The sequence below is a fragment of the Phyllobates terribilis genome, unplaced genomic scaffold (genome assembly GCF_046119375.1).
Source record: "Phyllobates terribilis strain yellow unplaced genomic scaffold, ASM4611937v1 Scaffold_232__1_contigs__length_3120203, whole genome shotgun sequence".
NCBI classification, from domain to species: Eukaryota; Metazoa; Chordata; class Amphibia; order Anura; family Dendrobatidae; genus Phyllobates; species Phyllobates terribilis.
The window spans coordinates 1,157,997-1,230,085 of NW_027362992.1; positions in this window are offsets into that span (position 1 = coordinate 1,157,997).

The window sequence follows — 72,089 nt, forward strand, 5'->3', positions numbered from 1 at the left end:
TCGATGTGTTTCCGTCCGAGAGAGATCGCACATCTAGCTGCAGTAGCGGAGCTGGTGCCGGCACTCGGCGGCTCAGAGTTCTCCCCGCCGGCCCGATCCAGTAGCGCTAGTGCTGCGGCCATGATGCCCCCCAGGAGGGCTCTGCTGCCCCCTCTGCACGCTGCCATAGGTTCCCAGCACTGGTGTAAAGCATTTCTTCTTTTACAGCTGACGACCCAAAATTGGGGATTTTCTGAAAAAAAAAATAAAATGGCCAGTATGCATTATATATGGTGGAAGTGAGAATGTATCATCTGGATAAGGGGGTGGTCTTCACAGAGGGGTCTATGGAGAGATGTCACTTTATAAGGAGCACATAGCATGGAATACCGGGGGGAAGCCTTCTGGCTCCTTATGTTGCTCCAGTCCGGAATGCTCCACTATGGTCCATCCTTCTATAGTTCTTCTCTTACACTTTCTGCTGGTCGGTATATGGACGTATTCGCTCTATGCTGACAGGCGCTCCCTTAGTATAGCCCATGTAATGCACGGCACCACAATGTTGTAGGTTCTGACTACTGTGTAAAAAAACACCCACCCAGAGACCTGCCATAATCTTATAGTCTGGGTGTGAATATGCTGTAGGTAGAGCTACACTTTTGTTGTGGAAATTTTGGTAATTTTATTTACCTTTTTGCATTTAGGCTATGTGCCCACAATGCAGAAATGAAGCAGAAAATTTCTGCAGCATTTCTGCATCTCCCTGGCAGAAAAAACGCATGCAGATTGACAAGCGCTTTCCAGGCGATTTTAGCATCACTTGGAAAGTGCTTCACAACTAGGTCACACTGTATAAATTCATGGAAACAGCATGGATTTATATAGTGTGAACCGTAAAAATGAAAACAAATAAAGCTATACTCACCCCTGATGCCCGACGTGGCTGCAGCGCTGCTTCCTGTCTGGTTCCTGGATGCCGGCATATCGCGAGACAGAGCGGTGAAGGGCCTGCGGTCACATGACTGTGACGTCACCGCAGGTCCTCAAGCGATGCCGGCATTCAGAGAGAAGCCGCCGGACAGGTGAATATAAACTTTATTTGTTTTTTTATTCTTTTTTTACAGGTACAATGGTACCCAGGTCTGGATGAGAGTCTCCTCTCCTCCAGAACTGGGTACCATCCGCACATAGAGACGCATAGAAGCCGCTTGTAAAAATGTACAGTCGCGGTTTCTATGCGTCTCAATGCAAGTCAATGGCGGGAGTTCCGCTGCGCTTCTGCAAAATTAAATGACATGCTGCGGATTTTTGTACGCAGCATAAACGCTGCGGAAAAATCCGAAACATGTGCATAGAACATGCGGAATCCCCTTGGGGACCATGGGGTGCGGATTACCTAGCGTTTCACAAGCGTTTATGCTGCGGAAATTCCGCAGCATAAACGCTTGAAAAACGCTACGTGGGCACCCAGCCTTACCCGAATGAGGCTTGTGAGAAATCCTGAAATATGCTGCAGATTTCTCCTGTATGATGCTGCCCAATCATAAGCAAGCAGCAACACTCAAAGAAAAGAAGAACACGCCCCCACCATAGCTCAAAGCGGGTTTCTTAGGGTATAAAGCTACGTTCTCACTATGAGTTTTTAGTGAGTTTTTACGCTGCATATTTTAGAAATAATGCAAGTAACCTATCTTAATGGGTGCAGAAATTCTGCAACATCAAAAACTCACCAAAAGCTCATCGTGGGAACCTAGCCTAAGATGTGTAATGATGGAGAGTCCTGATCTCCTGGTCTAACCTTCTGCATGATTAGAAAGCAGAGGTAACAGCTCTTAGACAAGTAAGGAGCCGCACAGCTGAGTTTCTCTGTGTCACATTACAAACCCTTTTATTGACTCTCCTGATTATGGAGTGTGCCAGTATCACACTTATGTCTTCTGTGCTCAAGCAACTTGTATTCTTTCTGCAGTGATATTAGGCTGTTATTACACCTCACACAGGAGCAGTGTGTTCTGGGTTACTTCTATGGTGAAATGCAATGACAGTCTGCTCTAATCTCACTGCAGAATGAGTACAAGTTGAGCACAACGGATCTAAGTGTGATACTGACACTGTGCTCTCATTTCTGGACAGGCAGTTTGGGATAGGTGCAGAACAGCAGAGGTGAGAGTGCCATAAGAGGAGGAAAGCTGTTAGAAAGGTTTGTAATGTTGCACAACTAAACTCTCTTGTGCTGCCCCTTCACCCACAGAGACCTTAACTGAAAGGTATTAGTCAGTTGTGTGCTCTAATCATGCAGGAGGTTAGCCCAGGAGACCAGGTCTGTATCCTTACATCTTAGACACTGAGAAATCTGCTCTAAGCTATGGTGGGGATGTGATCATCTTTCTTTTCAGTGTTGTCGTCTGCTTATAATTGGTCAGCATCATGCAGGGAGAAGAATTTCGCACCCCCAGTGAAAACTCTGATAACATCTACTTGGACTTAATTTTTTTTAACTCATTAGGCGCCAAATACTTTCATTGCTAATATCTCTGCAAATGAAAGATAAAATAGAAAGAGCATGGATGAGATACCAGGACACTGTGTGTGGCACTTTATTATTATTATTTATTATTCTAGCTCCATTTATTCCATGGTGCTTTACATGTGAAAAAGGGGGTATACATAGCAAACACAATTGCAAAAATCTTGAACAAAAACGCAATGGCAAACTGGTACTGGAGGAGAGAGAACCCTACCTGCGATGTCTCACAATCTTCAAGGGATGGGTGAGGATACAGTAGGTGAGGGTAGAGCTGGTCATGCAGCGGTGTGGTGGAGCAATGATTACTGCAGGTTGTAGGCTTTTCGGAAGAGGTGGGTTTTCAGGTTCCTTTAGAAGGTTTCCACGGTAGGCGAGAGTCTGATGTCTTGGGGTAGAGAGTTCTAGAGTAGGGGGGATGCACGGGAGAAATCTTGTATGCAATTGTGAGAAGAAACGATAAGAGGGGAGTAGAGAAGGAGATCTTGTGAGGATCGTAGGTTGCGTGTAGGTGTGTACCGGGAGACTAGGTCACAGATGTATGGAGGAGACAGGTAGTGGATGGCTTGGTATGCCACGGTTAGGGTTTTGAACTGGAGTCTCTGGGCAATGAGGAGTCAGTGAAGCATTTGACAGAGAGGAGAGGCCGGGGAGTAGGCGGAAGGCAGGTGGATTAGTCGGGCAGCAGAGTTTAGGATAGATTGGAGGGGTACGGGAGTGTTAGCGGGGAGGCCACAGAGCAGGAGGTTGTAGTAGTCGAGGCGGGAGATGATGAGGGCGTGCACTAGTGTTTTTGCAGATTCATGGTTGAGGAATATGCGGATCCATGTTTTTGAGTTGGAGTCGGCAGGAGGAGGAAAGGGCTTTGATATGTGGCTTGAAGGAGAGGTTAGAGTCCAGGGTTACTCTGATGCAGCGAGCTTGTGGGACTGGGGAAAGTGGACAGCCATTGATTTTGATGGATAGGTCAGATGGGGAGGCTGAGTGAAATAGGGGAAAGATGATGAATTCTGTTTTATCCATGTTAAGTTTTAGAAATCTAGCAGAGAAGAAGGATGAGATAGCGAACAGACATTTTGGGGTTCTGGTTAGTAAGGAGGTGATATCAGGTCCAGAGAGGTAAATCTGTGTGTCGTTAGCATAGAGATGATACTGAAAGCCGTGGGACTCTATGAGCTGTCCCAGGCCGAAGGTGTAGATGGAGAAGAGCAGGGGTCCTATGACTTAACCTTGGGGAACACTGACAGATAGGATGCGAGATGAGGAGGTGGTGTGTGAGTGAGAAACACTGAAGGTTCTGTCTGTTAAGTATGAGTAGATCCAAGATTATTATGATCTGCAACATAAACTAGGGAAAGAAGGGGAGAGCTGTCCCCACAGTAAGACTAAGCTGAGTCCCTACGTTGTAGCAGGCAACCTGTTCCTTGTGAACAGACCCGCCTTCGTCCTCGGCTAGTCTGAACGGAGACCTATAGAGAAAGGAAGGGGTCCCTAAAAGAACTAAGGACTGGGACAAAAATGGGACACCTCCTAACAGAAGTTGTTGCAGAGCAAAAGAAAAACTGACAAAAGTACTAGAGGTCCAGAGGACCAAGCAAACTAGAGATAGATAGGCACAAAAGCACCTGGCTAGAAAGACAGTCTAAACAACACTGAAGTCTAGCAAGGCCAGAAGGGTGGAGCTGGAATAAATAGGAAGATGGTCACGTGACCGCAAAACACAAGATAGAAACAAAAACAAACAGGAGGGTTCTAACAGTACCCCCTCTTTTATGAGGATCCTCCGGATCCTCCAGGCCCAGGCCTATCTGGAAATCTCCTGTGGAAAGCTCTGACAAGTCTAGGGGCAGAGACATCATCCGCCTTAACCCAGGAGTTATTCCTCGGGACCGAAACCTTTCCAAGCAACGAGATACTGCAATCTCCCTCTATGCTCTCTGGAATTCAGGATACGAGAAATTTCATATTCGCCGTCTTCCACTACCGGAGGAACTGTGACAGTGGCCTCCCTATCCGATACATCAGCCTTTTTCAACAAGGAAACATGAAACACAGGATTAATCTTCCAGGAGGAGGGAACCTCCAACCTAACAGCAGACTGGTTAACCACCTGAAGCACCTTAAAAGGCCCCACAAACTTCGGACCCAATTTTTTAGAGGAAATCCTCAATCGCAGATTCTTTGAGGACAACCAAACCATGTCACCCACAGTAAACAAAACCTCTTTACATTTCCTGTTAAAATACTTCTTGGACTTTTTGTTAGCCTCTTGAAGGTTACAACGTACATTAGTCCAAACTCTCTCCAAGTCACCGGAAAAATTCTACTCCTCCGGCACCGCCGACCGCAATTTGGAGAACGAACCAAAAGACGGATGTCTCCCAGTACAACAAAAAAAGAACACCCAGCAGAGGAGGATGTATGGTTGTTAAGAGCAAATTCTGCGAGTGGCAGAAACTCAGACCACCCCTCTTGATTGTCTGCCACAAATCAACGCAAAAACTGTTCCACATCCTGGTTCTTTCTTTCAGTCTGTCCATTAGACTCAGGATGACAACCAGACGAAAATGACAAATGGACTCCCAACCTGTCACAAAAAGCACGCCAAAAGCGAGCCACAAACTGAGGTCTCCTATCAGAAACAATGTTGGTGGGAACGCCATGGTGCCTGACAATTTCCTTAACAAACGCCTTAGCGAGTGTCTTAGCGCAGGGTAGCTTAATGAATGGAACCAAATGACACATCTTGCTAAAACGGTCCACGACCACCCAGATGTCAGTGAAACCCTCGGACACAGGAAGGTCAGTAATAAAATCCATTGCCAAATGCGTCCAAGGCGCACTAGGAACCTCCAGAGGTCAAAGCAACCCCGCAGCAGGGGTATGGGAAGCCTTTGACCTAGCACACACCGTACACTGACGCACCCACTTGATGACTTCCTTCTGCCACCCGGGCCACCAAAAACTGCGACTGATAAGTCTCTTAGTCCCAGAAATTCCTGGATGACCTGCCAACCAAGACTCATGATACCCCACAAACAAATCTCTCCTAGAGGTTCTAGGCACAAACAATCTCCCATGAGGAGTGTTAGATGGGGCATCCTCTTGGGCTTTCAGAATCCCTTCTTCCAAAACAGAGTCTAATGCTGCTACCACAACTCCTTCCTGTAAAATGCTCTCCTCCTCCTCGGTACCAACCATGGGGGAAAAGCTGCGAGATAAAGCATCGGCTTTAACATTCCTAGTACCAGGGATATAGGTAACAGAAAAATTAAACCGAGAAAAAAAAAGTGCCCACCTAGCTTGACGGGCATTCAAGCGTTTGGCAGCATCCAAGATAGATCAAATTCTTATGATCTGTGAACAGGAAATTTAGCACTTTCCAAGAAATGATGCCAATGTTCAAACGCAAGTTTAATAGCCAACAATTCCCGATTACCAACATCGTAATTAAGTTCGGTTTCTGAAAATTTTTTTGAAAAAAAATCACAGGGATGTACTCCATCCTTGTTCTCCTGAGACAAAACTGCACCGACCCCACCAAAGAAGCATCAACCTCGACCAAAAAAGGCTTGGTCTCATCAGGCTGCATAAGGATGGGTGCAGAACTGAACCTCTCCTTGAGATACACAAAAGCTTCAATGGCCTCAGTAGTCCACTGGACTGTATTCGCACCTTTCCTGGTGAGATCAGTCAGTGGCTTAACAATTATAGAAAAATTCTTAATGAATTTCCTGTAATAATTGGCGAAACCCAAAAATCTCTGTATCGATTTCAAACCAATAGGCCTAGGCCATTCCTGCACAGCCTGAACTTTCACCGGGTCCATCTCAAAGCCCTCGCTGGAGATAATGTAGCCCAAAAAACTAATTCTCTGCACAGCGAACTCACATTTCTCCAGCTTAGCAAAAAGCGAATTATCACTCAATAACTGCAACACCTCACGTACGCTCTGCCAATGGGAATCCAGATCTGGTGAATAAATCAGAATGTCATCCAAATACACAACCACATTCTTGCCAATCAAAGGTCTCAGGATGTCATTAATAAGGTTCTGAAAAAACGCGGGTGCATTGGTAAGACTGAAGGGCATCACCAGATTCACAAAATGACCTACCGGAGTGTTAAAAGCAGTTTTCCATTCATCACCCTCCTTCATTCGTAACAAATTGTATGCCCCCCGGAGATCAATTTTATAGAACCACTTGGTCCCCACTAACTGGTTAAACAAGTCTGGAATTAACGGCAATGGGTAGGAATTGCGTACGGTTATCTTATTAATTTCACAAAAGTCCAGACATGGACGTAAACCACCGTCTTTTTTTTTAACAAAGAAAAATCCAACGGCCACAGGCGACTTAGAAGGTCTAATGTGACCAGCAGCCAAGCTCGTCTGTATGTATTCCTCCAAGGCCTTTCTTTCAGGGATAGTCAGATTTAATAAGCGACTTTTGGGAAGAGTAGCTCCAGAAACAAACTCAATGGTGCAATCATAGTTCTTATGAGGAGGTAAAACTTGCGACTCCTCCTCTGAAAAAACCTTCCAAAAATCCTGAATAGGTACAGGTAATTTCCCTTTTTCCACAGCCGCAATGCGACCATTACAACATTTATCATAGCACTTAGGACTCCAAGACTTAATCTCATTAGTAGACCAGTCCAGTAAAGGATTGTGCAGTTTTAACCAAAGCAAACCTGCACATGCGGATTTCAATTGGGGAACATTGCTGCCCTTCTACCATGCGTTTTTCATGCGTTTCCGCGGCGTTTACGCAACTGCAAAAACGCCGCGGAAACGCATGAAAAACGCATCATGTGAACTCAGCCTCAGGCTATGTGCCCACGTTGCAGAAATGAAGCAGAAAATTTCTGCTTCATTTCTGCAAGTCCTCTCCCGGAAAAACGCATGCGGAATTCCGCACGCGTTTATCGCGCGTTTTTCATGCGTTTATCTCGCGTTTTCCACATGCGGAATTGCCTTGCGTTTTTAATGCATTGCACAAGGCAATTCCGCTTGCGGAAACGCAAAATTAATTGACATGCTGCGGATTTTTGAACGCAGCATAAAAGCTGCGGAAAAATCCGCAGCATGTGCATAGAACTTGCGGAATCCCCTTGGGGACCATGGGGTGCGGATTACCATGCGTTTTACAAGCATTTCCGCTGCGGAAATTCCGCATCAAAAACGCTTGTAATCCGCAACGTGGGCACGCAGCCTAAAAGCAAAAGTATAAATACTAATTATTTATCAAAGCTGGACAAAATCTAGAAACCATATAATAAAACTGGCATAAAATATAGTGCTGAACAAGAGTTTAGGGAGAGATGTACAACTGGCACTGGCCTTTAAAAGGGATTGTGTAATCGCACAAAACTAGCAAAAATGTAAAGTGCCTGTAAAACAAGGAACGTGCAATTTACCTCTTAGTAAAAATCCTATTCTTTCTCAAGAACGGGAGGAATTTTAATTTCATGATTTTTTTTTAATCAAATAATTTTTATTGAAAAACTCCAAATACAAATTTTCCATCTTTCAAATAACATACATGACATAGTAATTCCATAGTATAAAACATGAACAAAGTATCTGAACTTCAATTCCCTAACCCACCCTAAACCCAAATCCCAACACTCCAGAGAGAACCATTTTCAGAGCAGTTCTAGAATAATGGACTACAGCATTCGTAGAAGGGGGAAGAAGATAAAAAAGTGACTAACAAAGGGATAGCAGCGTTTTAATTTTATCATTTACTGCTTGATGCCTGAGCCGGGAAGTGCACGCTTGAAAACTGTTGCAGGCTGCTGTAATCACAGGACACAAGCAAACAGCATGGCATTTCCTATCAGCAGGGAGGAAGTAAAGGGAACAGTAATGAAAGTCTCCTCCTACTCCGCTCCATAATGAAATGAACAGTGTGCATCCTACAAATGCGATGCATACAGCAAACAATTCATTTTCCATACACAGGTTGTGAGTTGACCACTGGATATACACATGTGTATAACTAATTACCAGAACTGGAAATCGAAAAAAAAGACGAGCAAGTTTGGGTGAATCCTGCCTTCATTACTGCACAGCCGCTCATAGAGGGATCGGTACTAGGAACAGCAGGAGTGCCGGCGATGTTCACAGATTTACCTGCTGCGGGACTGAAGGAGTCTGATAGTGCTCGGCTCTAAGCTTTTTACCTTGTTTACGACAGGAATAATTGAAAGCTGTGCTTCAAAGGCGAGGAAGAAGTTGGTCACTGTCTGTGCTTGAATACACTTAAGGGGGGAAAAAAAATATATATACATATATACAAATACTGAAACATCTAAATGCATTAGAACATCAAACCTGGTGAAGCGGTAAATGACTTGTCCTCCAGGGATACAGGCTACTGTCATTCAGTAATTATTTAATAGGAATTTTACATTTTATGTGATCACCACGCTAGAATGTAAATGATGAAAACACAACACAACTCCTCACCATATGAAGATATTTTGTGTTTTAGGCTATGTGCCCACGATGCAGAAATGAAGCAGAAAATTTCTGCAGCATTTCTGCATCTCCCTGGCAGAAAAAAACGCATGCAGATTGTGCATGCGTTTTTCCTGCAGAATACATGCGGATCCACATGCGGATTCACATGCATTTCCGCATGCAGATTGACAAGCACTTTCCAGGCGATTAGCATCACTTGGAAAGTGCTTGACAACTAGGTCACACTGTATAAATCCATGGAAACAGCATGGATTTATACAGTGTGAACCGCAAAAATTAAAACAAATAAAGCTATACTTACCCCCGAGGCCCCGGCGTGGCTGCAGCTCTGCTTCCTGGCTGGTTCCCGGCTGCCGGCATATCGCGAGACAGAGCGGTGAAGGGCCTGCGGTCACATGACTGTGACGTCACCGAAGGTCCTTCAGCGCTGCTGGCATTCAGAGAGAAGACGCCGGACAGGTGAATATAAACTTTATTTGTTATTTTATTCTTTTTTTTACAGGTACAATGGTACCCAGGTCTGGATCAGAGTCTCCTCTCCTCCAGAACTGGGTACCATCCGCACATAGAGACGCATAGAAGCCGCTTGTAAAAATGTACAGTCGCGGTTTCTGTGCGTCTCAATGCAAGTCAATGGCGGGAATTCCGCTGCGCTTCCGCAAAATTAAATGACATGCTGCGGATTTTTGTACGCAGCATAAACGCTGCGCAAAAATCCACAGCATGTGCATAGAACATGCGGAATCCCCTTGGGGACCATGGGGTGCGGATTACCTAGCGTTTTACAAGCGTTTCCGCTGCGGAAATTCCGCAGCATAAACGCTTGAAAAACGCTACGTGGGCACACAGCCTTATAGAACAGCATTTCTGTGGAATAACACGACTGATTTACTGTGTATGCACCATAGCCTTCATTTGATGTCACTTACTGTCACCTGTCACCTTGCCCCAACTCTGCAATCCCCAATATCAGTCCATGACCTCAATGGGGTCACTATAAAATTCTAAAGAGGACTGGTCATGTCTCTATTAGAAAATAGATAAACTTAGGATAGAAACAATATGAGCATATACCCTGCTATAAGTAAGTAAAAAGCAATAGTGAATATATATAATATAGGGTACTTAGTAAACATGGTTTTTGATTTAAAAAAAGCCATCCCACCCACACCAAGGTGTACCCAGTCAGTTATGTGAAATATATAATAAAATACACTTTAGTACAATATTAGTGTTTTGTCCCTTTAAATCTGCTGCTACTTCTGTCACCATGGTAACTGCATTCATACTCGGCCAATAGGATTGCTCGGTTTGAATTTGGGAAAAAAAAAAGAGTCCTATATCGTCTGTTTGTTCCTTCTCATCTGAGTGTGAAGACAGACACCTGCGATCAGCGAGAGATTATAGGTATAAGACGTGATATAATATAACGGACGGAGCCACATCCCATCACACGCACTCAGCGACCACAACTCACAGGAATCAGCACATTTACCAGACAATAAGTTATTATTCCCCAACACATAATACGCTGAGACACCAGTGGGGGGCGCCGCACTCGTTACATCTCCCATCTGGATGGATCCAGCGACGAGATCCTGATATTTCCCCCCAGCTCCGCTCCTCCATAGGGAATGGCCCAGATGCACGCAGAACGGACCGAAGTGTAATACTGCTAGAACTCTGCATGATATCACATCCTCCATATATACCACATAATAAAGGGGTGCTCCCACTGGGACAGGTCATCACCTATCCAGAGATCAGTGATAACTTGTTCCAACTAGACATCCCCTTTAATGGAAGAGATCACATCTCTAACAGTCAATACGCTATTCATTCCCAATCTTCCCTGGCCCCAGTAATGCCCCTGAGTATATCGCCAATATGAGCCAATCATCAAACCCTCTGCTGACTGTTCCCGATGTTTTATAGAGTTTGGAGACGTTGCTACAAGAGAAGATATCAGCGGACACCATGGGGGTGGAGTATTCTGCCAGCGATGGAGCAGGTAGTATCCACCAGTCTGTGATATCTGACCTTCCTCCATATTCTGCTCTTACATGCGTTTCTTCAGCTTTACCCCTTCCCGACATAACCAATTTATGTTTATTTTCTGTTTTTTCCTCCGCTTTTTCCAACTTTTCTAACTTTTTGATATCTGTCCACATAGTGTGAGGTCTTGTTATTTTGTAGGATGAGCTGTCCTTATAAATGACACCATTCATTTACCACATAGTGCTAGAAAACGGGAAAAACATTTCAAGTGCAGTAAAAGTGCGAAAAAAAAAGCCTGACATTGTTTTTCTGGGAACGGTTTTAACGGCGTACATTGTGTGGTAAAAATGACCTGGTAATAGGATCCTACTCCTCAGTGTGATTACAGCAAGACCAAACTTCTCCAATAGTTTTGGCAAAAGAAAAGAACTTTTTTTTGATGCTGTCACCATTTTTTCTGAGACCCGAAACATTTTCAGTTTCCGGGTTGATGGAGCTGTGTGGGGACTTATTTTTTGAAGGGCAAGAGGACTTTATTGATAACATTTTGGGACACATATGTCATGGTCATCGCTTCTTACAGGATTTTCTGCAGTATTGAGGCGAACGAAAAAATGCAATTTTGTCTTTTTGAATTTTTTTCTGTGTTCACTGATCGTTTTTTTTTTTTATATTTTGATAGATTGTATTTCTCTGAAAGAGACCAAACCACAAAATGTGTATATTTTTATTATCTTTATTTTTAGTGGGAGGTGAGTTGAACGTGTGGGGTTTTAATAAATATATATATACTTTTTTTCACTGTATTCGTATACATCATCTGATTGCTTGTGCTATATACAGCGATACCACAGTAATGCTCCATATAGCAAAACCACGGTCTTCTTTACAGCCCAAATGAAGCTTTATGATGACAGGCACGGAGGCTTCAGCAGACCCCCGGATGTCATAGCAGTCCATCGGCGCCCTATGATCGCGTCACAGGAGCGCCGGTGGGCGTATGGAATGACGCGTCCCAATGCTGGCGCACTGTTAATGCTGCTGTTAGAGATTGACAGCAGCACTGAACAGGTTAACAGTGGTGGGCAGATCTTCGCTCCACTCGCAGCTGTTAGAGGCAGGTCCTGGTTGTTTGTCACAGCCATTATCTGCCATGTACGGGGCGAGCTGACCCTGCTCCATACACCCGCTACTGACTTATACCATACATGTACGGCAGATGTTGGTAAGGAGTTAAAGCGGTTGTCCAGCTTTGGGGCCATTTTTTTTACTTTAATGCAAGTATTTGGGGCTAAAATCGATTTCTGTAATTGAGTTTCATTAAAAATGTTGCCTTCTGTAGCATCTGTGCTGCACTGTCTATTGCTGGCTGCAAAATTAGCTAACTGAGAATCTATCAGTGAGCTCCTTAGTCTTAAGGGAGAGTTTGTAGATCTTTAATCTGTTTTTTTTTCCTGAGTGCCTATTAGCTGATCTATGCCCAAAGAAAACACAAAACTTGTGCAGGGAAACAATAAGTCTGTAATAGTCGGTGTAAAACACTTAATGAAACCTAAATGTAAAAAATTACTTTTAGTAGTAAATACATGACATGAGAAAATATACACTGCTCAAAAAAATAAAGGGAGCACTTAAACAACAGAATATAACTCCAAGTAAATCAAACTTCTGTGAAATCAAACTGTCCACTTAGGAAGCAACACTGATTGACAATCAATTTCACATGCTGTTGTGCAAATGGAAGACAATAGATGGAAATTATTGGCAATTATCAAGACACACTCAATAAAGGAGTGGTTCTGCAGGTGGAGACCACAGACCACATCTCAGTACCAATTCTTTCTGGCTGATGTTTTGGTCACTTTTGAATGTTGGTTGTGCTTTCACACTCGTGGTAGCATGAGACGGACTCTACAACCCACAGAAGTTGCTCAGGTAGTGCAGCTCATCCAGGATGGCACATCATTGCGAGCTGTGGCAAGAAGGTTTGCTGCGTCTGTCAGCGTAGTGTCCAGAGGCTGGAGGCGCTACCAGGAGACAGGCCAGTACACCAGGAGACGTGGAGGGGGCCATAGCAGGGCAACAACCCAGCAGCAGGACCCCTACCTCTGCCTTTGTGCAAGGAGGAACAGGAGGAGCACTTCCAGAGCCATGCAAAATGACCTCCAGCAGGCCACAAATGTGCATGTGTCTGCATAAACGGTTAGAAACCGACTCCATGAGAGTGGGATGAGGGCCAGACGTCCACAGATGGGGGTTGTGCCCAATGCCAGACCTCATGTGGCTGGAGTATGTCAGCAGTTCCTGCAAGATGAAGGCATTGAAGCTATGGACTAGCCCGCCCGTTCCCCAGACCTGAATCCCATTGAGCACATCTGGGACATCATGTCTCACTCCATCCACCAACGTCACGTAGCACCACAGACTGTCCAGGTGTTGGTGGATGCTTTAGTCCAGGTCTGGGAGGAGATCCCACAGGAGACCATCCGCAACCTCATCAGGAGCATGTCCAGGCGTTGTAGGGAGGTTATACAGGCACGTGGAGGCCACACACAATACTGAGCCTCATTTTGACTTGTTTTAAGGACATTACATCAAAGTTGGATCAGCCTGTAGTGTGTTTTTCCACTTTAATTTTGGGGGTGACTCCGAATCCAGGCCTCCATTGGTTAATAAATTTGATTTCCATTGATGATTTTTGTGTGATTTTGTTGTCAACACATTCAACTTTGTACAGAACAAAGTATTCAATGAGAATATTTCATTCATTCAGATCTAGGATGTGTTATTTGAGTGTTCCCTTTATTTTTTTGAGCAGTGTGTATATATAATATAAATAATTACTGCAGCTTTAATGCTATTTATTACGTCTCAGGAGGAGGACGGAAGAGGAAGAGGACGGAAGAGGCGGAGGACGGAAGAGATGGAGGACGGAAGAGGCGGAGGACGGAAGAGGAGGAGGACAGAAGAGGAGGAGGACGGAAAAGGAGGAGGACGGAAGAGGAGGAGGATGGAAGAGAAGGAGGACGGAAGAGGCGAAGGACGGAAGAGGCGAAGGATGGAAGAGGCAGAGGACAGAAGAGGCGGAGGACGGAAGAGGCGGAGGACGGAAGAGAAGGAGGACGGAAGAGGAGGAGGACGGAAGATGAGGAGGACCGAAGAGGAGGAGGACGTAAGAGGAAGAGGACGGAAGAGGAAGAGGACGAAAGAGGCGGAGGACAGAAAAGGCGGAGGACGGAAGAGGCGGAGGACAGAAGAGGCGGAGGACGGAAGAGGCGGAGGACAGAAGAGGAGGAGGACGGAAGAGAAGGAGGATGGAAGAGGAGGAGGACAGAAGAGGAGGAGGACAGAAGAGGAGGAGGATGGAAGAGGAAGAGGACGGAAGAGGAGGAGGACGAAAGTGGAGGAGGATGGAAGAGGAGGAGGACAGAATAGGAGGAGGAGGACAGAACTGCACCTTAAGATCCCTAGGGGGAAAGGGATGGTAGTAATATAGTGGTAGTATATCCGTATTAGTGTAATATGAGTAATAATACTAGTGATAATAGTAAGAAAGTAATAAAATAACAGTAGTAATAGTAGTAGGTAGAATAGCAGTGTGATCCAGGGTCCTAGGACTGATCGCCTTTTCTCGGGGTCAAGAAGGAATTTTTCCCCTGTGACACAAATTGGCTGAAGGTGTCCTGGGGTTTTTGCCTTCTTCTGGATCAACACTGTAGGTATAGGGCAGTATTAGTAGTGATAGGAAAGAAGAATAATACTGTAATAAGATAGCACAATGTAATAATAACCATATCAAATAGATTTATAAAAACAAATTAAAATAACTCCAGTAGTACAATAATTAGTGTAATATTATATAACTTGTAATAACATTAATAGGTTTGATCCAGGGTCCTAGGACTGATCGCCTTTTCCCGGGGTCAAGAAGGAATTTTTCCCCTGTGACACAAATTGGCTGAAGGTGTCCTGGGGTTTTTGCCTTCTTCTGGATCAACACTGTAGGTATAGGGCAGTATTAGTAGTGAAAGGAAAGAAGAATAATACTGTAATAAGATAGCACAATGTAATAATAACCATATCAAATAGATTTATAAAAACAAATTAAAATAACTCCAGTAGTACAATAATTAGTGTAATATTATATAACTTGTAATAACATTATTAGGTTTGATCCAGGGTCCTAGGACTGATCGCCTTTTCCCGGGGTCAAGAAGGAATTTTTCCCCTGTGACACAAATTGGCTGAAGGTGTCCTGGGGTTTTTGCCTTCTTCTGGATCAACAGCTTTAGGCATAGGGATTTTAGTAATACCATTATTAGAATCACAAGATTAATAAAAAAAAATTTGAATTACATTTTTTTAATTCGTTTTATAACAGTTACAATTAATTGCATTAATGCAATAATAATAAATAGTAAAAATGGTGGTAATAATAATAATACAAAAAACTAGTCCCAGTTAGTAAGTTAGTGTAATGTTAGTGTAGGGACCCATCTGAAGAGGTCGCCTTGACGTTGGCAGATGGGCTCGCACAATTTGCTCAAAATGTGCGCTAAGAACCTCATATTTCTATGTACAGGAGATCTAGCAGTAATACCATTCAGGAGATATCTGTGTACACACATTTTGTTATATACTTTTGTGCAGCACACAGGGCAGGTATACAGGTACAGGGCGAGAGTGTTACAGTGATATTATAACTCGGCCTTAAGGATAAAATGCTGATAACTACAGATCCTGGAAACACATTCGAAACTAGACCTTGTAAGTAACTGGTTCCCAGCTAGTGGTAAATATGTACAGGGCAGTCCGGTACCAAGACCTGCTCTATAGGACACATTATCATCAGGCAGGTCCTTACAAGATCTGCGGCAGAAGTGTGGCTGTGTAACACAGTCCTGCTCCTGCCTCAGCTGCCCACAGTGGAGCCAACCTTGATCCTGGCAGCTTAATCCATTGTATGACACAGTAGGGGGCTTCCACAGCATTTAGGCACTTTAGACAGGAGAGGGAGGCATGATCATGGTGCCAATGAGTTTCTATGGCAGCTGAGATCTAACAATGGACCCCATGACGGCCATTTTACTGCTCCTATTAGACCCCGGCTGAGGAAAGGTCTATGAGGACACCGGTCAGACTTATGTCGCCTGCTCTGCACATATTAGAAATACCTAGGGCTGATTAGTTTGCCATTTGTAAATCTGATCCAGCAGCGTTGGGCTACCACTGACGTGATCAGGGCTATTGAGCTCCTAGATTGGGCAGAGGAGCTCAGTATTCAGCAGGAGCTGGCCGAGGAGAGCAGAGCAACTTGCATGGGGCTGCTGCACAAGAAGCAACTCACAAGGTGGAGATTTACCCGGAGACGCTGTGCTCGGGCTGTGATCTGCTGTGCAGGCTGCATAGTAGATGCCTCGAAGGACCCGAACTTCACCCCTAACAGGCACAGCAGAGCTCGGACGGCTGCAAGTGAACAGAGAGCGGCTGATTAGTAACTGCTGCGTCTCCTGCAGCTCAGATAAGAGCCGCACAGAGCGGGGGTTCAGTAATGATGAATATGGGAAGTGTCCACCCCTCACATGCCCTAAATGCGGCCTCCAGAGGTAAAGTTTCCCCTGTAACCAGCGCCTCCTCCCACCTTCTCTGCTGGCATGCTCCATTACTTAAAGGGGATGTCTGTAGAAAACAAGTTATCACTTATCCACAGGCTCGGTGATCACTTACTGATCGTGGGGTCTGACCGCTGCGAGCCATCGTCTGATCGGGAAGGAGTGGAAAGTCAGGGATCAACTGCTGCTCCATTCATTCTCTATGGGGCTCCGGAAAAGCCGAGCTCAGCGCTTGAATGCCACATAGGGAATGAATGGAGCGGATCCTGGAGTAATAACATGCCCTCCTCTCCTCAGCTTTCTGTCTGTGTAAGTGGCTCAGCCCTTGTCTCCCCTTCTGCTCCGGCTTCTGTGCTGGTCCTTGTGAGGAAGAGGAAACCCTCTGCCCTTCTGCTCCGGCTTCTGTGCTGGTCCCTGTGAGGAAGAGGAAACCCTCTGCCCTTCTGCTCTCAGTCCTCTGCGACTTTTCACAATCGCTCAGTGCACCCATTATATGTAATAAGGATCATTATTCATCCCTTGTCCAGCTTTCATCCCCCCCAGTCTGACCAGCGGACAAGATAATAAACATGTGAGTGGAAGGTTCACAATTATTAGATGTGTTGTGAAAAGTCTCCACAGCATTATCCGGAGAAAACTGCAGGGTGACCGCTTGTGAAACCAGCACAAAATCCAGCGGACAGCGCTTCCCTGTCCCCCGCCGGTCTCCGTATCCTGGCATTCAGCTATTCCATTTGGTGCTTATTCTGGAAGGAAAACAAAAATGTGATGTTCTTACACAGACGCCTGAAGACGCATCTTTTCATCATCCATGTTGGGCTGTTGTATGACGTGTGGATTACTCTGCTTGCTGGATTCTTGCATTACCACAAACACTGCCTTTATTTTGTGATTTCTGTGCCGCTTCCCACTTCTATTGGCACTGTGATATATCAGCACGTGACGGCTGCCACAATCATGTGTCAATAGGTTATTGCTGGAGCCTGTGATATAGAGACCATCCTGGACCAGGGAAGACTTGGTACAGAAGCACCTAGAGAGGGGGGTACAGGGGCTTCATTTCAATTTTAAACTTAGCTGGATTGTGTTTAGCTACAAGAATGGAGAGTAAAATAATAAAATCTTAATTTTTTTTTTCTATTTGGCAAAATCGTCCATCAGAGGTTTGGCCACTACCAAAAAGTTTTTGATGAACTTACAGTAGTAGCTGGCGAAACCCAAAAAACTTTGTAATGCCTTTAAGTCTTGAATATAATACCAATCCAGTACCGTCCGGACTTTGGCCAGATCCATGCAAAAACGGTGAATGATAAGAACTAACCCTGAATGAAGAACATACATTTCTCTGGTTTGACAAATAATTCATTATCTTTGAGTATCTGTAAGACCTGCCTGATATGTACCTGATGTGACTGGAGGTAAGTAAATTAATATGTCATCAAGATTGGTTTGTTGTGATCTACCTGCCAGATGACTAAAAATGTCACTAACAGTGTTGAAAGAAAGCGGGAGCATTAGTCAACCCAAATGCCATCACAAGCTTTTCATAGTGCCCATCAGGAGTATTGAAGGCCATCTTCCACTCATCTCCTCAATGTGAATGAGATTATAAGCCCCCCTGAGGTCTAGTTTAATCAAATCGTAGGAGCCAAATTTTTTTCTAAAGAGGTCGGGGATGAGAGGGAGAGGATATGCATCCCAGACCGTGATCCGATTAAACTCGCGAAAATCAAGGCGGGGGCGCAACCCCCAGTCTTTTTTTTTGACAAATAAAAACCCCACTGCAACGGGAGATGAAGAACGTCTTATAGGGCCCAATGGTAGACTGACTGACCATTCTGTTCTGAACTGCCACCCTAAGATGGCTTCCCATTATATACCTACTGTATAAGTGCTCCCTCTAACGGCTTTCTCCACCCACACCCACTACTGGTTCCCCCTACCTTTGGGTTCCCCCCACTCCAGCCAGGGACAGGGCTCAGCAGCTGCACTCTGCATGTTGGATGCAGGTGATTTGGGGGGTTCTGTGCAGCACTCCCATCTTACCTGAGTGAAGGGAGACACCACACCTCTGGGTGAGGTGCAGTACCACTGTGGCGACTGAACACTCAGGGGCGCCACATTCCCCCCTTCCCGGTAAAACGCAGCACGTCCACGGGCTGGAACAGAGCAAAACCAGGCATAACTGACATGCAAAATTTTTAAGATGCATCAGCATATTTGACCATAAAACAACATTTCTTCCCTTTATGGGAGGCACATTTCTTTTAACGTTACTGGTTACATTATAAAACATCATAAGAGTATTGTCATATAAAACAATTTTCAAGACAGTTCCAGCACCAGGGTGCAACAGTAGCAGCATGAGGGACCCGTCCACAAACCCTCAACGTAGGCCCTGGGCATGGCTGCAGGGCATAGACGATCCAATCCTGGACCTCGTCTTCCGCCACGCCAAACGGGTTTTTGTTCTGAGGTATATTTGTAATTATAAAACCAATAGGATGCACTTTAAGAAGTGCTAAACTATGTACAATGTCAACGTCCGGCTTCTCACAGTCCTCAGCCTGTCAGTCTCTGTACCCTGACGGGTAACTGGGTAGCAAACATGAAGTCAACTGCACCCTTCCGGGCAACTTATGTACAGTCCAGTTAACTAAAACAGTTTAACAGTGGGGCCCCCTCCGGGGGAACCCCTGGTTTCTGCAGGCTGACCCAGCCTGGTCATCAGCCTCAGGCTGCAGGGGGACCAGGGATGGAGCAGCGCCAGCCGCATTTGGGACAGGGACATCACTCCGACCTGCTCCCGCGACTGCGTCAGCTCGGCCTGACACCTCCCGGTCTTTACACAGCTTCTCTCCACCGCCTCTCCTCTTTCGGGGGCGGTCCCATGGCACTTTGCTGTCGGTCACTCCCTGTGTCGGCCTCCCCGCTTTGACGGACACATCTATGCGGACAGTCACTGTTGCAAGGGGCAGGGCCTGCTTTTGGAGCCATTCTGGGACCCGGCCCACGACGGGAGGTTCCATTCTGTTGTTCTTTAGCACGCACATAATGGCGCCCGTTCTTCTGCGGCGGGCGCCACATTCAAGGCAGAAAACACTTCTTTAGGCGCACATTACCCGCAGATGGCAGGCTGGTCACGTATCCTGTTCGTGATGCCAAGTGGTGACTCGCTGCCCCCTGGGCCGCGGGGCACACGGCAGCCGGGCCGTATGGCTGCTTTGGGGAATATCACGGTGGCTGGCCCGGGGCGGTCAGTGCAAAAGGGATTATTTATAGGATTTGTCGTGAAGCCACCTGTGGTGTCTGGTGAGGATCACCAGCGCTGCAACAGTCCTCTGAGGCAGATGTTAGGGCAGCTAGAGATGGAACGGCTCCCCACAGGTGGAGCGGGCCTCAGGGCAGTGTAAATAGATGGAGGGTGCGCTGGGCGTTGTAGTGCAGGGAGGGAAATGGCACCAGTGAAGGAATAGACGGAGGCAACTCAGTGCAGTCGTCCAAGATTTTAATTCACAGTTCTTCAGGAAACACAAAAGTGCAAGTTACAGGTGAAGGCCTCCCACGTTGCGCCATGTTCACCCTGACAGGGGTTCAATCCTTCCTCAGGAAGTTTAGGAATGCTTGGCAGAACCCCACTTTCTCGTGTTCCTACTTTGACCGTCTTCACACTAGGTCCTTCTCCCTGCTGCCCTGCGCTGCCCACTCTCAATCCCGCTCGGGTATGCTGAAGTCCTTCCTGTACGTCGGATCCGGGACCAACCTGACCCCCTGGAGATTAGAATGGGGCAACCGATCCCTCTGTCTTCTGACAGATGCGGGGTGTATGGGTGCTGTCCTGCACGCGCCGTACCCCTGGGATCCCTTCTTAGAATGGAGCCTACTCCCTTCTCCCCTCCGGGGCCTCTATCCCGGGCCCTTCTTGTGGAGCAGAGCTCCTGCTGAGCCTCTGCTCCCAGACAGTCCTCACTGACCGTCTGTACTGTACTGACTGACCATTCTGTTCTGAACTGCCACCCTAAGATTGCTTCCCATTATATACCTACTGTGTGCTCCTTCTAACTGCTTCCTCCACCCACACCCACTACTGGTTCCCCCTACCTTTGGGTTTCCCCCACTCCAGCCAGGGACAGGGCTCAGCAGCTGCGCTCTGCATGTTGCCCTTCCAGCCGGTCTGAAGCAGTGTAATGTTGGATGCAGGTGTTTTGGGGGGTTCTCTGCAGCACTCCCATCTTACCTGAGTGAAGGGAGACACCACACCTCTGGGTGAGGTGCAGTACCTCTGTGGCGACTGAACCCTCAGGGGCGCCACATGCCCACGATGCAGAAATGCTCCGGATTTTTCCTGAGTGTTTCTGCATCTCCCTGGCAGAAAAAACGCATGCAGATTTTACATGCGTTTTTCCTGCCAGGGACAAACGTAAGTGAAGCATTTTTCACATGCATGTCCGCATGCGGGTTGTCAACCGCTTTCCAAGCGATTTTAGCATCACTTGGAAAGTGCTTGACAACTTGGTCACACTATATAAATCCTTGCAACCGGCATGTATTTATATAGTGTGAACAAGTTAATAGTTGAAAAAAAGAATAAAAATGGTAAAAAAAAAAAAAATAGAATTAGACTTACCGGTAATTCTGTTTCTAAGACCCTCCACGACAGCACACCTGGAGGTAGCCTCCCCATCCTAATTAGGGACAGGAAAACAAGATGTTAAATAGCCCCTCTCTGCTACAATCCCCAGTGTTTTCAAAGGACCACACAGTATGAATGCTCTAAATATTTATTAACACTAAGGATTTTTCCAATCAATAAAGAGATGGAGGGAACTACCCATGCTGTTGTGGAGGGTCTTAGAAACCGAATTACTGGTAAGTCTAATTCTATTTTCTCCAATCCCCTCCATGACAGCACACCTGGAGTAATACCAAAGAATGAATTTTAGGGAGCGACAACAGCCTGAAGGACTTTCCTTCCAAATGCTAAGTCTCTATTAGATATTACATCTAGTCTATAATGTTTAGCAAAGGTATGGACAGACGACCATGTAGCTGCCCTGCAAATCTGCTCAATGGATGCACTAGCTTTTTCCGCCCAGGAGACCCACATAGCTCTAGTAGAAAGAGCTTTCAAAGATTTCAGAGGAGGCAAATCTTGAACTATGTATGTTTCACAAATTGCTTTCTTAATCCAATTTGCTAGCATATTTTTGCAATTTTCTTTCCTTTCTTGGGGCTTCTGACGCACCCCTGGGCCTGTGTCGCACAGCGTTGCGCATGCAGGAGCTTACCCGAAGCCGGATCTGTTGAGGGTTGTAGTCTCGTGGCGGTGACCCGGTCCGTGCCCAGGGAGTCAGACTAAGTGGCGTTGTATTAGCGGTAGATGTTGGACGACTACGCCACCCGTTGAATGCAGCGAAGGAGCTGCCGCTGCAGGGCAGACCGCTGAGGCCGGTGGTAGGATTGTGCAGCGTGATAGTATCACCCCCAACGGGAGGGGTATGGCCTCAGGGCAGCCGACGTGGATGATGGGGGTAGCAGGAATCACTCAGAGACGATGCGGTGTAGTTCAGGGTCTTTACTGGTGATAAAGATAGACCCTCCCGGAGTACTGGCTAGTGATCGGGGCCTGGTCAGTCCTTGAGCAGATGGGATCTCCCCTGGCCAGGCGGAGTTGTAGGCCTCCCAAACTGACTGTACTCTTCTGGCTACCTTGCTAGAGGCGGGTATAAGTAGCCCACGTCCCTGAGTGTACCGTGTGGTGCTCACCCGTATGGCCGGTGACTCGGGGCCTTCTAGTGGCGTCCGCTCCACGACGGCGGTGCTGGTCCCACGCGTGTGACCGTGCCTTCGGGTTTCTTGGCCAGAGGACCTGAAATCCCCTGCCGGGCGGTTTCTGCTGCTGGGTAAAGATTAGTCCCCACAGCCTCGGACTCCGGGTCCGGTGATAGCTTCTCAGTCAGGGCGAGCTCTGCAGCTGCCAGCCCCTGACTCCTTATAGCACTGCTCTTCTCTGTCTCTACTTCTTCTCTACACACTAACCCTGCCTCAGCCCTAGGTTTATATAGGGGAAGTTCTTCCCCTCCCAGGACTGCGCAGGAGGTGTGGCATGCATAGGATCCCTGACCAAGAGACCTCCCACCTGCTCTCAGACATAACATTGCTGTTACTGTGGAAACCAGACCCCTGGGGTGCCACACTTCCATATTGGACAAATAGGTTCTGATCCTTCCTCCAGGTTTCAGTCTGCCTCAAATAGCGGATTATAGTCCTTCTTACATCCAACGCGTGGAATTCTTCTTCCTTGCTATTTGATGGATTTTGACAGAATGACGGAAGAATTATTGGCTGAGACATATGAAAATTAGACGACACTTTAGGTAGAAAAGAAGGATCCAACTGGAGGATGATCCTGTCCTCCAAAATACGACAATAAGTCTCTCTGATAGACAGGGCTTGGATTTCACTCACTCTTCTGGCTGTAGTCAGAGCTATAAGCAATGCCGCTTTCCAAGACAATTTGTCTATGTGTGCCTCGGCTATTGGCTCGAAAGAATGCATAGTTAGGCCTCTAAGAACTACGTTGAGATCCCAAGGTGGAACTATTTTAGCTCTTGTTGGATTAATCCAAGAAGCAGCTATCATGAACCTCTTAATCCATCTGTTTTGGGCCAAATCAGCATCAAAATAGGAACTTAAAGGCGAGACTTGGACCTTCAGCGTGCTTGGTCTTAATCCTTTAGACAGACCGTTCTGTAGGAAATCCAAGATTCTGGCCACGTCAGGCCGAAAGGGATCTAATGGACGAGGCTCATACCATAGCTTGAAAGCTTTCTAGATTTTTCCATAGATGGAAATTGTGACTGGTTTTCTGCTTTTCTGCAGTGTATGTGACTCGCCCCCAGGGGTGTCGCGGGGCACCCGGCAGCCGGGCCTAAGACTGCCTGCGGGGATTATCGCGGTGGCTGGCCCAGGGCGGTCAGTGCCAAAAGGAATTATTTGTAGGGAATTTGTTGTGACGCCACCTGTGGTGTCTGGTGAGGATCACCAGCGCTGCAACAGTCCTCTGAGGCAGATGTCAGGACAGCTTGAGATGGAACGGCTCCCCACAGGTGGAGCAGGCCTCAGGGCAGTATAAATGATGCAGGTTGAGCATTGTGGTGCAGGGAAAGCGATGGCACAGCAGGAGTAACGGACAGAGACAGGGGATTTGCTTCATTTCCTTTACTGGTACAGCTGTTAGGTACGGTCCAGGGTACTCCAGATGAAGGACGCACTTTTGGACTTCTCCCCAGGGAGCAGGTATAGGGCCTCCTGATCCGTGTCTGTCCCTATGTATGCTCCTGGCCAGCCTGCAACTGGGCCTAGCTTATGTGTCCTGCTTTTACTTCACCAGATGCTCAGAAATAGGACCTCTGGTTGGTAACCACTTTCCCTGGACGTCGGGGCCTTCGTGGTTCCTGATCCTGTGTGTGTCTAGCCTTCAGGTTTGTCAGGGACTTGTAGTCCTCCTGGGATTCCGGTTATCCCCACTGGGTGTAAAGGGTCCCTGTAGGCGCGGATCCGGTGTCCGGTAGATATAATGGGGTGAGCTTATTGTGCTCCTCTGCCCCCTTGGTTTCACTCCCCTTTTTCTCCTTGCCGTCGGCCACACTCGGGGCCCTCACTACTAGGCAGCTGACGTGCTGCGTCTTCACCGCTATCTGAGTGTCGGCACGCTCTCAGGCTCTCTCTCAGCCTGCCTGCTCTGCTCTGACTCTGAGCACTCACTAATCAACTGAGCTGCCTGGCTCCACCTTCCCTATATATATCCCTATCTGGGCTCCCTCTGCTGGTATGAGTTGGAAGGTAGATGTGTTTGTATCTAGTGAGGGCCTCTTGTGGAGAAATCCATCCATGCACCCTTCTGGGTTCTGTGGCACCAATGCACAGCAGGGCGCCACATTTGGATCACCTGTACTGAGAAGCCTCTGGCTTTTCAGAGGGTGGTCTCAGAAGCCAAGCTGCTAGAGCCAAATTCTGAGGGGCCGGATGGAAAATCTGGCCCTAATGCAGCAGATCGTGGATTCGAGGAAGCATCAATGGATCATCCATTCTTAGACTGCTCAATGTTCCGAACCATGCTCTTTTTGGCCACATTGGAGCTATTAGGATAGTCTTGAGCCCTTCCGACCTGATTTTTTGTAAAGTCCTTGGTATTAACAGAATCAGGGGAAAAGCATTAGCGAGCCCAACTTTCCAAGGGTGAGCGAATGCATCTATCCCTGTTGCTGAATCCTCGGGTTTCAAAGAGAAAAAGGCTCTTACTTTTGCATTTTCCTGGTTCGCAAACATGTCCACATCTGGGTATTCCCACTTTTGAACAATCATCTGAAATATCTTCGAGTTCATGCTCCACTCCCCTGGATGAATGTATTTTCTGCTCAGAAGATCTGCATGATAGTTGTCGGAGCCCCTCAGATGCAGAGCCGATAAGGATAGTAGATTATGCTCCGCCCAGGGGAAGATCCTTTCGGAGATCATCTGTAACCTCCTGTTTCTTGTACTTCCCTGATGTCTCAAGTGGGCTATAGTTGTCATATTGTCCGAGTAGACTCTGACATTCGACCCCTGAAGCACAGTAGTGGCTGCCCATAGGGTTTCTTCCACCACTTTCATTTCTCTTAAGTTTGAGTACTGCTCTGCTATTTCTTGCGACCAGACCCCTTGGAAGGCCACGTGGGAGACTACTGCTCCCCATCCTCTTTTGCTTGCGTCTGTTTTGATGGATAACAAAGGGAAGTTGAATCCATGCTGAACTTTTCTCCAGATTTCCTGGACAGAGCCACCAATTTAAAGATGCTTTCACCTTCTCTGGCAGATGAATTCTGTTGGAGAGGGAACTTGGAGATCTGTCCCAACAGGAAAGGATGTAGTTTTGAAGGACCCTTGAATGCGCTTGAGCCCAAGGTACCGCCTAAATAAATGAGGTCATGGACCCGAGGACGGACATGGCGAATCTTAATGACACTCCTCTCTGGTTCTTTAGTGCATAAACTTTCGACCTCAACTGAATCTGCTTCTCTTTTGGCAGAAAAGAGGCTTGTTGCTGAGAATCCAGGAGAATTCCCAAGGAGGTCTTCCTGGTGGAGGGAATCAGATCTGACTTTTGGTAGTTTATCAACCATCCCAAGGATTCCAGGATCTGGAGGGTCATCTGGAGGTCTCTTTCCAAACTTGAAACCGAGGGAACCATCACCAAAAAATTGTCTAAATATGGGACGATGCAGATATTCAGTTTCCTTAGATAAACCTACTACCTCTGCCATGATCTTTGTAAACAGGCGGGGTGCTGACGAAATGCCGAAGGGGAGTACATTGAATTGAAAATGAAGTACCTCTCGGTTCTGAGTTACAGCAAATCTGAGAAATTTTCTGTAATCCGGATGAATTGGCACGTGGTAGTAAGCCTCTGGCTGGTCTACTGTTGCCACGACAAATCCTTTTCCAATCAATAAGCTGCCATTGAGGAAGGAAGCTCGCAATTCTGCCTCCTACCTTCTTGGCGTCATTGTCTGTCCTGCCTAGAACCTTGAAAGATATTCCTACCTCTTCCCCCTTTTGTGTAACTCCAGCGACCAGTTTTACCCTTGCCTCTGTACTGAAATGCTTGCTGCTGTTGTTGTTGAGGGAGAAGAAATGGTCTCTTTCTGAAACTTTTTGGATTCTTTGGCTCTGGCAGAGACTTCTTCTTGTCGGATGCTTTCTCCAACAACTCGTCTAGCACCGCCCCAAACATATACTCTCCTTTAAATGGAATGGAACAAAGCTTAGATTTTGATGCGTTGTCCCCACCCCACATCTTCAACCACAGAGCTCTTCTCATAGAATTTGATAATGCTGCCGATCTTGCCGCAATCTTGACCGACTCCGCCAAGGCATCCGCTAGGAATCCAGTGGCCTTCTGCAGAAAAGGAAGAGATGCTAGGAGGTCCTCTTGAGTGGTACCTTTCCAGAGATGTTCCTCTAGTTGTTGGAGCCAGAGGAACATGGAACGAGCTACACAAGTTGAAGCGATATTAGTCTTCAGTGAAGCCGCCGATGTTTCCCATGCCTTCCTTAGAAGGCTGTCCATCTTCCTATCCATAGGATTTTTGAGCTGTGACGAGTCTTCAAAGGGAAGGGTTGTTTTCTTCGCAACCCTTGCCACCTGTACATCAACCTTCGGGACTTCCATCCATAGCTTAGCCGCCTTTTCATCTAGAGGGAATCTATCCTTCATTTCTCCTGCCATACTAAGCCTTTTCTCAGGTGACTCCCATTCATCCAAAATAAGACTCCAAATGTTGTCATGCACAGGGAACACTACCTTCTTCTTGGATTTCAGACCGCCAAACATTTCATCCTGAACTGTACGGGTTTCCTTCTCCTCTTCCACCTGCATCGTGTCTCTCACCTGCGACAACAATTCCTCCATATTCTCAGACGAAAAGTAATATTTCCTATCTTCCTCATGATCTTCACTTAGGACCCCTTCTTCCGGTTCCTCCATAGACCCTAATTCTGAATCAGAGGTCTCCCTAACCGTATATTTTCTCCTTTTGGGGGGAGATGGACCTTCAGCTCTGGCTTGTGAGAAGGAGGCTAGGGAAGATTGTATTTCCTGCCGAACCATTCCCCTGACTTCTTCCATAAGGGAAGGCTGTTCTTCCTTCACAATGTTGTCAGTGCATTTCCAGCATAGGGGTTTCTTATGCCCTGAAGCCAGCTTTTTTATACAGATGGCACATTTGCAAACTGTAGTGCTTTCTCCCACTGTCGGTGCCGGATCCTTGTCTCCCTAAATTAAAAATAAAAAAGGGGAGATTTAAAATATATTTAGGATCCTGCTCAAAAGAGAGTGGGGAATAACCTAGGACCTAGTACTTACTGGGGCCGGGTTAGCGCTGGGCTCTGCAGACGCAGGCTTTGGAACAGCACCCTCCATAGTAGCAGAATATTCTGTCCTACCTTAATGGAGTCTTCTCATCTGGGTCTTTTATAGGGGAGACCGAGATCCAGTGCCAAATTTTCACCTATCTGGTGAAGGATCCTCATTTTCAGGGCAAACCGCGGCTTCTCCTTTTGAATTTCCCGCCGCGGCCCCATGCGTTCCACGGTGGAACGCACCAGAAGTGACGTCCCGCTGGCCAAAAGCCTGACTTCCGGCACGCCGCCATGGAGGACAGAGGAGACTCCGGCCGGGGAGCCCTACTCGGCTTTACACGCAGGCGAGTGTGTGTGTGGGGGGTCCCGCTCTCAAGGAGACACGGGAGCTGCAAAGGAAGGAAGGTTGGAGGCGATCGCTCCCTGCAGCCCGGCAGGTAAATTTAATAGGGCCCTGCTTGCCGGCTGCAGGCACCCCAGGTAACCTCTTCATCCCATAGGGACAGGAAAACACTGGGGATTGTAGCGGGAAGGGGCTATTTAACCTCTTGTTTTCCTGTCCCTAATTAGGATGGGGAGGCTACCTCCAGGTGTGCTGTCATGGAGGGGATTGGAGAAAATAACATTATACTTACCTTCTGATGGCCCCCGGTCTTTTCTCCACTGCGTCCGGTCTCTTGTACGGCTCGCGTTGGTGTGAAAGGACCTTCCATGACATCATTTAGTTATGTGACAGGTCACGCGACCGCCGTGACCAGTTGAACATCCGCAACAAGACCACAGAGAAACAAATCAAGAAGAAACGTCACACTCACCGGAGTGTTGATCAGGTTCAGGAGATACTTCTTTCCCTCGTAAGTGTAAAACAGAGACGCAGTCAGGGCCTTCACCGTAATCCCGCACTCCCTCTCCACCTGCAGCTTGTCCAGAACTTGCTTATTGGAGGAGGCTTTTGGCATACAACCTGAGGGAAGGAGCGAGACACCAGAATCCACACTGTTAGATCGTAGTGGCAGTGTCTCCCTCCATACTAGTCTGTCAATGGTAGCTTGTTTCTGTGTTTTATATATGTATTTTAGGTGTGTAAACCCTCTTCATGTGTACAGCAGCCTGGAATGAACGCTGCTTAAAAAATAAATAATAGAGTAAGGCCTCATTCAGACTTTCATCAGCTTTGTTTTGCATCCGAGAAGCTCTAAACTTTGATTTGGATCAAAGTCCGACAGGTCAACGTGTTTCGGTGAAAAATACGCGGTCCACAGAAATATGTGAACAGCCCTAGACTATAAAAGATATGAGCTCTGTGAAAAACATGGATCGAGCTCGTACGAAATCCAACATTTCATTCTATAAATCTACATAAATTAAGTAACGTGCCAAATTGCTTTTTTAATGGTTTATGTTTTGTTTATGTACGGAGGGAAAGTTCCCAGTGCTAGTGTCTAGCTCACTGATTTTCCTTGCTTGGTGCCTGACGTCCCAAAAAACTGACAGTGAGCTATCAATCAAGATAAAGAGGCTGGTGCTGGGCAGGGAAGCAACCTTGGAAGGCTGAGGCTTGGTTAGTGCTCCGTTACACCCAGAGCACTCAGAAATGCAGCAACAGATAAAAGATATAGAGGTGTCTATGGATTTAGCTTTCCAAATCCTGCATGGTCATGAATGGGAATTGGAGGGAGGGGTATATCTGATGGATACCCTTAAATTGTTAATTGGCAATTGCAGTTCACATAGTTGCATATTACTTAATCATTAGAGCTACAAAAATTTGCACTTCAAGCACCAGTAAAACAGAGGCCAAAAAAGATTCCTTAGAGGCATCTGGTCACTATTAGTGATGATCGAGCGTGTTCTATCAACCCCTTCGGCGAGCACGCTCAGGTGCTCGCCGAGTATTTTGGCATGCTCGGCATTTCTTTTAAGGTCGCCGTGCCTGCAAGTGTCACGGCTGTTAGCGTGCTCGCTGAATGGGTTCATAGAACACGCTCAATCATCACTAGTCACTATACATTAGTATACAATAAAAAAACACATATCACATAGTGAATAACACAGACACTATTCAATACAGCAGGGTTGAGGTGTACTTTGTGGGACAAAATTACAGCATTTTTGAAAGACGCCATTCACTTTACTGTGCAACATATAGAAAAAAAAGGGCAATGAATTCCAAATAAAGTGAAATGGTGCAGAAGAAAACGAAAACATTTTACTGCTTTTAAAAAATTCTAAACTTTGCAAACAAATTGTTTGGCTTGTGTTTCAATTTTCTAAGACCGTTTTTAATACCATTTTGGGGTACAACTTTTTGATTGCTCCATCAAATGTATAGTCGTAAGTTACTTACCGGTAACGGGATTTTTCAGAGACAGCACCACGAGAGAGGGGATCCGCCCACCAAGGAGAGGAAACCTACAGGCTTAAAAGGGCGCCACCTCTCTCCCGCCTCAGTTGGGATTACAGAGCATTGAGAGGACTGCCAGGTTAATAAACACAGCAAACAATCACAAAATTGCCATACCAGACGACACCTATTGAGTGTGATATTATAATTAATAAAAGGGGAGTGTTCCCACAAACGTGAAAGGAGGAAATATAAGGGTGCTGTCATGGTCTCCGAAAAATTCCTTTACCGGTATGTAATTTAAGATTTTATCGGTCGACCATGACAGCACCACGAGAGAATTACAGAGATGAAGTAATCTATTGAAGGACCACAGCCTGGAACACTCTTCTCCCAAAGGTGAGGTCAGCCGATACACCCATATCTAACCTATCGTGTCTATGGAATGTAGAGGGACAGGACCAGGTAGCAGCCTTACATATGTCTTCTATCGAGACACCTGTCTTCTCAGCCCAGGAGGGGTGGGGTGGAATGAGCCTTCAGCCCTTCTGGCACTTCCTCGCCGCTAGATGTACAGACCAAAAGTTTGGACACATCTTCTCATTTAAAGATTCTTCTGTATTTTCATGACTATGAAAATTGTACATTCACACTGAAGACATCAAAACTATGAATTAACACATGTGGAATTATATACTTAACAAAAAAGTGTGAAACAGCTGAAAATATGTCTTATATTCTAGGTTCTTCAAAGTAGCCACCTTTTGCTTTGATGACTGCTTTGCACACTCTTAGCATTCTCTTGATGAGCTTCAAGAGGTAGTCACCGGAAATTGTTTTCACTTCACAGGTATGCCTTGTCAGGTTTAATAAGTAGGATTTCTTGCCTTATAAATGGGGTTGGGACCATCAGTTGTGTTGTGCAGAAGTCTGCTGGATACACAGCTGATAGTCCTACTGAACAGACTGTTAGAATTTGTATTATGGCAAGAAAAAAGCAGCTAAGTAAAGAAAAACGAGTGGCCATCATTACTTTAAGAAATGAAGGTCAGTCAGTCCGAAAAATTGGGAAAACTTTGAAAGTGTCCCCAAGTGCAGTTGCAAAAACCATCAAGCGCTACAAAGAAACTGGCTCACATGAGGACCGCCCCAGGAAAGGAAGACCAAGAGTCACCTCTGCTTCTGAGGATAAGTTTATCCGAGTCACCAGCTTCAGAAATCGCAGTTTAACAGCAGCTCAGATTAGAGACCAGTTCAATGCCACACAGAGTTCTAGCAGCAGACACATCTCTTCAACAACTGTTAAGAGGAGACTTTGTGCAGCAGGCCTTCATGGTAAAATAGCTGCTAGGAAACCACTGCTAAGGACGGGCAACAAGCAGAAGAGACTTGTTTGGGCTAAAGAACACAAGGAATGGACATTAGACCAGTGGAAATCTGTGCTTTGGTCTGATGAGTCCAAATTTGAGATCTTTTCCAACCACCGTGTCTTTGTGCGACGCAGAAAAGGTGAACGGATGGATTCTACATGCCTGGTTCCCACCGTGAAGCATGGAGGAGGAGGTGTGATGGTGTGGGGGTGCTTTGCTGGTGACACGGTTGGGGATTTATTCAAAATTGAAGGCATACTGAACCAGCATGGCTACCACAGCATCTTGCAGCGGCATGCTATTCCATCTGGTTTGCGTTTAGTTGGACCATCATTTATTTTTCAACAGGACAATGACCCCAAACACACCTCCAGGCTGTGTAAGGGCTATTTGACCAAGAAGGAGAGTGATGGGGTGCTACGCCAGATAACCTGGCCTTCACAGTCACCAGACCTGAACCCAGTTGTTTCACACTTTTTTGTTAAATATATAATTCCACATGTGTTAATTCATAGTTTTGATGCCTTCAGTGTGAATGTACAATTTCCATATTCAAGAAAATACAGAAAAATCTTTAAATGCGAAGGTGTGTCCAAACTTTTGGTCTATACTGTATATGATAGAGAAATGGCCTCCTAATTCCATCTAGCTATGGTGGACTTCGTGACCTTAGACCATTCCTAGCCCCTTGGTAGGATATAAACAACGAGTTATCTTTCCTAAAGCTTTTGGTAACTGAATGGTACCTAACCACACATCTCCTCACTTCTAACGTATGTAACTCCACCTCTTTCTGGTTACTAGGATGTGGACAAAAGGAGGGTAGGAGGACTTCCTGAAGTCTGTGGAAACGAGTAGCTACCTTAGGGAGAGAGAGTGATTTTTAGACCAGATCCTGCCTATCATCCAGAATTTGAGTAAACGGCGAGGCCATAGACAGGGTCTGGATGTCACTAATGCTCCTGGCCGAGGTTAAAGATATTAAAGCGGTCTTAAGAGAGAGGGATTTAAGGGTTGCTGACTATTAGCACAAACGGCGAGCTAGTCAAGGCCTTTAGAACCAAATTTAAATCCCAGGGAACCAAGCTGCTTTTAATAATGAGTCCTATTGGCACCCCTTCCCCATCAACCCCAGAACCAGAGAAAGACAAAAACTTTCTCCAACTTGTGGCATAAATCTTGGTTGTAACAGGTTTTCTGCTGTGCAGGATGGTTACTAGACCTTTGGAAAAACCTTTCTGATTTGGCAGTGTCCTTTCAAGTTCCACACCGTCAAGTGGAGGCCAGTTGCTTGAGGATGGAATATCGGACCCCGGAGAAGGAGATATGGAATCTCTGGAAGAACCCAAGGATCAGAGATGGACATGTTCCTCAGGCATGAGAACCAGGGCCTCCTGGGCCAAAAGGGTGCGATCAGCAGAACCCTGGCCTTCTCCTCCCTGATCTTTCTTATTACCATGAGAAGAACAGCCAACCAGGGAGGGAGGAGTCATACGCCAGGCTGAAATACCAACGTATCAGGAAAGCGTCCACAGCTAGAGGATTTAGGGAACACAAGATCTTTGTCTTCCGATTTAGTTTTGTGGCAAACGGATCTACCTGACCGGAGGCCCCCCCATCTTCGGCTATTTGGGTAAAAATTCCTTGATTTAGTTCCCATTCCCCTTGCATCAGAGGATAGCAGCTTAGGAAATCTGCTCTCATGTTTTCTTTTTCCATTATATGGAGGGCCATCAGGGAAAGGAGGTGACTTTCTGTAATCTGGAAGAGATGATCTGTCACTCTCATCGGTGATCTTGACCATGTATCCCCCTGGTGGTTCACATATGCTACCGCAACTAGATTATCCAAGAGGATCTTTACATTCTGGCCCTGAAGGAAAGGTAAGAAATTATTCACCGCCTTGTCTACCGCCAGAAGTTCTTTTGAATTGGAGGAGAGACCATTTTAAATATCTGACCAGGTCCCCTGGGCTACCATATCTCCCAGATGGGCTCCCCACCCTCTCGGACTCGCATCTGTGGTAATTGTTCTAGTGACCCTAAGTACCCAGGGAACCCCTTGAGATAGGTTAGGCTCATCCTGCCACCACTATAAAGATTTTACTGACCGGGGTGATAAGGACATCTTCCAAGTGCCCCTTAAGAGAAACTTCATTATGTAGCACATCCCACTGTAGAACTGTGGCGCCCCTGAAGGTTCGACCGCCACAGGGATGCTGCACTTCTGTAATGGAGTGTAGTGTTCCTCCTCCGAGGTAAGAACAGCGTGATGGTCGGGACCCAACCTTTGCATCCAACACCACATTTCTCCACCAGGGGGGCTAGTATGCACCAGGTGCTGCCCTCCTGGTTACATGGAGACTGGGGAACCAAGAGTGAGGGGAACCAGTTAGTGGGTGAGGGTTGAGGACTTACAATTTAGTGACACTTTAAATTTCATATTTAATAAAAAGCCATCTTTGGTTTTGGTCTTTGTGCTGTTAATTACTGTGAGGTATTGTGATCTCCCACCCTGAACGTGGATCCTGTGTGGACCTGCAGTGGATGGAGACACAGCCCTCATACCCCAGCCTTGGGACGGGGGGCAGGTTGCAGACGAGGAATGTCTCAACCCGGTCAAGGACCACGACCAAGAAGGCCCGGAGCTTAAGAGTGTAGCTCCACAGCTAATGGATCCCGGGGAGGATGCAGATGGAGCAGTGTACGCCACCTGTCCTCACCATCTGATATATTCAGAGGGAGTCCGGCTGCAAGAGGGGTACCGGCCCCGACACCCTACCTTGCTTCTCCATGTCCTGGTTGGTAATGCCTGGTAGGCCCAGAGGATCCCATCGGGTATCGGAAGGAGCGGAGCTGCCACCCGTGCCCTTGTTCTGAGAGGAGTTCAGAGGGAGACCCGGCCTATCTACACACACAGACAGGAGAGGATACGGTCTGTAGTTCAGGAACACTCTGCTGCGGGGTCCCAATTGAATGCTGGACTTGCTCGGAGGTTGTCGGACCCCCATCCCTGGTGACTGCAGGACTCCGTGGGGATCAGGGAGTCGCCTTCCTTCTGCCATCTCTAATGTGAGTAAAGCCTTGGAAGTTCACCCCTATGGCCTCCGGACTGTTTATTCTGCGCTACACCGCGCGACGTGGCATCCGTTCTTCCTCCACTACTACCCCCTCCATCCTTCCTGTCCCTCTGCCCTGAGGCCTTGCTCCGCCTGTGGGGAGTAGTAATAACTCTGGCCGCCGTAACACTATGCCTCAGCGGACTGCAGCGGCGCTGGTGGCCTTCACCAGGTGCCACAGGTGGCGTAGTCGTAAATCAGCCACTCAACCCGGATAAGCCCACACCATCTCTTTTAATGTGACGGCCCTGAGTCCCCCATCTCCCAGGGTAAAGAAAAGGGCTTTTTCGAATAAGAGACGTCACGCTATCACTTGTGGGGGGTTTCTGCTGTTTTCGCATGTCAGGGGCTCTCCAAATGTGATATGGCATCCACTTTTTTCATATGGCATTTTGTTTTCATAATGGCATTACGGCATTCATTTTAATATGGTGATATGGCATTCAGTCTTTTTTGCGTTCAAAAAGTCGAAACGGTGCTCCTTCCCTTCCGAGCCCTGTCATGTGCCCAAACAATAGTTTTCCCCCACATATGGGGTATCAACATGCTCAGTAGAAATTACACAACAAATTTTGTGGTTCATTTTATCTTGTTACCCTTGTGAAAATAAAAAAATTGGGGCTATAGTAAAATTTTTGTGAAAAAAAGTAAAATGTTCATTTTTCTTTCCACATTGCTTTAGTTCCTTTTGGGTATTTTCTGTCATAAAGGCCCCTCAAAGTCACTTCAAATGTGATGTGGTCCCTAAAAAAATGGTTTTGTAAATTTTGTTGGAAAAATTAGAAATCGCTGGTCAACTTTTAAACCTTCTAACTTCCTAACAAAAAAAATGTTTTAAAAATTGTGCTGATGTAAAGTAAACATATGAGAAATGTTATTTATTAACTATTTTGTGTGACATAACTCTCTGGAATTAAAAGTTTGAAAATTGCAAAATTATCAAAATTTTCACCAAATTGTCGTATCAAAATTGGTTACCACTATCATGAAGTACAATATGTCACTAAACACAATCTCAGAATCAGTGGGATCCATTGTAAAATAAGAAGAAAATAATAAAATCCTTATACTCACATGTCCTATGTGTCCCTAGCTGTAATTCTCTGACCGCTGACGCTGAGGAGCCGAGGAGAATGAGCCGCTCCGACGAGCGGGCCCCGAAGCTGAGCTCAGGAGCGGTGTCCTGTCACTCAGTGAGCGCAGCTCCGGGGCCACTATCCGGGGAACACTTAGGACCATAGGCAGATTATAATGAGGGAAATCTGGGCTACCGCCCGGGGCCCCGGGGCTCCGGGGAGCCCCGGGGAGTCCATGGCCAAGCTTAAAGGATCCCTCACTTTACACACTTAACATCTTTTATCCATTGTTAAAAAGCGTCATAGATTTCAAGCTTTTTTCATAGTGTTTTTCACCCTTGAATTTGTTCCAGAAAATGAAGTATTGCTCCTGGAAAATTAATGTAATTACACATGTGTTGGTATAGATATGTTTATTTCATTTGTATGTAATGGAACAACACAAAAAAACAAACAAAAAAGGCAAATTGGACATAATTTCACACAAAACTCCCAAAATGGGCCAAACCAAAATGTTGGCACTTTTCCAAAGTTGTAGGTAAACAACTTTGTTTCAAGCATATGATGCTCATTCAAACTCACCTGTGGCAAGTAACAGGTTTGAGCAATATGAAATCATACCTGAAACCAGATAAAAAGGTGAGAAATTTACATATTCTTTGCATTGTATGACTGTGTGTGCCAAACTAAGCATGGAGAACACAAAGAGGAGAAGAGAACTGTCTGAGGAGTTGAGAACCAAAATTGTTGAAAAATATTAACAATCTCAAGGTTACAAATTAATCTCCAGAGATCTTGATGTTCCTTTGTCCATGGTGCGCAACATTATCAAGAAGTTTACAACCCATGGCACTGTAGCTAATCTCTCTGGATGTGGACAGCCGAGAAAAATTGATGAAAGGTTGCAAAGCAGGATAGTCCAAATGGTGGATAAGCAACCCCAATCAAGTTCCAAAGATATTCAAGCTGTCCTGCATGCTCAGGGTGCATCAATGTCAGCGTGAACTATATGTAGTCTTTTGAATGAAATGAATGACCATGGCAGGAGACCCAGGAGGACCCCACTGCTGACATAGATACATAAAAAAGCTAGACTACAATTTACCAATATGTGCGTGAGTAAGCCTAAATCCTTTTGGGAAATCATCTTGTGGACAGATGAAACCAAGATAGAGCTTTTTGGTGAAGCACATCATTCTACTGTTTACCAAAAATGGAATGAGGACTGCAAAGAAAAGAACACAGTACCTACAGTCATATATGGTGGAGGTTCAAAGATGTTTTGGGGTTGTTTTGTTGCCTCTGGCACTCATTGCTTTGACTGCGTGCAAAGCATCATGAAATCTGAAGATTACCAAAGGATTTTGGGTCACAATGTAGTGTCTATTGTCAGAAAGCTGGGTTTGCGTCCTAGGTCATGGGACTTCGAGCAGGACAATTACCCCAAACATATTTCAAGAAGCACCAAGAAATGGATGGGAACAAAGTGCTGGAGAGTTCTGAAGTGGCAGCAATGAGTCCGGATCTAAATCCTTTTGAACACCTGTGGATTTAGATCCGGACTCATTGCTTAGTCCGGATCTAAATTGCTCTTAAAATTGCTCTTGGGAGGAGACACACTTCACATATGGGAGACCTGGGACAGTTTGCAAAAGAAGAGTGGTCTACATACTTTTATATATATATATATATATATATATATATATATACATATATATATATACATATATATATATATATATATATATGTATAATACTTGACACCTAATGGGAGCCAAAGGCCAAAGAAGGGGGCATTGTCCTAAGTAGGGGCCACAGAGGGAGACATTATTTTAATTGGGGTCCAAGGAGGGGGACATTATTTTAAATGGGGGCCCCAAGAGGGGACATTATTGTAAATTTTGTCTAAAAAGGGGGGCATCATACCATGGGAGCAAAAGGGGAACATTATGATAAATGGTGGCCAAAGAAGGGGACTTTATTCTAAATGAGGACCAAAAAGAGAGACATTGTACTACAGGGGGCCAAAGAGAGTTATATATAATAATATTTTTTATTTAATTTCTATATTTAGTAGAGACATGTACAAACTGAATAAGACAATACAGATTATCACATAATTCATGACATACTAAGAGGAGTGAAGGCCCTGCTAACAAGCTTACAGTCTATGAAGATATAGGAGTGACACAAAAGATAAAAAGGTGCTTGTCATGTATGGTCCGGCCATGATTATTATAAACAGGGGAATTCAAATACCATTACATGAACCAGTCATCAGCCAGAATCTGTATAAGTACAGATACAAGGAGCTGTAGAGTGCATGGAGGCTGTGGATACAGATGAGTGAAGGGACCAGATTCTGGAGAAAATTAAGGAAGGGAGAACAGGGCATAGTTAGATTAACCATATTCTGTGGGATAGTGCATTCCAGAGAACTGCTGCAGCACAAGAGAAGTCCTGAAGATGGGGGTAGAAGGTTTTGATTACAGAGGATGCTAGTCTTAGGTAGATAGTTGATTTTACATTTCTGGATTCTGTAGATTTGTGATTTGTATTAAACAAAAAAAAAAAACAACAACAATCCGAGGTGTCAGTATTCTTTAATGAGGACATAGCCATCATGGTTTGTAATTCCAGTGTGTGATGATTAAATAAATGTTGTGATTAAGGTGCAGTTACTGCAGTATATCACAGATCAATTAATCCACAGTCACACTAGCTATGTATACGGATGTCCCCCAGGCCGATACCCCAGCAGTTGTTTCGGGATGCCTTGGCTTCTGCTGCTTTAGAAGATGCAGGTCATCCTTGTACATTTATCTGTATAGAAATAAATGGTTCGAGGCATGGTCATTAATTTTCCACAAAGCACTCTGCTACTATGCAAGCCAAATAATTTGTCCCTTTTTCCTTTCTGTTAAATTTGGGAATTATACAATAGATAACAGTCACATATTATCCTGTATATGATATCTGACTTCTGTAATCACTGTATACCATATACCAGTCATATATTATCCTGTATACTGCAGGTGCTATACTATGTGTATAGACATCAGATGATATATAGACTCCTTCATCATATCCTATGAGCTTTATTTATTGTTGTGGAGTTCAATTGTTTCCCATGGTATTTAATGGGTATTTTTAGAAATTACTTTTGTTATGTTTTTATATTTATTTTTAATAAAGGCATTTTTTTATTGCTTCAGTTGTACGTTGTTATTGTGGCTACTAGAATGGGAGTAACACTCAATCAGGTCAAAGAAGTATAGATGCACAAGTTTGATAAAAAGATTTGGAACTTTTATTGAATTATTTAAAAGAAATTTATAAAACACACATAAAGGGGAAGTGAACCAATGAAGGTGCCTGCAGTGCTAGTAACAAGGGTAGTCAATCATTTATTCTGTTTAACAAGACTTACAAAAGGAGATCATATCAATGAACCCAGTGATAAATACATGAAGAATTAAATAAATAAATAAGTAAAAGGATCAGTATCCAAAATTCATTCATCTAGTAAGCATTAGTGGATAACAAGTACATACCTTAAAGTATCCAGCATAGATAAATGTAGTCAAAATGCCATGAAAGTATATATCTATAAATATGTCAATAGGTCATATAGAGAGAAGCCATAAAGCCCACAAGTGGTAGACAAGTGTCAATATAGGGCAAAGTCAATCATGGCCCACAAAATACAGATGGTATCACCAAGCATAGAGATAAACAGAATGTAAATAAAGACAATACAACCTTTCAACTGCAGGTAAGGACAGCTGTATTGTCTTTATTTACATTCTGTTTATCTCTATGCCTGATGATTCCATCTGTTTATTTCTATGCTTGGTGATACCATCTGTATTTTGTGGGCCAAACTGCACATTAATCACAACATTTATTTAATCATCACACACTGGAATTACAAACCATGAGGGCTATGTCCTCATTAAAGAATACTGATGTAGCACCCTGAGGATTCGGCTGCTACAGGGGTATTGCACCTCACTCCAGAGGTGTGCTATTCCACTCCCGGGTAAGGATGGAGTGTGGAACTGAGCTCAGTAGGCTGCATGCACTACATACATCCCATTTCCGGGGGACAGATCAACGGTACTCCCACCAGTTTATGTGCAGGTACGACAGCGTCTGTCCCTGGCTGGAGTGGGAGGGGGGTGGAACATCCCAGTAGTGTAGGGGCAGATAGGGGGAGTAGTCTGGGTAAAGCTAGGAGCTCATTGGGTGCTGGTCACCTGAGCTCACACATAGAGGTAGTATATATGGTGGGCACCATCTTAGGACAGGGTCTTTTTAGCCTGAGGAGCAGAGCAGAGAAGCTCAGCCAGGAGGGCTGACAGGGAGCTGTGGCTCCGGCTGGGCTCAGCTCCAGAGCAGAGCCTGCAGAGAGAGAGAGAGGAGTGAGAAGGACCCAGAGAGGAAACAAGAAGGAACCCCAAGATCCCAGAATAAGGACAGAAGGGTGAAGGGTTGGCGGACAAGGGTACCGGGTCCCAAGCTGGCGGAGGCCCAAAACGAACCTTAGCCAGGAACCGGAGGTCGTGGGCAGGATCTGCCACGACCCTCACCAAATCCACTAGAAAGGCACACCGAGCATAGGGTCAGGGAGCCCAGAGGAGGCTTGACCACCAAGAGACCTGAGGGAGCCGGCCAAAAGTGGATCCCTGGTGGGAACGGCCAGAGGAAGGGAGAGTCAGAAAGGAGCTCAGGACCACGCTCCGGAATTGTCTGGGGGTTGGCCGAGTCCAGGACCTGGTGGACGCAGCACGGCTCGGGTGGTCGCTCAAGGCCAGAGTGACCAAGAGAACACCAGTAAGTAAAAACCCTGAACTGCATCTCCTGACTCTGAATCTTCTTTTTGCATCATCACAACCCCCATCATCTACACCTGCTGCCCTGAGGCCATACCCCTCCCGTTGGGGGTTATACCATCACTGCTGCACATATACCACCGGCCTCAGTGGACTGCTCTGCAGCGGCGGCTTCAAAGCCGCACTCAACGGGTGGCGTAGTCGACAATCAAGTTAACATCTACTGCCATAGACTGCCACTTAGTTTGACACCCTGGGCACGGACCGGGTCACCGCCACAAGGACTACTACCCCCATCGAGATCCGGCTCCGGGTATCCCCTACAGCACTGGCCCAGGGGGCGCGTCACTGACACCTCGGATTGTTGTTGTTGTTTTTTTTTTGTTTAATACAAATCACAAATCTACAGAATCCAGAAATGTAAAATCAACTATCTACCTAAGACTAGCATCCTCTGTAATCAAAACCTTCTACCCCCATCTTCAGGACTTCTCTTGTGCTGCAGCAGTTCTCTGGAATGCACTATCCCACAGAATATGGTTAATCTAACTATGCCCTGTTCTCCCTTCCTTAATTTTCTCCAGAATCTGGTCCCTTCACTCATCTGTATCCACAGCCTCCATGCACTCTACAGCTCCTTGTATCTGTACTTATACAGATTCTGGCTGATGACTGGTTCATGTAATGGTATTTGAATTCCCCTGTTTATAATAATCATGGCCGGACCATACATGACAAGCACCTTTTTATCTTTTGTGTCACTCCTATATCTTCATAGACTGTAAGCTTGTTAGCAGGGCCTTCACTCCTCTTAGTATGTCATGAATTATGTGATAATCTGTATTGTCTTATTCAGTTTGTACATGTCTCTACTAAATATAGAAATTAAATAAAAAATATTATTATATATAACTCTCTTTGGCCCCCTGTAGTACAATGTCTCTCTTTTTGGTCCTCATTTAGAATAAAGTCCCCTTCTTTGGCCACCATTTATCATAATGTTCCCCTTTTGCTCCCATGGTATGATGCCCCCCTTTTTAGACAAAATTTACAATAATGTCCCCTCTTGGGGCCCCCATTTAAAATAATGTCCCCCTCCTTGGACCCCAATTAAAATAATGTCTCCCTCTGTGGCCCCTACTTAGGACAATGCCCCCTTCTTTGGCCTTTGGCTCCCATTAGGTGTCAAGTATTATACATACATATATATATATATATATATATATGTATATATATATATATATATATATATATATATAAAAGTATGTAGACCACTCTTCTTTTGCAAACTGTCCCAGGTCTCCCATATGTGAAGTGTGTCTCCTCCCAAGAGCAATTTTAAGAGCAATTTAGATCCGGACTAAGCAATGAGTCCGGATCTAAATCCACAGGTGTTCAAAAGGATTTAGATCCGGACTCATTGCTGCCACTTCAGAACTCTCCAGCACTTTGTTCCCATCCATTTCTTGGTGCTTCTTGAAATATGTTTGGGGTAATTGTCCTGCTCGAAGTCCCATGACCTAGGACGCAAACCCAGCTTTCTGACAATAGACACTACATTGTGACCCAAAATCCTTTGGTAATCTTCAGATTTCATGATGCTTTGCACGCAGTCAAAGCAATGAGTGCCAGAGGCAACAAAACAACCCCAAAACATCTTTGAACCTCCACCATATATGACTGTAGGTACTGTGTTCTTTTCTTTGCAGTCCTCATTCCATTTTTGGTAAACAGTAGAATGATGTGCTTCACCAAAAAGCTCTATCTTGGTTTCATCTGTCCACAAGATGATTTCCCAAAAGGATTTAGGCTTACTCACGCACATATTGGTAAATTGTAGTCTAGCTTTTTTATGTATCTATGTCAGCAGTGGGGTCCTCCTGGGTCTCCTGCCATGGTCATTCATTTCATTCAAAAGACTACATATAGTTCACGCTGACACTGATGCACCCTGAGCATGCAGGACAGCTTGAATATCTTTGGAACTTGATTGGGGTTGCTTATCCACCATTTGGACTATCCTGCGTTGCAACCTTTCATCAATTTTTCTCGGCTGTCCACATCCAGAGAGATTAGCTACAGTGCCATGGGTTGTAAACTTCTTGATAATGTTGCGCACCATGGACAAAGGAACATCAAGATCTCTGGAGATTAATTTGTAACCTTGAGATTGTTGATATTTTTCAACAATTTTGGTTCTCAACTCCTCAGACAGTTCTCTTCTCCTCTTTGTGTTCTCCATGCTTAGTTTGGCACACACAGTCATACAATGCAAAGAATATGTAAATTTCTCACCTTTTTATCTGGTTTCAGGTATGATTTCATATTGCTCAAACCTGTTACTTGCCACAGGTGAGTTTGAATGAGCATCATATGCTTGAAACAAAGTTGTTTACCTACAACTTTGGAAAAGTGCCAACATTTTGGTTTGGCCCATTTTGGGAGTTTTGTGTGAAATTATGTCCAATTTGCCTTTTTTGTTTGTTTTTTTGTGTTGTTCCATTACATACAAATGAAATAAACATATCTATACCAACACATGTGTAATTACATTAATTTTCCAGGAGCAATACTTCATTTTCTGGAACAAATTCAAGGGTGAAAAACACTATGAAAAAAGCTTGAAATCTATGACGCTTTTTAAGAATGGATAAAAGATGTTAAGTGTGTAAAGTGAGAGATCCTTTAAGCTTGGCCATGGACCCCCCGGGGCTCCCCGGAGCCCCGGGGCCCCGGGCGGTAGCCCAGATTGCCCTCATTATAATCTGCCTATGGTCCTAAGTGTTCCCCGGATAGTGGCCCCGGAGCTGCGCTCACTGAGTGACAGGACACCGCTCCTGAGCTCAGCTTCGGGGCGGCTCATTCTCCTCGGCTCCTCAGCGTCAGCGGTCAGAGAATTACAGCTAGGGACACATAGAACATGTGAGTATAAGGATTTTATTATTTTCTTCTTATTTTACAATGGATCCCACTGATTCTGAGATTGTGTTTAGTGACATATTGTACTTCATGATAGTGGTAACCAATTTTGATACGACAATTTGGTGAAAATTTTGATAATTTTGCAATTTTCAAACTTTTAATTCCAGAGAGTTATGTCACACAAAATAGTTAATAAATAACATTTCTCATATGTTTACTTTACATCAGCACAATTTTTAAAACATTTTTTTTGTTAGGAAGTTAGAAGGTTTAAAAGTTGACCAGCGATTTCTAATTTTTCCAACAAAATTTACAAAACCATTTTTTTAGGGACCACATCACATTTGAAGTGACTTTGAGGGGCCTTTATGACAGAAAATACCCAAAAGGAACTAAAGCAATGTGGAAAGAAAAATGAACATTTTACTTTTTTTCACAAAAATTTTACTATAGCCCCAATTTTTTTATTTTCACAAGGGTAACAAGATAAAATGAACCACAAAATTTGTTGTGTAATTTCTACTGAGCATGTTGATACCCCATATGTGGGGGAAAACTATTGTTTGGGCACATGACAGGGCTCGGAAGGGAAGGAGCACCGTTTCGACTTTTTGAACGCAAAAAAGACTGAATGCCATATCACCATATTAAAATGAATGCCGTAATGCCATTATGAAAACAAAATGCCATATGAAAAAAGTGGATGCCATATCACATTTGGAGAGCCCCTGACATGCGAAAACAGCAGAAACCCCCCACAAGTGATAGCGTGACGTCTCTTACTCGAAAAAGCCCTTTTCTTTACCCTGGGAGATGGGGGACTCGGAGTCGGGTCCTGTGATGGAGAGATGGGGTGCAGCCGTGGCCCGGACCCGACCCGTGCTCAGGGCCGTCACATTAAAAGAGATGGTGTGGGCTTATCCGGGTTGAGTGGCTGATTTACGACTACGCCACCTGTGGCACCTGGTGAAGGCCACCAGCGCCGCTGCAGTCCGCTGAGGCATAGTGTTACGGCGGCCAGAGTTATTACTACTCCCCACAGGCGGAGCAAGACCTCAGGGCAGAGGGACAGGAAGGATGGAGGGGGTAGTAGTGGAGGAAGAACGGATGCCACGTCGCGCGGTGTAGCGCAGAATAAACAGTCCGGAGGCCATAGGGGTGAACTTCCAAGGCTTTAGTCACATTAGAGATGGCAGAAGGAAGGCGACTCCCTGATCCCCACGGAGTCCTGCAGTCACCAGGGATGGGGGTCCAACAACCTCCGAGCAAGTCCAGCATTCAATCGGGACCCCGCACCAGAGTGTTCCTGAACTACAGACCGTATCCTCTCCTGTCTGTGTGTGTAGATAGGCCGGGTCTCCCTCTGAACTCCTCTCAGAACAAGGGCACGGGTGGCAGCTCCGCTCCTTCCGATACCCGATGGGATCCTCTGGGCCTACCAGGCTTTACCAACCAGGACATGGAGAAGCAAGGTCGGGTGTCGGGGCCGGTACCCCTCTTGCAGCCGGACTCCCTCTGAATATATCAGATGGTGAGGACAGGTGGCGTACACTGCTCCGTCTGCATCCTCCCCGGGATCCATTAGCTGTGGAGCTACACTCTTAAGCTCCGGGCCTTCTTGGTCGTGGTCCTTGACCGGGTTGAGACATTCCTCGTCTGCAACCTGCCCCCCGTCTCAAGGCTGGGGTATCAGGGCTGTGTCTCCATCCACTGCAGGTCCACACAGGATCCACGTTCAGGGTGGGAGATCACAATACCTCACAGTAATTAACAGCACAAAGACCAAAACCAAAGATGGCTTTTTATTAAATATGAAATTTAAAGTGTCACTAAATTGTAAGTCCTCAACCCTCACCCACTAACTGGTTCCCCTCACTCTTGGTTCCCCAGTCTCCCTGTAACCAGGAGGGCAGCACCTGGTGCATACTAGCCACCCTGGTGGAGAAATGTGGCGTTGGATGCAAAGGTTGGGTCCCGACCATCACGCTGTTCTTACCTCGGAGGAGGAACACTACACTCCATTACAGAAGTGCAGCATCCCTGTGGCGGTCGAACCTTCAGGGGCGCCACAGTTCTACAGTGGGATGTGCTACATAATGAAGTTTCTCTTAAGGGGCACTTGGAAGATGTCCTTATCACCCCGGTCAGTAAAATCTTTATAGTGGTGGCAGGATGAGCCTAACCTATCTCGAGGGGTTCCCTGGGTACTTAGGGTCACTAGAACAATTACCACAGATGCGAGTCCGAGAGGGTGGGGAGCCCATCTGGGAGATATGGTAGCCCAGGGGACCTGGTCAGATATTGAAAAGGGTCTCTCCTCCAATTCAAAAGAACTTCTGGCGGTAGACAAGGCGGTGAATAATTTCTTACCTTTCCTTCAGGGCCAGAATGTAAAGATCCTCTTGGATAATCTAGTTGCGGTAGCATATGGGAACCACCAGGGGGATACATGGTCAAGATCGCTGATGAGAGTGACAGATCATCTCTTCCAGATTACAGAAAGTCACCTCCTTTCCCTGATGGCCCTCCATTTAATGGAAAAAGAAAACATGAGAGCAGATTTCCTAAGCTGCTATCCTCTGATGCAAGGGGAATGGGAACTAAATCAAGGAATTTTTACCCAAATAGCCGAAGATGGGGGGGCCTCCGGTCAGGTAGATCCGTTTGCCACAAAACTAAATCGGAAGACAAAGATCTTGTGTTCCCTAAATCCTCTAGCTGTGGACGCTTTCCTGATACGTTGGTATTTCAGCCTGGCGTATGACTCCTCCCCCCCTGGTTGGCTGTTCTTCTCATGGTAATAAGAAAGATCAGGGAGGAGAAGGCCAGGGTTCTGCTGATCACACCCTTTTGGCCCAGGAGGCCCTGGTTCTCATGCCTGAGGAACATGTCCATCTCTGATCCTTGGGTTCTTCCAGAGATTCCATATCTCCTTCTCCGGGGTCCGATATTCCATCCTCAAGCAACTGGCCTCCACTTGACGGTGTGGAACTTGAAAGGACACTGCCAAATCAGAAAGGTTTTTCCAAAGGTCTAGTAACCATCCTGCACAGCAGAAAACCTGTTACAACCCAGATTTATGCCACAAGTTGGAGAAAGTTTTTGTCTTTCTCTGGTTCTGGGGTTGATGGGGAAGGGGTGCCAATAGGACAAATCTTTGGAGTTTTTACAAAAAGGTCTTGAACTAGGGTTATCCACCAGCACCCTTAAAGTACAGATTTCTGCCTTGGGTGCCCTATATAGCTGTGATGCAGCTTGTAGCTACTGGGTTTCTCGGTTCATTAAGGCAGCTTTTAGATCTAGACTCATTATTAAAAGCAGCTTGATTCCCTGGGATTTAAATTTGGTTCTAAAGGCCTTGACTAGCTCGCCGTTTGAGCTAACAGTCAGCAACCCTTAAATCCCTCTCTCTTAAGACCGCTTTAATATCTTTAACCTCGGCCAGGAGCATTAGTGACATCCAGACCCTGTCAATGGCCTCGCCGTTTACTCAAATTCTGGATGATAGGGAGGATCTGGTCTAAAAATCACTCTCTCTCCCTAAGGTAGCTACTCGTTTCCACAGACTTCAGGAAGTCCTCCTACCCTCCTTTTGTCCACATCCTAGTAACCAGAAAGAGGTGGAGTTACATACGTTAGAAGTGAGGAGATGTGTGGTTAGGTACCATTCAGTTACCAAAAGCTTTAGGAAAGATAACTCGTTGTTTATATCCTACCAAGGGGCTAGGAACGGTCTAAGGTCACGAAGTCCAGCATAGCTAGATGGAATTAGGAGGCCATTTCTCTATCATATACAGTATAGACCAAAAGTTTGGACACACCTTCGCATTTAAAGATTTTTCTGTATTTTCTTGACTATGGAAATTGTACATTCACACTGAAGGCATCAAAACTATGAATTAACACATCTGGAATTATATATTTAACAAAAAAGTGTGAAACAACTGGGTTCAGGTCTGGTGACTGTGAAGGCCAGGTTATCTGGCGTAGCACCCCATCACTCTCCTTCTTGGTCAAATAGCCCTTACACAGCCTGGAGGTGTGTTTGGGGTCATTGTCCTGTTGAAAAATAAATGATGGCCCAACTAAACGCAAACCAGGTGGAATAGCATGCCGCTGCAAGATGCTGTGGTAGCCATGCTGGTTCAGTATGCCTTCAATTTTGAATAAATCCCCAACCGTGTCACCAGCAAAGCACCCCCACACCATCACACCTCCTCCTCCATGCTTCACGGTGGGAACCAGGCATGTAGAATCCATCCGTTCACCTTTTCTGCGTCGCACAAAGACACGGTGGTTGGAACCAAAGATCTCAAATTTGGACTCATCAGACCAAAGCACAGATTTCCACTGGTCTAATGTCCATTCCTTGTGTTCTTTAGCCCAAACAAGTCTCTTCTGCTTGTTGCCCGTCCTTAGCAGTGGTTTCCTAGCAGCTATTTTACCATGAAGGCCTGCTGCACAAAGTCTCCTCTTAACAGTTGTTGAAGAGATGTGTCTGCTGCTAGAACTCTGTGTGGCATTGAACTGGTCTCTAATCTGAGCTGCTGTTAAACTGCGATTTCTGAAGCTGGTGACTCGGATAAACTTATCCTCAGAAGCAGAGGTGACTCTTGGTCTTGCTTTCCTGGGGCGGTCCTCATCTGAGCCAGTTTCTTTGTAGCGCTTGATGGTTTTTGCAACTGCACTTGGGGACACTTTCAAAGTTTTCCCAATTTTTCGGACTGACTGACCTTCATTTCTTAAAGTAATGATGGCCACTCGTTTTTCTTTACTTAGATGCTTTTTTCTTGCCATAATACAAATTCTAACAGTCTGTTCAGTAGGACTATCAGCTGTGTATCCACCAGACTTCTGCACAACACAACTGATGGTCCCAACCCCATTTATAAGGCAAGAAATCCCACTTATTAAACCTGACAAGGCATACCTGTGAAGTGAAAACAATTTCCGGTGACTACCTCTTGAAGCTCATCAAGAGAATGCTAAGAGTGTGCAAAGCAGTCATCAAAGCAAAAGGTGGCTACTTTGAAGAACCTAGAATATAAGACATATTTTCAGTTGTTTCACACTTTTTTGTTAAGTATATAATTCCACATGTGTTAATTCATAGTTTTGATGTCTTCAGTGTGAATGTACAATTTTCATAGTCATGAAAATACAGAAGAATCTTTAAATGAGAAGATGTGTCCAAACTTTTGGTCTGTACATCTAGCGGCGAGGAAGTGCCAGAAGGGCTGAAGGCTCATCCCACCCCACCCCTCCTGGGCTGAGAAGACAGGTGTCTCGATAGAAGACATATGTAAGGCTGCTACCTGGTCCTGTCCCTCTACATTCCATAGACACGATAGGTTAGATATGGGTGTATCGGCTGACCTCACCTTTGGGAGAAGAGTGTTCCAGGCTGTGGTCCTTCAATAGATTACTTCATCTCTGTAATTCTCTCGTGGTGCTGTCATGGTCGACCGATAAAATCTTAAATTACATACCGGTAATGGAATTTTTCGGAGACCATGACAGCACCCTTATATTCCCTCCTTTCACGTTTGTGGGAACACTCCCCTTTTATTAATTATAATATCACACTCAATAGGTGTCGTCTGGTATGGCAATTTTGTGATTGTTTGCTGTGTTTATTAACCTGGCATTCCTCTCAATGCTCTGTAATCCCAACTGAGGCGGGAGAGAGGTGGCGCCCTTTTAAGCCTGTAGGTTTCCTCTCCTTGGTGGGCGGATCCCCTCTCTCGTGGTGCTGTCTCTGAAAAATCCCGTTACCGGTAAGTAACTTACGACTATACATTTGATGGAGCAATCAAAAAGTTGTACCCCAAAATGGTATTAAAAACGGTCTTAGAAAATTGAAACACAAGCCAAACAATTTGTTTGCAAAGTTTAGAATTTTTTAAAAGCAGTAAAATGTTTTCGTTTTCTTCTGCACCATTTCACTTTATTTGGAATTCATTGCCCTTTTTTTTTCTATATGTTGCACAGTAAAGTGAATGGCGTCTTTCAAAAATGCTGTAATTTTGTCCCACAAAGTACACCTCAACCCTGCTGTATTGAATAGTGTCTGTGTTATTCACTATGTGATATGTGTTTTTTTATTCTATACTAATGTATAGTGACTAGTGATGATTGAGCGTGTTCTATGAACCAATTCAGCGAGCACGCTAACAGCCGTGACACTTGCAGGCACGGCGACCTTAAAAGAAATGCCGAGCATGCCAAAATACTCGGCGAGCACCTGAGCGTGCTCGCCGAAGGGGTTGATAGAACACGCTCGATCATCACTAATAGTGACCAGATGCCTCTAAGGAATCTTTTTTGGCCTCTGTTTTACTGGTGCTTGAAGTGCAAATTTTTGTAGCTCTAATGATTAAGTAATATGCAACTATGTGAACTGCAATTGCCAATTAACAATTTAAGGGTATCCATCAGATATACCCCTCCCTCCAATTCCCATTCATGACCATGCAGGATTTGGAAAGCTAAATCCATAGACACCTCTATATCTTTTATCTGTTGCTGCATTTCTGAGTGCTCTGGGTGTAACGGAGCACTAACCAAGCCTCAGCCTTCCAAGGTTGCTTCCCTGCCCAGCACCAGCCTCTTTATCTTGATTGATAGCTCACTGTCAGTTTTTTGGGACGTCAGGCACCAAGCAAGGAAAATCAGTGAGCTAGACACTAGCACTGGGAACTTTCCCTCCGTACATAAACAAAACATAAACCAAAAAAAAAGCAATTTGGCACGTTACTTAATTTATGTAGATTTATAGAATGAAATGTTGGATTTCGTACGAGCTCGATCCATGTTTTTCACAGAGCTCATATCTATTATAGTCTAGGGCTGTTCACATATTTCTGTGGACCGCGTATTTTTCACCGAAACACGTTGACCTGTCGGACTTTGATCCAAATCAAAGTTTAGAGCTTCTCGGATGCAAAACAAAGCTGATGAAAGTCTGAATGAGGCCTTACTCTATTATTTATTTTTTAAGCAGCGTTCATTCCAGGCTGCTGTACACATGAAGAGGGTTTACACACCTAAAATACATATATAAAACACAGAAACAAGCTACCATTGACAGACTAGTATGGAGGGAGACACTGCCACTACGATCTAACAGTGTGGATTCTGGTGTCTCGCTCCTTCCCTCAGGTTGTATGCCAAAAGCCTCCTCCAATAAGCAAGTTCTGGACAAGCTGCAGGTGGAGAGGGAGTGCGGGATTACGGTGAAGGCCCTGACTGCGTCTCTGTTTTACACTTACGAGGGAAAGAAGTATCTCCTGAACCTGATCAACACTCCGGTGAGTGTGACGTTTCTTCTTGATTTGTTTCTCTGTGGTCTTGTTGCGGATGTTCAACTGGTCACGGCGGTCGCGTGACCTGTCACATAACTAAATGATGTCATGGAAGGTCCTTTCACACCAACGCGAGCCGTACAAGAGACCGGACGCAGTGGAGAAAAGACCGGGGGCCATCAGAAGGTAAGTATAATGTTATTTTCTCCAATCCCCTCCATGACAGCACACCTGGAGGTAGCCTCCCCATCCTAATTAGGGACAGGAAAACAAGAGGTTAAATAGCCCCTTCCCGCTACAATCCCCAGTGTTTTCCTGTCCCTATGGGATGAAGAGGTTACCTGGGGTGCCTGCAGCCGGCAAGCAGGGCCCTATTAAATTTACCTGCCGGGCTGCAGCTCCCATGTCTCCTTGAGAGCGGGACCCCCCACACACACACTCGCCTGCGTGTAAAGCCGAGTAGGGTTTTGGGGGCTGGGGGCCTCCTGTAGCTCCCCGGCCGGAGTCTCCTCTGTCCTCCATGGCGGCGTGCCGGAAGTCAGGCTTTTGGCCAGCGGGACGTCACTTCTGGTGCGTTCCACCGTGGAACGCATGGGGCCGCGGCGGGAAATTCAAAAGGAGAAGCCGCGGTTTGCCCTGAAAATGAGGATCCTTCACCAGATAGGTGAAAATTTGGCACTGGATCTCGGTCTCCCCTATAAAAGACCCAGATGAGAAGACTCCATTAAGGTAGGACAGAATATTCTGCTACTATGGAGGGTGCTGTTCCAAAGCCTGCGTCTGCAGAGCCCAGCGCTAACCCGGCCCCAGTAAGTACTAGGTCCTAGGTTATTCCCCACTCTCTTTTGAGCAGGATCCTAAATATATTTTAAATCTCCCCTTTTTTATTTTTAATTTAGGGAGACAAGGATCCGGCACCGACAGTGGGAGAAAGCACTACAGTTTGCAAATGTGCCATCTGTATAAAAAAGCTGGCTTCAGGGCACAAGAAACCCATATGCTGGAAATACACTGACAACATTGTGAAGGAAGAACAGCCTTCCCTTATGGAAGAAGTCAGGGGAATGGTTCGGCAGGAAATACAATCTTCCCTAGCCTACTTCTCACAAGCCAGAGCTGAAGGTCCATCTCCCCCCAAAAGGAGAAAATATACGGTTAGGGAGACCTCTGATTCAGAATTAGGGTCTATGGAGGAACCGGAAGAAGGGGTCTTAAGTGAAGATCATGAGGAAGATAGGAAATATTACTTTTCGTCTGAGAATATGGAGGAATTGTTGTCGCAGGTGAGAGACACAATGCAGGTGGAAGAGGAGAAGGAAACCCGTACAGTTCAGGATGAAATGTTTGGCGGTCTGAAATCCAAGAAGAAGGTAGTGTTCCCTGTGCATGACAACATTTGGAGTCTTATTTTGGATGAATGGGAGTCACCTGAGAAAAGGCTTAGTATGGCAGGAGAAATGAAGGATAGATTCCCTCTAGATGAAAAGGCGGCTAAGCTATGGATGGAAGTCCCGAAGGTTGATGTACAGGTGGCAAGGGTTGCGAAGAAAACAACCCTTCCCTTTGAAGACTCGTCACAGCTCAAAAATCCTATGGATAGGAAGATGGACAGCCTTCTAAGGAAGGCATGGGAAACATCGGCGGCTTCACTGAAGACTAATATCGCTTCAACTTGTGTAGCTCGTTCCATGTTACTCTGGCTCCAACAACTAGAGGAACATCTCTGGAAAGGTACCACTCAAGAGGACCTCCTAGCATCTCTTCCTTTTCTGCAGAAGGCCACTGGATTCCTAGCGGATGCCTTGGCGGAGTCAGTCAAGATTGCGGCAAGATCGGCAGCATTATCAAATTCTATGAGAAGAGCTCTGTGGTTGAAGATGTGGAGTGGGGACAACGCATCAAAATCTAAGCTTTGTTCCATTCCATTTAAAGGAGAGTATATGTTTGGGGCGGTGCTAGACGAGTTGTTGGAGAAAGCATCCGACAAGAAGAAGTCTCTGCCAGAGCCAAAGAATCCAAAAAGTTTCAGAAAGAGACCATTTCTTCTCCCTCAACAACAACAGCAGCAAGCATTTCAGTACAGAGGCAAGGGTAAAACTGGTCGCTGGAGTTACACAAAAGGGGGAAGAGGTAGGAATATCTTTCAAGGTTCTAGGCAGGACAGACAATGACGCCAAGAAGGTAGGAGGCAGAATTGCGAGCTTCCTTCCTCAATGGCAGCTTATTGATTGGAAAAGGATTTGTCGTGGCAACAGTAGACCAGCCAGAGGCTTACTACCACGTGCCAATTCATCAGGATTACAGAAAATTTCTCAGATTTGCTGTAACTCAGAACCGAGAGGTACTTCATTTTCAATTCAATGTACTCCCCTTCGGCATTTCGTCAGCACCCCGCCTGTTTACAAAGATCATGGCAGAGGTAGTAGGTTTATCTAAGGAAACTGAATATCTGCATCGTCCCATATTTAGACAATTTTTTGGTGATGGTTCCCTCGGTTTCAAGTTTGGAAAGAGACCTCCAGATGACCCTCCAGATCCTGGAATCCTTGGGATGGTTGATAAACTACCAAAAGTCAGATCTGATTCCCTCCACCAGGAAGACCTCCTTGGGAATTCTCCTGGATTCTCAGCAACAAGACTCTTTTCTGCCAAAAGAGAAGCAGATTCAGTTGAGGTCGAAAGTTTATGCACTAAAGAACCAGAGAGGAGTGTCATTAAGATTCGCCATGTCCGTCCTCGGGTCCATGACCTCATTTATTTAGGCGGTACCTTGGGCTCAAGCGCATTCAAGGGTCCTTCAAAACTACATCCTTTCCTGTTGGGACAGATCTCCAAGTTCCCTCTCCAACAGAATTCATCTGCCAGAGAAGGTGAAAGCATCTTTAAATTGGTGGCTCTGTCCAGGAAATCTGGAGAAAAGTTCAGCATGGATTCAACTTCCCTTGTTATCCGTCAAAACAGACGCAAGCAAAAGAGGATGGGGAGCAGTAGTCTCCCACGTGGCCTTCCAAGGGGTCTGGTCGCAAGAAATAGCAGAGCAGTACTCAAACTTAAGAGAAATTAAAGTGGTGGAAGAAACCCTATGGGCAGCCACTACTGTGCTTCAGGGGTCGAATGTCAGAGTCTACTCGGACAATATGACAACTATAGCCCACTTGAGACATCAGGGAAGTACAAGAAACAGGAGGTTACAGATGATCTCCGAAAGGATCTTCCACTGGGCGGAGCATAATCTACTATCCTTATCGGCTCTGCATCTGAGGGGCTCCGACAAGTATCATGCAGATCTTCTGAGCAGAAAATACAGGGGGAGTGGAGCATGAACTCGAAGATATTTCAGATGATTGTTCAAAAGTGGGAATACCCAGATGTGGACCTGTTTGCGAACCAGGAAAACGCAAAAGTAAGAGCCTTTTTCTCTTTGAAACCCGAGGATTCAGCAACAGGGATAGATGCATTCGCTCACCCTTGGAAAGTTGGGCTCGCTAATGCTTTTCCCCTGATTCTGTTAATACCAAGGACTTTACAAAAAATCAGGTCGGAAGGGCTCAAGACTATCCTAATAGCTCCAATGTGGCCAAAAAGAGCATGGTTCGGAACATTGAGCAGTCTAAGAATGGATGATCCATTGATGCTTCCTCGAATCCACGATCTGCTGCATTAGGGCCAGATTTTCCATCCGGCCCCTCAGAATTTGGCTCTAGCAGCTTGGCTTCTGAGACCACCCTCTGAAAAGCCAGAGGCTTCTCAGTACAGGTGATCCAAATGTGGCGCCCTGCTGTGCATTGGTGCCACAGAACCCAGAAGGGTGCATGGATGGATTTCTCCACAAGAGGCCCTCACTAGATACAAACACCTCTACCTTCCAACTCATACCAGCAGAGGGAGCCCAGATAGGGATATATATAGGGAAGGTGGAGCCAGGCAGCTCAGTTGATTAGTGAGTGCTCAGAGTCAGAGCAGAGCAGGCAGGCTGAGAGAGAGCCTGAGAGCGTGCCGACACTCAGATAGCGGTGAAGACGCAGCACGTCAGCTGCCTAGTAGTGAGGGCCCCGAGTGTGGCCGACGGCAAGGAGAAAAAGGGGAGTGAAACCAAGGGGGCAGAGGAGCACAATAAGCTCACCCCATTATATCTACCGGACACCGGATCCGCGCCTACAGGAGGACTACAAGTCCCTGACAAACCTGAAGGCTAGACACACACAGGATCAGGAACCACGAAGGCCCCGACGTCCAGGGAAAGTGGTTACCAACCAGAGGTCCTATTTCTGAGCATCTGGTGAAGTAAAAGCAGGACACATAAGCTAGGCCCAGTTGCAGGCTGGCCAGGAGCATACATAGGGACAGACACGGATCAGGAGGCCCTATACCTGCTACCTGGGGAGAAGTCCAAAAGTGCGCCCTTCATCTGGAGTACCCTGGACCGTACCTAACAGCTGTACCAGTAAAGGAAATGAAGCAAATCCCCTGTCTCTGTCCGTTACTCCTGCTGTGCCATCGCTTTCCCTGCACCACAATGCTCAGCGCAACCTGCATCATTTATACTGCCCTGAGGCCTGCTCCACCTGTGGGGAGCCGTTCCATCTCAAGCTGTCCTGACATCTGCCTCAGAGGACTGTTGCAGCGCTGGTGATCCTCACCAGACACCACAGGTGGCGTCACAACAAATTCCCTACAAATAATTCCTTTTGGCACTGACCGCCCTGGGCCAGCCACCGCGATAATCCCCGCAGGCAGTCTTAGGCCCGGCTGCCGGGTGCCCCGCGACACCCCTGGGGGCGAGTCACATACACTGCAGAAAAGCAGAAAACCAGTCACAATTTCCATCTATGGAAAAATCTAGAAAGCTTTCAAGCTATGGTATGAGCCTCGTCCATTAGATCCCTTTCGGCCTGACGTGGCCAGAATCTTGGATTTCCTACAGAACGGTCTGTCTAAAGGATTAAGACCAAGCACGCTGAAGGTCCAAGTCTCGCCTTTAAGTTCCTATTTTGATGCTGATTTGGCCCAAAACAGATGGATTAAGAGGTTCATGATAGCTGCTTCTTGGATTAATCCAACAAGAGCTAAAATAGTTCCACCTTGGGATCTCAACGTAGTTCTTAGAGGCCTAACTATGCATCCTTTCGAGCCAATAGCCGAGGCACACATAGACAAATTGTCTTGGAAAGCGGCATTGCTTATAGCTCTGACTACAGCCAGAAGAGTGAGTGAAATCCAAGCCCTGTCTATCAGAGAGACTTATTGTCGTATTTTGGAGGACAGGATCATCCTCCAGTTGGATCCTTCTTTTCTACCTAAAGTGTTGTCTAATTTTCATATGTCTCAGCCAATAATTCTTCCGTCATTCTGTCAAAATCCATCAAATAGCAAGGAAGAAGAATTCCACGCGTTGGATGTAAGAAGGACTATAATCCGCTATTTGAGGCAGACTGAAACCTGGAGGAAGGATCAGAACCTATTTGTCCAATATGGAAGCCCCAATAAAGGAAAGAAAATTGCAAAAATATGCTAACAAATTGGATTAAGAAAGCAATTTGTGAAACATACATAGTTCAAGATTTGCCTCCTCTGAAATCTTTGAAAGCTCTTTCTACTAGAGCTATGTGGGTCTCCTGGGCGGAAAAAGCTAGTGCATCCATTGAGCAGATTTGCAGGGCAGCTACATGGTCGTCTGTCCATACCTTTGCTAAACATTATAGACTAGATGTAATATCTAATAGAGACTTAGCATTTGGAAGGAAAGTCCTTCAGGCTGTTGTCGCTCCCTAAAATTCATTCTTTGGTATTACTCCAGGTGTGCTGTCATGGAGGGGATTGGAGAAAATAGAATTAGACTTACCAGTAATTCGGTTTCTAAGACCCTCCACAACAGCATGGGTAGTTCCCTCCATCTCTTTGATTGGAAAAATCCTTAGTGTTAATAAATATTTAGAGCATTCATACTGTGTGGTCCTTTGAAAACACTGGGGATTGTAGCAGGGAGGGGCTATTTAACATCTTGTTTTCCTGTCCCTAATTAGGATGGGGAGGCTACCTCCAGGTGTGCTGTCGTGGAGGGTCTTAGAAACAGAATTACCGGTAAGTCTAATTCTATTTTTTTTTTTTTACCATTTTTATTCTTTTTTTCAACTATTAACTTGTTCACACTATATAAATACATGCCGGTTGCAAGGATTTATATAGTGTGACCAAGTTGTCAAGCACTTTCCAAGTGATGCTAAAATCGCTTGGAAAGCGGTTGACAACCCGCATGCGGACATGCATGTGAAAAATGCTTCACTTACGTTTGTCCCTGGCAGGAAAAACGCATATAAAATCTGCATGCGTTTTTTCTGCCAGGGAGATGCAGAAACACTCAGGAAAAATCCGGAGCATTTCTGCATCGTGGGCATGTGGCGCCCCTGAGGGTTCAGTCGCCACAGAGGTTCTGCACCTCACCCAGAGGTGTGGTGTCTCCCTTCACTCAGGTAAGATGGGAGTGCTGCAGAGAACCCCCCAAAACACCTGCATCCAACATTACACTGCTTCAGACCGGCTGGAAGGGCAACATGCAGAGCGCAGCTGCTGAGCCCTGTCCCTGGCTGGAGTGGGGGAAACCCAAAGGTAGGGGGAACCAGTAGTGGGTGTGGGTGGAGGAAGCAGTTAGAAGGAGCACACAGTAGGTATATAATGGGAAGCAATCTTAGGGTGGCAGTTCAGAACAGAATGGTCAGTCAGTACAGTACAGACGGTCAGTGAGGACTGTCTGGGAGCAGAGGCTCAGCAGGAGCTCTGCTCCACAAGAAGGGCCCGGGATAGAGGCCCCGGAGGGGAGAAGGGAGTAGGCTCCATTCTAAGAAGGGATCCCAGGGGTACGGCGCGTGCAGGACAGCACCCATACGCCCCGCATCTGTCAGAAGACAGAGGGACCGGTTGCCCCATTCTAATCTCCAGGGGGTCAGGTTGGTCCCGGATCCGACGTACAGGAAGGACTTCAGCATACCCGAGCGGGATTGAGAGTGGGCAGCGCAGGGCAGCAGGGAGAAGGACCTAGTGTGAAGACGGTCAAAGTAGGAACACGAGAAAGTGGGGTTCTGCCAAGCATTCCTAAACTTCCTGAGGAAGGATTGAACCCCTGCCAGGGTGAACACGGCGCAACGTGGGAGGCCTTCACCTGTAACTTGCACTTTTGTGTTTCCTGAAGAACTGTGAATTAAAATCTTGGACGACTGCACTGAGTTGCCTCCGTCTATTCCTTCACTGGTGCCATTTCCCTCCCTGCACTACAACGCCCAGCGCACCCTCCATCTATTTACACTGCCCTGAGGCCCGCTCCACCTGTGGGGAGCCGTTCCATCTCTAGCTGCCCTAACATCTGCCTCAGAGGACTGTTGCAGCGCTGGTGATCCTCACCAGACACCACAGGTGGCTTCACGACAAATCCTATAAATAATCCCTTTTGCACTGACCGCCCCGGGCCAGCCACCGTGATATTCCCCAAAGCAGCCATACGGCCCGGCTGCCGTGTGCCCCGCGGCCCAGGGGGCAGCGAGTCACCACTTGGCGTCACGAACAGGATACGTGACCAGCCTGCCATCTGCGGGTAATGTGCGCCTAAAGAAGTGTTTTCTGCCTTGAATGTGGCGCCCGCCCCAGAAGAACGGGCGTCATTATGTGCGTGCTAAAGAACAACAGAATGGAACCTCCCGTCGTGGGCCGGGTCCCAGAATGGCTCCAAAAGCAGGCCCTGCCCCTTGCAACAGTGACTGTCCGCATAGATGTGTCCGTCAAAGCGGGGAGGCCGACACAGGGAGTGACCGACAGCAAAGTGCCATGGGACCGCCCCCGAAAGAGGAGAGGTGGTGGAGAGAAGCTGCGTAAAGACCGGGAGGTGTCAGGCCGAGCTGACGCAGTCACGGGAGCAGGTCGGAGTGATGTCCCTGTCCCAAATGCGGCTGGCGCTGCTCCATCCCTGGTCCCCCTGCAGCCTGAGGCTGATGACCAGGCTGGGTCAGCCTGCAGAAACCAGGGGTTCCCCCGGAGGGGGCCCCACTGTTAAACTGTTTTAGTTAACTGGACTGTACATAAGTTGCCCGGAAGGGTGCAGTTGACTTCATGTTTGCTACCCAGTTACCCGTCAGGGTACAGAGACTGACAGGCTGAGGACTGTGAGAAGCCGGACGTTGACATTGTACATAGTTTAGCACTTCTTAAAGTGCATCCTATTGGTTTTATAATTACAAATATACCTCAGAACAAAAACCCGTTTGGCGTGGCGGAAGACGAGGTCCAGGATTGGATCGTCTATGCCCTGCAGCCATGCCTAGGGCCTACGTTGAGGGTTTGTGGACGGGTCCCTCATGCTGCTACTGTTGCACCCTGGTGCTGGAACTGTCTTGAAAATTGTTTTATATGACAATACTCTTATGATGTTTTATAATGTAACCAGTAACGTTAAAAGAAATGTGCCTCCCATGAAGGGAAGAAATGTTGTTTTATGGTCAAATATGCTGATGCATCTTAAAAATTTTGCATGTCAGTTATGCCTGGTTTTGCTCTGTTCCAGCCCGCGGACATGCTGTGTTTTACCGGGGGGGGGGAATGTGGCGCCCCTGAGTGTTCAGTCGCCACAGTGGTACTGCACCTCACCCAGAGGTGTGGTGTCTCCCTTCACTCAGGTAAGATGGGAGTGCTGCACAGAACCCCCCAAAACACCTGCATCCAACATGCAGAGTGCAGCTGCTGAGCCCTGTCCCTGGCTGGAGTGGGGGGAACCCAAAGGTAGGGGGAACCAGTAGTGGGTGTGGGTGGAGGAAGCCGTTAGAGGGAGCACTTATACAGTAGGTATATAATGGGAAGCCATCTTAGGGTGGCAGTTCAGAACAGAATGGTCAGTCAGTCTACCATTGGACCCTATAAGACGTTCTTCATCTCCCGTTGCAGTGGGGTTTTTATTTGTCAAAAAAAAAGACTGGGGGTTGCGCCCCCGCCTTGATTTTCGCGAGTTTAATCGGATCACGGTCTGGGATGCATATCCTCTCCCTCTCATCCCCGACCTCTTTAGAAAAAAATTTGGCTCCTACGATTTGATTAAACTAGACCTCAGGGGGGCTTATAATCTCATTCACATTGAGGAGATGAGTGGAAGATGGCCTTCAATACTCCTGAGGGGCACTATGAAAAGCTTGTGATGGCATTTGGGTTGACTAATGCTCCCGCTTTCTTTCAACACTGTTAGTGACATTTTTAGTCATCTGGCAGGTAGATCACAACAAACCAATCTTGATGACATATTAATTTACTTACCTCCAGTCACATCAGGTACATATCAGGCAGGTCTTACAGATACTCAAAGATAATAAATTATTTGTCAAACCAGAGAAATGTATGTTCTCCATTCAGGGTTAGTTCTTATCATTCACCGTTTTTGCATGGATCTGGCCAAAGTCCGGACGGTACTGGATTGGTATTATATTCAAGACTTAAAGGCATTACAAAGTTTTTTGGGTTTCGCCAGCTACTACTGTAAGTTCATCAAAAACTTTTCGGTAGTGGCCAAACCTCTGATGGACGATTTTGCCAAATAGAAAAAAAAAATTAAGATTTTATTATTTTACTTTCCATTCTTGTAGCTAAACACAATCCAGCTAAGTTTAAAATTGAAATGAAGCCCCTGTACCCCCCTCTCTAGGTGCTTCTGTACCAAGTCTTCCCTGGTCCAGGATGGTCTCTATATCACAGGCTCCAGCAATAACCTATTGACACATGATTGTGGCAGCCCTCACGTGCTGATATATCACAGTGCCAATAGAAGTGGGAAGCGGCACAGAAATCACAAAATAAAGGCAGTGTTTGTGGTAATGCAAGAATCCAGCAAGCAGAGTAATCCACACGTCATACAACAGCCCAACATGGATGATGAAAAGCTGCGTCTTCAGGCGTCTGTGTAAGAACATCATATTTTTGTTTTCCTTCCAGAATAAGCACCAAATGGAATAGCTGAATGCCAGGATACGGAGACCGGCGGGGGACAGGGAAGCGCTGTCCGCTGGATTTTGTGCTGGTTTCACAAGCGGTCACCCTGCAGTTTTCTCCGGATAATGCTGTGGAGACTTTTCACAACACATCTAATAATTGTGAACCTTCCACTCACATGTTTATTATCTTGTCCGCTGGTCAGACTGGGGGGGATGAAAGCTGGACAAGGGATGAAGAATGATCCTTATTACATATAATGGGTGCACTGAGCGATTGTGAAAAGTCGCAGAGGACTGAGAGCAGAAGGGCAGAGGGTTTCCTCTTCCTCACAGGGACCAGCACAGAAGCCGGAGCAGAAGGGCAGAGGGTTTCCTCTTCCTCACAAGGACCAGCACAGAAGCCGGAGCAGAAGGGGAGACAAGGGCTGAGCCACTTACACAGACAGAAAGCTGAAGAGAGGAGGGCATGTTATTACTCCAGGATCCGCTCCATTCATTCCCTATGTGGCATTCAAGCGCTGAGCTCGGCTTTTCCGGAGCCCCATAGAGAATGAATGGAGCAGCAGTTGATCCCTGACTTTCCACTCCTTCCCGATCAGACGATGGCTCGCAGCGGTCAGACCCCACGATCAGTAAGTGATCACCGAGCCTGTGGATAAGTGATAACTTGTTTTCTACAGACATCCCCTTTAAGTAATGGAGCATGCCAGCAGAGAAGGTGGGAGGAGGCGCTGGTTACAGGGGAAACTTTACCTCTGGAGGCCGCATTTAGGGCATGTGAGGGGCGGACACTTCCCATATTCATCATTACTGAACCCCCGCTCTGTGCGGCTCTTATCTGAGCTGCAGGGGACGCAGCAGTTACTAATCAGCCGCTCTCTGTTCACTTGCAGCCGTCCGAGCTCTGCTGTGCCTGTTAGGGGTGAAGTTCGGGTCCTTCGAGGCATCTACTATGCAGCCTGCACAGCAGATCACAGCCCGAGCACAGCGTCTCCGGGTAAATCTCCACCTTGTGAGTTGCTTCTTGTGCAGCAGCCCCATGCAAGTTGCTCTGCTCTCCTCGGCCAGCTCCTGCTGAATACTGAGCTCCTCTGCCCAATCTAGGAGCTCAATAGCCCTGATCACGTCAGTGGTAGCCCAACGCTGCTGGATCAGATTTACAAATGGCAAACTAATCAGCCCTAGGTATTTCTAATAAGTACAGAGCAGGCGCCATAAGTCTGACCGGTGTCCTCATAGACCTTTCCTCAGCCGGGGTCTAATAGGAGCAGTAAAATGGCCGTCATGGGGTCCATTGTTAGATCTCAGCTGCCATAGAAACTCATTGGCACCATGATCATGCCTCCCTCTCCTGTCTAAAGTGCCTAAATGCTGTGGAAGCCCCCTACTGTGTCATACAATGGATTAAGCTGCCAGGATCAAGGTTGGCTCCACTGTGGGCAGCTGAGGCAGGAGCAGGACTGTGTTACACAGCCACACTTCTGCCGCAGATCTTGTAAGGACCTGCCTGATGATAATGTGTCCTATAGAGCAGGTCTTGGTACCGGACTGCCCTGTACATATTTACCACTAGCTGGGAACCAGTTACTTACAAGGTCTAGTTTCGAATGTGTTTCCAGGATCTGTAGTTATCAGCATTTTATCCTTAAGGCCGAGTTATAATATCACTGTAACACTCTCGCCCTGTACCTGTATACCTGCCCTGTGTGCTGCACAAAAGTATATAACAAAATGTGTGTACACATATCTCCTGAATGGTATTACTGCTAGATCTCCTGTACATAGAAATATGAGGTTCTTAGCGCACATTTTGAGCAAATTGTGCGAGCCCATCTGCCAACGTCAAGGCGACCTCTTCAGATGGGTCCCTACACTAACATTACACTAACTTACTAACTGGGACTAGTTTTTTGTATTATTATTATTACCACCATTTTTACTATTTATTATTATTGCATTAATGCAATTAATTGTAACTGTTATAAAACGAATTAAAAAAATGTAATTCTAATTTTTTTTTTATTAATCTTGTGATTCTAATAATAGTATTACTAAAATCCCTATGCCTAAAGCTGTTGATCCAGAAGAAGGCAAAAACCCCAGGACACCTTCAGCCAATTTGTGTCACAGGGGAAAAATTCCTTCTTGACCCCGGGAAAAGGCGATCAGTCCTAGGACCCTGGATCAAGCCTAATAATGTTATTACAAGTTATATAATATTACACTAATTATTGTACTACTGGAGTTATTTTAATTTGTTTTTATAAATCTATTTGATATGGTTATTATTACATTGTGCTATCTTATTACAGTATTATTCTTCTTTCCTTTCACTACTAATACTGCCCTATACCTACAGTGTTGATCCAGAAGAAGGCAAAAACCCCAGGACACCTTCAGCCAATTTGTGTCACAGGGGAAAAATTCCTTCTTGACCCCGGGAAAAGGCGATCAGTCCTAGGACCCTGGATCAAACCTATTAATGTTATTACAAGTTATATAATATTACACTAATTATTGTACTACTGGAGTTATTTTAATTTGTTTTTATAAATCTATTTGATATGGTTATTATTACATTGTGCTATCTTATTACAGTATTATTCTTCTTTCCTATCACTACTAATACTGCCCTATACCTACAGTGTTGATCCAGAAGAAGGCAAAAACCCCAGGACACCTTCAGCCAATTTGTGTCACAGGGGAAAAATTCCTTCTTGACCCCGAGAAAAGGCGATCAGTCCTAGGACCCTGGATCACACTGCTATTCTACCTACTACTATTACTACTGTTATTTTATTACTTTCTTACTATTATCACTAGTATTATTACTCATATTACACTAATACGGATATACTACCACTATATTACTACCATCCCTTTCCCCCTAGGGATCTTAAGGTGCAGTTCTGTCCTCCTCCTCCTATTCTGTCCTCCTCCTCTTCCATCCTCCTCCACTTTTGTCCTCCTCCTCTTCCGTCCTCTTCCTCTTCCGTCCTCCTCCTCTTCTGTCCTCCTCTTCTTCTGTCCTCCTCCTCTTCCGTCCTCCTTCTCTTCCGTCCTCCTCCTCTTCTGTCCTCCGCCTCTTCCGTCCTCCGCCTCTTCTGTCCTCCACCTCTTCCATCCTCCGCCTTTTCTGTCCTCCGCCTCTTTCGTCCTCTTCCTCTTCCGTCCTCTTCCTCTTACGTCCTCCTCCTCTTCGGTCCTCCTCATCTTCCGTCCTCCTCCTCTTCCGTCCTCCTTCTCTTCCGTCCTCCGCCTCTTCCGTCCTCCGCCTCTTCTGTCCTCTGCCTCTTCCATCCTCCGCCTCTTCCGTCCTCCGCCTCTTCCGTCCTCCTTCTCTTCCATCCTCCTCCTCTTCCGTCCTCCTCCTTTTCCGTCCTCCTCCTCTTCTGTCCTCCTCCTCTTCCGTCCTCCGCCTCTTCCGTCCTCCATCTCTTCCGTCCTCCGCCTCTTCCGTCCTCTTCCTCTTCCGTCCTCCTCCTGAGACGTAATAAATAGCATTAAAGCTGCAGTAATTATTTATATTATATATACACACTGCTCAAAAAAATAAAGGGAACACTCAAATAACACATCCTAGATCTGAATGAATGAAATATTCTCATTGAATACTTTGTTCTGTACAAAGTTGAATGTGTTGACAACAAAATCACACAAAAATCATCAATGGAAATCAAATTTATTAACCAATGGATGCCTGGATTCGGAGTCACCCCCAAAATTAAAGTGGAAAAACACACTACAGGCTGATCCAACTTTGATGTAATGTCCTTAAAACAAGTCAAAATGAGGCTCAGTATTGTGTGTGGCCTCCACGTGCCTGTATAACCTCCCTACAACGCCTGGACATGCTCCTGATGAGGTTGAGGATGGTCTCCTGTGGGATCTCCTCCCAGACCTGGACTAAAGCATCCACCAACTCCTGGACAGTCTGTGGTGCTACGTGACGTTGGTGGATGGAGTGAGACATGACGTCCCAGATGTGCTCAATGGGATTCAGGTCTGGGGAACGGGCGGGCTAGTCCATAGCTTCAATGCCTTCATCTTGCAGGAACTGCTGACATACTCCAGCCACATGAGGTCTGGCATTGGGCACAACCCCCATCTGTGGACGTCTGGCCCTCATCCCACTCTCATGGAGTCGGTTTCTAACCGTTTATGCAGACACATGCACATTTGTGGCCTGCTGGAGGTCATTTTGCATGGCTCTGGAAGTGCTCCTCCTGTTCCTCCTTGCACAAAGGCAGAGGTAGGGGTCCTGCTGCTGGGTTGTTGCCCTGCTATGGCCCCCTCCACGTCTAATAACTTACTTGGAGTTATATTCTGTTGTTTAAGTGTTCCCTTTATTTTTTTGAGCAGTGTATATTTTCTCATGTCATGTATTTACTACTAAAAGTAATTTTTTACATTTAAGTTTCATTAAGTGTTTTACACCGACTATTACAGACTTATTGTTTCCCTGCACATTCAAGTTTTGTGTTTTCTTTGGGCATAGATCAGCTAATAGGCACTCAGGAAAAAAAAACAGATTAAAGATCTACAAACTCTCCCTTAAGACTAAGGAGCTCACTGATAGATTCTCAGTTAGCTAATTTTGCAGCCAGCAATAGACAGTACAGCACAGATGCTACAGAAGGCAACATTTTTAATGAAACTCAATTACAGAAATCGATTTTAGCCCCAAATACTTGCATTAAAGTAAAAAAAATGGCCCCAAAGCTGGACAACCGCTTTAACTCCTTACCAACATCTGCCGTACATGTATGGTATAAGTCAGTAGCGGGTGTATGGAGCAGGGTCAGCTCGCCCCGTACATGGCAGATAATGGCTGTGACAAACAACAAGGACCTGCCTCTAACAGCTGCGAGTGGAGCGAAGATCTGCCCACCACTGTTAACCTGTTCAGTGCTGCTGTCAATCTCTAACAGCAGCATTAACAGTGCGCCAGCATTGGGACGCGTCATTCCATACGCCCACCGGCGCTCCTGTGACGCGATCATAGGGCGCCGATGGACTGCTATGACATCCGGGGGTCTGCTGAAGCCTCCGTGCCTGTCATCATAAAGCTTCATTTGGGCTGTAAAGAAGACCGTGGTTTTGCTATATGGAGCATTACTGTGGTATCGCTGTATATAGCACAAGCAATCAGATGATGTATACAAATACAGTGAAAAAAAGTATATATATATTTATTAAAACCCCACACGTTCAACTCACCTCCCACTAAAAATAAAGATAATAAAAATATACACATTTTGTGGTTTGGTCTCTTTCAGAGAAATACAATCTATCAAAATATAAAAAAAAAACGATCAGTGAACACAGAAAAAAATTCAAAAAGACAAAATTGCATTTTTTCGTTCGCCTCCATACTGCAGAAAATCCTGTAAGAAGCGATGACCATGACATATGTGTCCCAAAATGTTATCAATAAAGTCCTCTTGCCCTTCAAAAAATAAGCCCCCACACAGCTCCATCAACCCGGAAACTGAAAATGTTTCGGGTCTCAGAAAAAATGGTGACAGCATCAAAAAAAAGTTTTTTTCTTTTGCCAAAACTATTGGAGAAGTTTGGTCTTGCTGTAATCACACTGAGGAGTAGGATCCTATTACCAGGTCATTTTTACCACACAAAGTGCGCCGTTAAAACCGTTCCCAGAAAAACAATGTCAGGCTTTTTTTTTCGCACTTTTACTGCACTTGGAATGTTTTTCCCGTTTTCTAGGACTATGTGGTAAATGAATGGTGTCATTTATAAGGACAGCTCATCCTACAAAATAACAAGACCTCACACTATGTGGACAGATATCAAAAAGTTAGAAAAGTTGGAAAAAGCGGAGGAAAAAACAGAAAAAAAACATAAATTGGTTATGTCGGGAAGGGGTAAAGCTGAAGAAACGCATGTAAGAGCAGAATATGGAGGAAGGTCAGATATCACAGACTGGTGGATACTACCTGCTCCATCGCTGGCAGAATACTCCACCCCCATGGTGTCCGCTGATATCTTCTCTTGTAGCAACGTCTCCAAACTCTATAAAACATCGGGAACAGTCAGCAGAGGGTTTGATGATTGGCTCATATTGGCGATATACTCAGGGGCATTACTGGGGCCAGGGAAGATTGGGAATGAATAGCGTATTGACTGTTAGAGATGTGATCTCTTCCATTAAAGGGGATGTCTAGTTGGAACAAGTTATCACTGATCTCTGGATAGGTGATGACCTGTCCCAGTGGGAGCACCCCTTTATTATGTGGTATATATGGAGGATGTGATATCATGCAGAGTTCTAGCAGTATTACACTTCGGTCCGTTCTGCGTGCATCTGGGCCATTCCCTATGGAGGAGCGGAGCTGGGGGGAAATATCAGGATCTCGTCGCTGGATCCATCCAGATGGGAGATGTAACGAGTGCGGCGCCCCCCACTGGTGTCTCAGCGTATTATGTGTTGGGGAATAATAACTTATTGTCTGGTAAATGTGCTGATTCCTGTCAGTTGTGGTCGCTGAGTGCGTGTGATGGGATGTGGCTCCGTCCGTTATATTATATCACGTCTTATACCTATAATCTCTCGCTGATCGCAGGTGTCTGTCTTCACACTCAGATGAGAAGGAACAAACTGACGATATAGGACTTTTTTTTTTTTTTCCAAATTCAAACCGAGCAATCCTATTGGCCGAGTATGAATGCAGTTACCATGGTGACAGAAGTAGCAGCAGATTTAAAGGGACAAAACACTAATATTGTACTAAAGTGTATTTTATTATATATTTCACATAACTGACTGGGTACACCTTGGTGTGGGTGGGATGGCTTTTTTTAAATCAAAAACCATGTTTACTAAGTACCCTATATTATATATATTCACTATTGCTTTTTACTTACTTATAGCAGGGTATATGCTCATATTGTTTCTATCCTAAGTTTATCTATTTTCTAATAGAGACATGACCAGTCCTCTTTAGAATTTTATAGTGACCCCATTGAGGTCATGGACTGATATTGGGGATTGCAGAGTTGGGGCAAGGTGACAGGTGACAGTAAGTGACATCAAATGAAGGCTATGGTGCATACACAGTAAATCAGTCGTGTTATTCCACAGAAATGCTGTTCTATAAGGCTGTGTGCCCACGTAGCATTTTTCAAGCGTTTATGCTGCGGAATTTCCGCAGCGGAAACGCTTGTAAAACGCTAGGTAATCCGCCCCCCATGGTCCCCAAGGGGATTCCGCATGTTCTATGCACATGCTGCGGATTTTTCCGCAGCGTTTATGCTGCGTACAAAAATCCGCAGCATGTCATTTAATTTTGCGGAAGTGCAGCGGAACTCCCACCATTGACTTGCATTGAGACGCACAGAAACCGCGACTGTACATTTTTACAAGCGGCTTCTATGCGTCTCTATGTGCGGATGGTACCCAGTTCTGGAGGAGAGGAGACTCTGATCCAGACCTGGGTACCATTGTACCTGTAAAAAAATAATAAAATAACAAATAAAGTTTATACTCACCTGTCCGGCGTCTTCTCTCTGAATGCCAGCAGCGCTGAAGGACCTTCGGTGACGTCACAGTCATGTGACCGCAGGCCCTTCACCGCTCTGTCTCGCGATATGCCGGCAGCCGGGAACCAGCCAGGAAGCAGCGCTGCAGCCACGCCGGGGCCTCGGGGGTGAGTATAGCTTTATTTGTTTTAATTTTTGCGGTTCACACTGTATAAATCCATGCTGTTTCCATGGATTTATACAGTGTGACCTAGTTGTCAAGCACTTTCCAAGTGATGCTAATCGCCTGGAAAGTGCTTGTCAATCTGCATGCGGAAATGCATGTGAATCCGCATGTGGATCCGCATGTATTCTGCAGGAAAAACGCATGTACAATCTGCATGCGTTTTTTTCTGCCAGGGAGATGCAGAAATGCTGCAGAAATTTTCTGCTTCATTTCTGCATCGTGGGCACATAGCCTAAAACACAAAATATCTTCATATGGTGAGGAGTTGTGTTGTGTTTTCATCATTTACATTCTAGCGTGGTGATCACATAAAATGTAAAATTCCTATTAAATAATTACTGAATGACAGTAGCCTGTATCCCTGGAGGACAAGTCATTTACCGCTTCACCAGGTTTGATGTTATAATGCATTTAGATGTTTCAGTATTTGTATATATGTATATATATATTTTTTCCCCCCTTAAGGGTATTCAAGCGCAGACGGTGACCAATTTCTTCCTCGCCTTTGAAACACAGCTTTCAATTATTCCTGTCGTAAACAAGGTAAAAAGCTTAGAGCCGAACACTATCAGACTCCTTCAGTCCCGCAGCAGGTAAATCTGTGAACATCGCCGGCACTGCTGCTGTTCCTAGTACCGATCCCTCTATGAGCGGCTGTGCAGTAATGAAGGCAGGATTCACCCCAAACTTGCTCGTCTTTTTTTTCGATTTCCAGTTCTGGTAATTAGTTATACACATGTATATATCCAGTGGTCAACTCACAACCTGTGTATGGAAAATGAATTGTTTGCTGTAGGCATCGCATTTGTAGGATGCACACTGTTCATTTCATTATGGAGCGGAGTAGGAGGAGACTTTCATTACTGTTCCCTTTACTTCCTCCCTGCTGATAGGAAATGCCATGCTGTTTGCTTGTGTCCTGTGATTACAGCAGCCTGCAACAGTTTTCAAGCGTGCACTTCCCGGCTCAGGCATCAAGCAGTAAATGATAAAATTAAAACGCTGCTATCCCTTTGTTAGTCACTTTTTTATCTTCTTCCCCCTTCTACGAATGCTGTAGTCCGTTATTCTAGAACTGCTCTAAAATGGTTCTCTCTGGAGTGTTGGGATTTGGGTTTAGGGTGGGTTAGGAAATTGAAGTTCAGATACTTTGTTCATGTTTTATACTATGGAATTACTATGTCATGTATGTTATTTGAAAGATGGAAAATTTGTATTTGGAGTTTTTCAATAAAAATTATTTGATTAAAAAAAAATCATGAAATTAAAATTCCTCCCGTTCTTGAGAAAGAATAGGATTTTTACTAAGAGGTAAATTGCACGTTCCTTGTTTTACAGGCACTTTACATTTTTGCTAGTTTTGTGCGATTACACAATCCCTTTTAAAGGCCAGTGCCAGTTGTACATCTCTCCCTAAACTCTTGTTCAGCACTATATTTTATGCCAGTTTTATTATATGGTTTCTAGATTTTGTCCAGCTTTGATAAATAATTAGTATTTATACTTTTGCTTTTAGGCTGCGTGCCCACGTTGCGGATTACAAGCGTTTTTGATGCGGAATTTCCGCAGCGGAAATGCTTGTAAAACGCATGGTAATCCGCACCCCATGGTCCCCAAGGGGATTCCGCAAGTTCTATGCACATGCTGCGGATTTTTCCACAGCTTTTATGCTGCGTTCAAAAATCCGCAGCATGTCAATTAATTTTGCGTTTCCGCAAGCAAGCCTTGTGCAATGCATTAAAAACGCAAGGCAATTCCGCATGTGGAAAACGCGAGATAAACGCATGAAAAACGCGCGATAAACGCGTGCGGAATTCCGCATGCGTTTTTCCGGGAGAGGACTTGCAGAAATGAAGCAGAAATTTTCTGCTTCATTTCTGCAACGTGGGCACATAGCCTGAGGTTGAGTTCACACGATGCGTTTTTCATGCGTTTCCGCTGCGTTTTTGCAGTTGCGTAAACGCCGCGGAAACGCATGAAAAACGCATGGTAGAAGGGCAGCAATGTTCCCCAATTGAAATCCGCATGTGCAGGTTTGCCTTGGTTAAAACTGCACAATCCTTTACTGGACTGGTCTACTAATGAGATTAAGTCTTGGAGTCCTAAGTGCTATGATAAATGTTGTAATGGTCGCATTGCGGCTGTGGAAAAAGGGGAATTATCTGTACCTATTCAGGATTTTTGGAAGGTTTTTTCAGAGGAGGAGTCGCAAGTTTTACCTCCTCATAGGGACTATGATTGCACCATTGAGTTTGTTTCTGGAGCTACTCTTCCCAAGAGTCGCTTATTAAATCTGACTATCCCTGAAAGAAAGGCCTTGGAGGAATACATACAGACGAGCTTGGCTGCTGGTCACATTAGACCTTCTAAGTCGCCTGTGGCCGTTGGATTTTTCTTTGTTAAAAAAAAAGACGGTGGTTTACGTCCATGTCTGGACTTTCGTGAAATTAATAAGATAACCGTACGCAATTCCTACCCATTGCCGTTAATTCCAGACTTGTTTAACCAGTTAGTGGGGACCAAGTGGTTCTATAAAATTGATCTCCGGGGGGCATACAATTTGTTACGAATGAAGGAGGGTGATGAATGGAAAACTGCTTTTAACACTCCGGTAGGTCATTTTGTGAATCTGGTGATGCCCTTCGGTCTTACCAATGCACCCGCGTTTTTTCAGAACCTTATTAATGACATCCTGAGACCTTTGATTGGCAAGAATGTGGTTGTGTATTTGGATGACATTCTGATTTATTCACCAGATCTGGATTCCCATTGGCAGAGCGTACGTGAGGTGTTGCAGTTATTGAGTGATAATTCACTTTTTGCTAAGCTGGAGAAATGTGAGTTCGCTGTGCAGAGAATTAGTTTTTTGGGCTACATTATCTCCAGCTAGGGCTTTGAGATGGACCCGGTGAAAGTTCAGGCTGTGCAGGAATGGCCTAGGCCTATTGGTTTGAAATCGATACAGAGATTTTTGGGTTTCGCCAATTATTACAGGAAATTCATTAAGAATTTTTCTATAATTGTTAAGCCACTGACTGATCTCACCAGGAAAGGTGCGAATACGGTCCAGTGGACTACTGAGGCCATTGAAGCTTTTGTGTATCTCAAGGAGAGGTTCAGTTCTGCCCCTATCCTTATGCAGCCTGATGAGACCAAGCCTTTTTTGGTCGAGGTTGATGCTTCTTCGGTGGGGGTCGGTGCAGTTTTGTCTCAGGAGAACAAGGATGGAGTACATCCCTGTGATTTTTTTTCAAAAAAATTTTCAGAAACCAAACTGAATTACGATGTTGGTAATCGGGAATTGTTGGCTATTAAACTTGCGTTTGAACATTGGCATCATTTCTTGGAAAGTGCTAAATTTCCTGTTCAGGTTTTCACAGATCATAAGAATTTGATCTATCTGGATGCTGCCAAACGCTTGAATGCCCGTCAAGCTAGGTGGGCACTTTTTTTTTCTCGGTTTAATTTTTCTGTTACCTATATCCCTGGTACTAGGAATGTTAAAGCCGATGCTTTATCTCGCAGCTTTTCCCCCATGGTTGGTACCGAGGAGGAGGAGAGCATTTTACAGGAAGGAGTTGTGGTAGCAGCATTAGACTCTGTTTTGGAAGAAGGGATTCTGAAAGCCCAAGAGGATGCCCCATCTAACACTCCTCATGGGAGATTGTTTGTGCCTAGAACCTCTAGGAGAGATTTGTTTGTGGGGTATCATGAGTCTCGGTTGGCAGGTCATCCAGGAATTTCTGGGACTAAGAGACTTATCAGTCGCAGTTTTTGGTGGCCCGGGTGGCAGAAGGAAGTCATCAAGTGGGTGTGTCAGTGTACGGTGTGTGCTAGGTCAAAAGCTTCCCATACCCCTGCTGCGGGGTTGCTTTGACCTCTGGAGGTTCCTAGTGCGCCTTGGACGCATTTGGCAATGGATTTTATTAC